The sequence below is a fragment of the Wolffia australiana genome, chromosome 1 (assembly GCF_029677425.1).
Source record: "Wolffia australiana isolate 7733 chromosome 1, ASM2967742v1".
In the NCBI taxonomy this organism is placed as follows: Eukaryota; Viridiplantae; Streptophyta; class Magnoliopsida; order Alismatales; family Araceae; genus Wolffia; species Wolffia australiana.
In genome coordinates this window covers 12,264,077-12,334,965 of record NC_135835.1, presented here as the reverse complement: position 1 = coordinate 12,334,965, position 70,889 = coordinate 12,264,077, and the positions used below count along the sequence as shown (strand labels likewise).

Genomic DNA, 70,889 nt, shown 5'->3' with positions numbered 1-70,889 from the left:
AGAGAGAGAGAGAGAGAGCGAAAGCGAGGGGGAGAGAGATGGCGTTATTGGAATACTTGGTGAAATAAGATCATTGCAAGGATATTTTGGGAGGATCGCAGCGGACTTCTATCCGAGTATAACGAGTTTACATCTTTGGATTCGTGAGGAACCGGAGTTCGCCCTGTTGCACTCTAGAAGAGGAAGATATACCGCAGAGACGCCATAAAGATTCGAAACCGAAGAAGCCTAAACGGGAGGAGATTGATAGATAGATAGAATGATAGATAGATAGATAGAGAGAGAGAGAGAGAGAGAGAGAGAGAGAGAGAGAAAGGGAGAGGGAGGAAGAGCAGTTAAGAAGGCCTGCATTTACTCGAATTTACTGGGCCCTCCAGGGTCAGTGGTTAGTAGAAAGATTCAGGATTGTTCGGGGGAGGGGAGAAGGGGAACTACGGTGGCTGAAATCTCTCCGCGGGTGGTACTCCGCCGACACGTCTGATTATTCAGAATGACAGATTGTCACGGGACCACGCCGGCTCGCTCGCCCTAAGAAAAATAACCAGTGGCTGCTTCGAGAGCGCAATCTGAATATCTAGAAAAAAACAACGACATACAACGATTTCGAGCTATTTGAGCCTTCCAACGGTGCAAAGCTGCCTGCTCTCTCTCACACTACAGTCTATCTATCTGACCCTCTCTCTCCCTCTCTCTCTCTTAGACAAATATAATTTTTATGTCAGTGTCTCCCTCTCTCACTAACTCATTCACTCTCCCTCTCTCTCTCGCTCACTTTGGCTCTCTCTCTCTCTCTCTCACTTCAGCTCTCTCTCTCTCTCTCTCTTTCACGCTCACTTTAGCTCTATCTCTCTCTCACTCAATTTGGCTCTCTTTCTCTCTCACTCACTTTGGCTCTCTCTCAGTCACTTTGGCACTCTCTCTGTCTTTCACACTCACTTTGGCTCTCTCTCTCACTCACTTTGGGTCTTTCTCTCTTTCTCTCTCACTCATTTTGGCTCTCTGTCTCTCTTACACTCACTTTGGCTCTCTCTCTCTCTCTCAATCACTTTGGCTCTCTCTCTCTCAATCACTTTGGCTCTATCTCTCTCTCAATCACTTTGGCTCTCTCTCTCTCTCAATCACTTTGGCTCTCTCTCTCTCTCTCTCTCTCTCTCTCTCTCTCTCTCTCTCTTTCTTTCACACTCATTTTGGCTCTCTCTTTCTCTCACACTCGCCTTGGCTCTCTCTCACTCACTCATTTTGGCTCTCTATCTCTCAGTCACTTTGGTTCTCTCTCTCACTCTTTTGGCTCTCTCTCTCTGTCTCTTACTCACTTCGGTTCTCTATCTCTCTCACTCACTTCGGTTCTCTATCTCTCTCACTCACTTCGGTTCTCTATCTCTCTCACTCGCTTCGGCTCTCTATCTCTCTCACTCAGTTCGGCTCTCTATCTCTCTCACTCACTTCGGTTCTCTATCTCTCTCACTCACTTCGGCTCTCTATCTCTCTCACTCACTTCGGTTCTCTATCTCTCTCACTCACTTCGGTTCTCTATCTCTCTCACTCACTTCGGCTCTCTATCTCTCTCACTCGCTTCGGCTCTCTATCTCTCCCGCTTACTACGGTTCTCTACCTCTCTCACTCACTCTGGCTCTATCTCTCTCTCTCTCATTTTGGCTCTCTCTCACTCTCTCACTTTCTCACTTTGACTCTCTCTCTCTCTCTCACGCAGCTGTCTGGCTGTCTTTACGTCTCTCTCTCTCTCACGCAGTCCAGGTCTGTCTGTATGTTTGTCTCTATAGCTCTCTTATACACAAAAACACTGTCCATCTCTCTCTCTATGACTAACTCTCTCTCTCTCACTCTATCATTCACTCCCTCACTCACTTTGCCTCTCTCTCTAGTGCTCTCATTTTCTCTCGACCGCCGGTCCTCTAGAGTCCAAGAGCCAGACAAACTGAGTTCCAAAAACATCTCTGCTTCCTAGATCAATCTAGGATCTAATACCCGCGGAAGATAGAACAAGTGCTATTCGAGAGACAACAACTCTCAAACGGTCTCTCTTCTTCATCTTCAATCATTTGCATAAAATAACCAAAGCTAAGCTAAAAATCACAAGGAGAGATACAGTAAGAAAGAAAGAAAGCTAAATACACGGAACGAATTGAAGAATGAAAGTGTGTAAGAAATCAAGCAAGAAAGAACAGAAGAAAGAAAGAATGAATGAATAGAAGGGAAAGAGATCTACCTGGAAAAACGAAGAGTTGTAATAGGTGAGCAAGGGCACGATGGAGAAGATGGGCACATGAAGAACTATCTATGGCCGGGTAAGATAGAAATGCACGTGCCCTGCTTCTCCATCTCGCCCAACTCACCTTCTCCTTCTCGCCTTCTTCTCTTCCATCTCCCATCCCCTCCCATCTTATATAAACCCATCTCTCTCTCTTCTATCTCTCTTTTATCTCTCTCTCTAGCCACTACAACTCTCGGGCTTTATAAAGTATCGGCAAATTTAGCCCCGATCCGGCCCAAAAGTACCGTTAAGTCCATTAAATGATTACTTTTGTGGGCCCATTGGGCCCACTTCTGACCCGGTGCGCTCGGCCCAACCCTCTCGGACCGTTCCGCCAATCATAGTTGGCCACGTACCCCGTGTTGAGCGTCGGACCGGTCTATAGTGGTCCTGGAGTATTTATTTTAATGACTGTTTTTAGTTTCTAATTAGGGGTTAATCATTGTGGTTAAATACGATCGAGGGCCCTTGAAGTCGGCATGATTCGCGGGGGACCGTCTGGAGATCATGGCGATTTCACGGAATTCCGGGCGGTCGGTCGGTCGGTGATCTCATTCATGTGTAACTTGGCTTTGATTTTTCTTGTGTTCTTTCTTCTCGGAGTTCAATTTCTGCTTGTTTGGGATAGTTTGATAATGGATAAGGATGTGCTGTTCCTGGAACGGGAGAACTTATGTTATTTCTAGTTTTCTTGCCATAGTTCTACAGGGGATACGGTTATGAAGTACATTTCGTTGTGTTGATGCCCAAAGGGCTTCCTTTTATGCCTTTTTTAATCTTCATGTTTAATTTTGTTAAGTTAGATAATGGTCCTTACAGGTTTTTAGGGTATAATTCATCTTCTGTCGTTGAACCTTCTATTTCTTTGACAAATTCTGCGTTATTTCTCTACAATGTTACCATTTTTTTTTCCTGGGAGATGATGTGCAGGCCTTCTGATTATATATCGACACCCTAGCCTAAGGTGTCTATGCTATATCTCCCTCACAGGTTGGTATAATTCTTTAGAGAATTCGATTTCTAATAACACAGAGATAACACTGGGGGTAGTTGCTGTTACACCTAACATTTCACTTGGAGTATTGTTTTAAGATCAATAAAGGAAAGCATAATCATTGCGCTTTGCAAAGTTTCTTCCTTTAGACATTTCGGGCCATGGATTTCTCATCTCATTGAAAGCATAATCCTTACTCCTTCCCACTTTTGTACTCTTCATCTGTCAGGTGTAACGTTCACCCACACTAAGTGCTGGGATGCCCTCGCTGGAGTCTTTACAATAGGGAGCCATCAAAGAAACATGTTATAACTTAGAGGGAGGAGATGTGGTGGGCCGAAATGATCTGTCTCTGAGTGGAGTGTGGACCGCATTTCATGATGGACACTCTTTATAACTGTCAGTTACTGGACCTGTGCGCCAGAGTGTAAATTCCTGCATGACCACCAGACAATGAGGCATGTACTGCTTCACCCCTGCTCAAAGTTCTGGTTTGAGAGATGTCATGATTTTTTTCTGATATAGGACTGAAGCCTGTTAGGTGCTCAAAGTCTGAAACAAGGTCCTCTATAGATCCACCTTGAATAATTCTTGATTAGCATCATCTTTTTTTGGTCATCAAATTATTAGATATATTTACATTGAAAGTTCTGACAATCTATGAAACCCAAATGACTTTGATAATAACTAACCCAGGAAAACGCTCATTTCATGATGTACATCATAACTGCCTGAAGGTTCTCTTCATCATATATCAGGAAAGGCAAAACAATTTATACACACTCTTGTCGGTCTTCTTGGTTCTCGGGGGTGAAGAATGAATGTCCCCTTTGAACAGTCATGATGGTCTTTAATTCAGTTCTTGACTTCATCCAAGTCCTCAATGGAGGTTTGACTTCATCCTCCTTTATCCTTTTCAGGCCCTGGGGAAGTGCTTTTCAGTTTCCAGGACACTGCCCAGAGAGTTTCAAAACAGCCCTTCTCCATCCTGCCTTGGTGAGGCCCATAAGCTCTACTGGGTCTGCATGGTTGTAGCCCCAAAGTGGACATATTTTGGTAGAACTCCAATAATGCTATTCAAGGAAACCTGGATAAATCAAGGGCATAGGAATTCCATCACGTGTGAAGAAGATTGAGGGGTCGATTAATAGAGTGCAGGGTAAGGGAAAAGGAAGAAGAAGTGGAAGAAATGTCCATGTCTCCACAAATGACATTACCTCCAAGGAGCCTTAACTGGAATTTTCCATGCCGTGGCACATTTTCCAGCAAATTAATCCCAATATCCCACAAAACCTAATTCGGACCTCCAATAGTACCCATAGTTCCCGCATGAGTTATCAGAACTCTCATGCTTCTTCCTTTTTTGTCATGTGAGGTAGGAAGCCCTGCGACATCACTTCCTTCTTTTCAGCCAGCTTGTACTTTAGAGGAAATTTAGGAAAATCTTAGGTGATGGTTGATCCTAGTTCCCAAGAGTTGTCTAGGTTTTTGAGTAGATGCCACTTGATCAGGACCTCCAGATCCACACACATTGTCCCCACATCCTTGGCATCTTCTAGGTAGAGTTTACTCTCCAGATTCTCAGTGATTTATGCTGGAAGGTGTCAAATACAATCTGCTTCAATGTCTTCTTCTATCTCCTTTGGATGCTCCTCTCTCTGATGGCAGCAGACAAGCTTCTGGCGGTTAGGGTTAGAATAAGCAAATCTCATGTTTACAATTCCATCTCGCAAGCTTAAAATGCCAACCAATAAGACAGTTATGTGGGCTTGATGGAAACAAATCATGCGCTCATTTTTGCGCATGAGTCGAAAATAAAAAATATCAATTTCCTCACTCACTCAAATGTGTATACAATTGTGATGATGAGTAAAGGTTGAATCCATGAAGAACACAGGTTGACTTCTTTTTAAATGTTTGATCAATCAAACTAGGTCAAATTAGATGAAGAGAGGTAAGAATTATATTTAACACATCATATTTCAGATGTAGTCTAATCCAAATAGGTCGAAAACAGATCAAAATATCATTAAAAATCAGTGATCAAGTCAACTCATTAGTTTTAAAGTATATTTTTATTTTTGTATTTTCATAAAGAGGATAACCCAAGAAATATTAGAATATTTTTTATATAATTTTTATAAATTCAATATAAGAAGAAATCAATGGACAATTTGGACCGTTGACTTTGCAAACTCATCGACTTTCAGTGAATTGAGGTTCAAAATGGTAATATAATTTTATGAAAATTATATTTTCAGAAAGTAGTGAGATGAAGGATGATTATCATATAAATTTGGGAATCTTTTCAAGACAGTATAAATTTGAAATCAAAATTTCAAAATTACGCTTTTAAAAATGAGCTGATTAATGACATTTGAACAAAGTGAAGAATTTGACCAAGCAATTGATAACTAAATTGGATGAATAAATTATGCAAATATGATGAATATAAAACAATTGATAAGTTAGGAGTCTACATATATAAAAATAATCCAACTTCAAGATTCGACTACTAAGGTATGGATCTCGCAACTCAACACCCAAAAATTGCGACTTGCATGAGCATGTTCTGGTCAAACAATGAATTGGGGGTCAAATGTCAAAAGAATTTATATTATTATACATCAATGGACAGAGGACTCAAAGACAAATCTAGTGCCACCAAAATTACGTGTTCAAAGTTACAGCAAAAAAATTGTGGGGAACTTGAGCAAAAATGGTCAAGATTCAATCAAAACCTCCATTTTTCTAAGACATTGCACTTTGAGCTCGTAATAAATGAAAACAACAAATAGTACATCTTTCTTACCCAAAGCCACCATAATACAGGCCTTAAATCAAGTTCAAAGCTCATTAATCATCTCATTTTTTACTTTTGAAGTACTGTGGCATGTTGGAGATGGTTCTCCCTCTTCTTTTGATGGATTGACTAGATTTTTTACCAAGACGAGCGTCACCAATGCAACATGGATGCTTGAGATGATACCACATGGCCTCGTGGGAGAGGCCACAGCCTTCACGTCATGGGTTCTACTCTAGGGTCCTAGTCTTGATCATTGCATCATCATCAAATGACTCACATGCTTCCATGTGTACAAGTATCACTAATCTAACTTTAAAAGTAAAATTATCACAACTCTGATGCTTCTAATATTTGCTTTCGTCTCGTTCTTCCTTGTTCATCCACTTAAACCAGAAAGAACTAAACTCAATAAAATGTGATTTCTTTCAAATTGTTTGACCTTGATAAAGGTCAAATATGAATAAACATATATAATTAACCTACATTTAACATAAAATTAGAACCGAGAGGAATGGGATGGTAAGTGTGAAAATGTCATAAAATAATGATAATGTGCATCATAATCATTAGAAGTAGGCATTAAATATGGTGAAAGATGATATAAATGAATCCACAAGATGTATGTTGTCCTACTCCCCAACTTGAAAATTTTCTAGTCCCTTAGAAATAAAAATTCATAAAAATTTATAATAGGATCATCAAGTGGCTATGAAAATCCATGGGCTGAGAATTGATAGAATTAAAATAAAATTTCTACCTCAAGTAGTGTTACAGAGGAAGTAGTGTATTTGAAATTTTTGTGTTGAGGCATTACTCTGGAGAGCACCTTAGTCCACCACAAAGACCATGAGTCCCTCTTACTCTACATATAGTAAGTGTGTTTAAGGTAATTAAGAAAATAATTTACCATATCCAAATCAAGTGTTGATTTCCCACTTGCACTATGGGATAATGGATGAAAAGATCACAAGAATTAGAAAATAACTATCATTCTGTCTATACATGATGGATATAATTACAATTGGCTAAAACACAAGGGAGGTAGTTTTCCATATTAATTCTGTTATTTTTTATCTTTTTTTTACTTTTCTTTCTTTTTTCAAATACTTTCAAAAAAATTCAAGTTGCTATTTGCCTTATGAGAAGACAAGGATTACAAGATTTATATTTACATAATTCAGGGGTTCTTTGAATTTTATAAACACACAAATTGACATACTTAGTAAAATGGAGCCGATCCTACCCATGTGTCACCCTTAGTAGATAGGCAGTTTATTCACCCAAAGAGGTTTTGTATCCCTCTATGGCTCAAGGGGCTTTACTCTATCCATAAATATTAAGTGCCCAAAATGATGATAGAAGCTACAACTTGTTATGGAAGAAAAAGGACTTTCATGCAAGGAGTGATCAACCCATATTCAAAATAAGTGAAGATTGAAAACGATACAACATGAGGTTAAGGAAACTCCTAGTTGGACTCTATGGTTCCCCAAAGGAATGAAGATTATTAGGGCCCCGCATTTATTGTGACTTATTCCTGGAATAAGACATGTGATCCACTTATAACTATGGCCCACATACACTTTATAAAAGAAATAAAAGCAATATGGGTTGTGGAGCCCTTGATCTGGACGAACATAAGGATTCCATGTAGCGAAAGATTTATAACAAAATCCTAATGTCATTGAAACTATAAAACAAATCACATGCGCACAAATCACATTCGTGATTTCATGGATCCTAGAGTGAGACAAGTCGAGCTACTCATGTGTGCAGCCTTTGGTTGAAATCCACACAATCCATGGCATCTTATATCCTCCTTCGCCTTGACGAGCTTCCTTCACCCTCCATCGTTGTCCTTATGCTGTTTTGATCTCATCAGGAGTGGAGTCGAGGTGTGGGGAGAAGGGAGAAGAAGTGGAAGGCCCCTGAACAATTATGGACCTTGTGAATTTCATTCAGGGCCTTCCCCTACTTATACAAAGTAAGTAATTTTCATAAAACCCCCAAAAATTTAGTATATCTTTTGACATACAAAAGACCATTTGTGTGTGACCCTCTAGGCCCATGTATCAATCTATTTAAAAACTCTAGTGGCCCAATAACCTTTATTGGAGATCCAAATTAAGTACCTATATCATCATATAGATAAATTAATGTTGGATCTATTTAACCCAATTGATATATAGAGTTTCCGACCCGTGGGCTGCCAAGATACATCTTGTGCTCTAGAAGATACAAAGGAGTATGTATCGACTCAACCATGGAGCCTATTTTTTATTGCTTATCATGTGCATATAGTCCCTCATACACTGGATGCTCCTAGGATGACTTAGGGTATGGTCAACTATCAAATCCTAATCGGTCATCCGAGTTAGTATTAATGTATTAGGAAATCATTAGAGAGCTTTTCTCCGATATACTACTGCCTTGGTCAAGGACTTTATCACTTCGTCTTCCTTGAGCTATCTTCTCATCTACTGAGGATGGACAATCCCATCTTAACCACTCAATCTTCTTCGTGAACTTCTTGATGTACCCAAACTAAGACTATTTAGAAACCCATTATTAGAGACTCGTTGGTCATAGTCAAAGTACAATTGTATGTCCACAAGATGTCTTTGGTGTCTCATGTCTAAGTACCACTTACACAACTTTGATGTGAATCAACCTGATTAACAGTTCAGTATAATACCATTCAGGGATTCATATGGATCAATTCAGTGAACTCTTTCCACTAAAGAGCACCCACTATCTATCCTTAGTGCCTCCACACTAATGGCTACGGTACCGGCCATGCTCATAATATGGATGAGGCTAGATAGTGTTATTCTATCTGGATACTTTGATGTCCTTCTCGCTTATCCTTCGAGTAGGAATGTTTAGAACATACGATTAAAGACTAGTGATCTCTGTATTATGATATCATCATAATTCACTAAGATCGATCATGTATTCATGGACTTTATTAAAAGCATCACACATGCACTATAATGAATATGTTCTATTAATGAACATGGAACGAGATGTGGAATGTGATGTAACATGACGGACTCCGGGATTGAACGGCTCGTGTTACACCATAGGGAGGGCGATGACAATCATGTCATGTAGGAAAGCTGACTAATGTGGACGTCATGCAAGCCATGATGCAACGATAAAATCACTGAGAAGTATAAATTCAGGGTCGACGTACACCAACAACCATTCAGCTATGGTAAACATGACGTGGAGATGCCACTAGGCTCCCGATGATCCGGACGTTGGGTTGAAGGCCGACGATGCGAGCTCGGCTACTGCCACTTTTGCCCACACCCTCGACGGTCTCAACTAAGGATGTACCGATTGAAATCCTAATCCTCAAAACGTGAATCCTATCTATTAATAATCTAACCCTTACGGTGGAGAAAATGTTCGAAGGCACTGAAAGAAATAATATAATGCCAAGAGGGAATTGATTAGTGTACCAGGAGTGGTAGGCCCGGGTGGTGCCTGATTCAGCAGTAGTGTAGGGAGAGCAACACAGAGGCATGATGACGACGCAGGTAGGTGCGACGACGCAAGTAGGCGTGGTGACTCAAGTAGGTGCGGCAGCTATGCACGGATAAGGGCGTGACGACAAGGAGTACAAGGCATTGGCTGCAGCTAGTGTAGATCCAGATGGCCAAGCAATCTACGGCCCAGTTGTTGGCCAGCGACTACAACGGGCTACTACAGCGGTCGCTAGGGTTTGTGTGGCCGTGGTGGGCTGTGACGACTGCTAGGACTACTGCGAGACCAAGCAATATGTGGGGCCGCTAGGATTACAGCGACTGAAGGCTGTTGTAGCGGTCATGGCTGTGATGGCTTTGGCGGCTCCAACGGTGGCGAGCTGTTGCGGTGGTCGTGGGCGGATGTGGCAGTCACTTGTTGCTTCAGCGGCTGCGGACGGCTTTGTCTGCCATGACTACTGCGGCAGCCGCGGGTAGCTACTACGGTCATAGGTTGTTGCAGTGGATGCGGCGGCCGCTAGTTGTCATGGCAGCCACAGGCTGTTGGGGTGGCCACGGGCGTCAGTTTGCGGCCACGGGTTGTCGCTTGCAGCCGTAGGCGGCGGCTTGTGGCCACGGGTTGCGGCTTGCAGCCGCTGGCGGCAGCTATAGCCGTGGCTAGTGCCTGAAAGGCCACGACGGCAGTGCGATTGAACGCGAAGATGGCTGTCGCACGCACGAAGAATATCAACAGCGACCACAAAGCTCCGGCGAAGGCAACACTAGTTTTCAACAAACTTTAGGGTTTTTCTCTCTCTCTCTATTTTTGTAGTGGCATTTTCCTAAATGTGATGAGAACTAAAAAAAACTAAAAAATCAGGAAAAATCAGTAAAAAATCACATTTTCTTCTCTTTTCTTATCTTCCTATGGGTGGGCCCCACCATTTATAGGTGCAAAAATGGGCATCCCCCTTAAAAATAAAGGAGAGAAGTCCCAATTAAGAATAATTGTGGCCCCCTAATAAGAGAGAGAAAACTACTAACACACCCACACATTGGCTCACACACATGCAAACGTGTAGGTCCATAGAGTGGTCCAAACACATGGGAACAAACAGAAAATAGACAGATACGTGGCCGACATACAAGGCCTACTAAACAAAGAAAATACAAGGAAAGATAATGTCAAACCTTTGTGGCCCATTGACGAGGCCGGCTACTCCGAAGGTTGGGTCTCGCGCATGAGCCCTCGCTCGAAAAACTGGTTCAATGGGGTCTTCGAAGCTAGATGGTCCCCCATCTGAATGTGTGATTGGCTTGCTGGCCAAATATATTTCCATCACATAGATCATCTAGAGTTCTTACGTATCATCTCACTTCTCCCAATAGTTCATATCCATTGATGATGTGATCAAGATGGCGCAACAGCGACGATGGAGTGTGAAAGAGACTCATCAAGGTGAAGGAGGTTATTTGATGCACCGGGGATCATGTGGATATGTCTAGAGGCAACACACCTGAGCAGCTAAACACGTTTCACTTGGGGATCTAAGAAAACACAGATCTTATATGTGCCAAGGTGATTTGATCCAACATTTTGTAGATTTCATTTTGATTCTGTTCCAAGTCAACTACTGCAAGAATACACTTTGTTTCATCCAGATCAAGGACCTAAAACCCAACAAAACGAAGTACATATATATGGCATGTGCATCGATTATTCAAGAACCTATAATACACTTGAGGGAATTCTCCATATTCTGAGTCACACAAAATGAATTTATTACCAACGAGAGTTCTTTTTGGAAGAGCTCTAGAAGAAATCTTAAATACTTCAGATATTTCTTTCATTATATTAAACTCAATGATAACCCAGAACCTAGCGGTTTTCTTTGATCACCACAATCATACAAGTTAGGACCTTGAGCCTCTCTTTTATGTAAGTAATATTTGAAGTCCCTAAAAATTCTATAATGTTACCATTATCTAAGTAACATTGTTGATCGCATGTAAAGATGTTACATGTAAAAAATAATTTTTTATGATAATGCTAATTTTGATTAAGTGCTTGAGGGCCTATTTGGGAATGTACTGAGTGGGTCTACAGTTTCTGGCGAGGAGTCTTCTATACTATAAAATAACTATGAAAGTATATCCATCACATATTAATTTTTATATGTTAGTCAATAAATATCCTAAGTTGAACGAGTTTCTTAAAAAAAATTTGCTTCCACCCTAACATCTTGGTACACATCCAGATCCATATCTTCCATTCGAGTTAACTCTACAAGGCTTAAGATTTTATCAATTGCCATTCTAAAGTTCACTACAAAGGTTTTTTTTCATATTTATTTTGCTCAAGGAACTAACTAATTGAGATGAACTCATTACAGGTGAAATATTTAACTAATTGAGATAATCATCTTTTAATGATGGGTTTCTATTTCGACACTTATTAATGAATGATTAAATCCTAGCCAATGGAATTCATAGTAGCATTAAAATATTTATATTTTAAAATTTAAGGGGCTTTCCACATGGATAAACTATTATCTTGATCAATATGACTTGCCAGACAAACCATCTATCTTGGTTATTTAATTGATCAACTCTAGACATAATGCCTAATGCAACTGGTACTAAGTTTCGTGGATCACCGCAGTTGGGTACAAATTTTTCAATTGCCCTGAGACGAGCCCAAAAGGCATTCACCCTGCCCACTGTAGTGCTTGGGTTGGAGTGGGTAGGCAGTTCTTTTAAGTGTAATTTATGGTCAGGCATTCTCCTCCAAAGTACAAACTCGTAACTTAGAAATTTCTTCTCTGATCATCTGCAAAATTTCTTCTCCATAGCTTGCGTGAGTAGTTTCATGTACTTTTATTCATTTTTTCACTTCATTTTTTTTCAAGATTAAAGGTCATTCATTTTGCATGTCTTTCTTTTTCCGCAATACATTTACTTAAAAAATGATGGTGAATTATTTTACTTTCCTCTTTTGGAGAAATTTTTGCTTTAAATTTTTGGTGGGATGGCTTTATTTTCCTCATTATAACTGTTTTTTTCCTTTAATGTAAAAGAAGTGATGAATCATTTTTTCATGAATTTGTAAATTTTTTTATTAGATTTAACGATTTTGTTTTGATGGTTTTTATTTCTTTTTTAGTGCACTTCATTTGACGGAGGGTTATTTTTCTGGGATGTTTATTTCTAATCATTCAATTTAAGATTTCAACGTTGAGTTTTTTAATCTCCTCTTCTAATGAAATTCTTACTATGCCTTTTACTGAAATAAATAAATATTTCACATTATGTCATTTTGCACAAAGCTTTGGAGCACTTTGCAAACTCTAAAAGATTGATGGTGGGAAGTTTCGATGTCTTTATTTCACAATGTTTTCCTACATTTTTAGTGAATTAAAAAAAATAAATGGTGAGTTGTTTTACTTCAGTTTTTACTGAAATATTTGCAGTATTTCATTTTTTAAAATCATTGTTGAATTGCTCAGATGTCTTCATATTTCTCCTTTTACCGTGCTTCATTGAATTGAAAAATTAACAGAGAGTAATTTCTATGTCCCTTTTATTGTGATTTTTACTGAATTTTGTTTGATTGAATATTAGTTAATTCCTTCTGTCTAGAAATAGAACTCTCTAATCCCCCATGATGGGGATTTAGGGGGGTCATATCTACCATACGTTATAGTTATAAAGTGCAGGTTGGTTGCTTTAATTGGGAAATGAAGCCAGTTAATCTCATCAAGGCTTTGTGACAAAAAGTAGTTTTTCCCTTCTCGGAAGGAAAGAGAATACATAAAAAATTTCTCTCATAACATTGACTCCTCAAAATACGAGATCTAATATACCTAAAGAGCAACTTTCTGATATGAATCCTACTCCAACTTTTCTAAAGAAGGGAGGAATTTACCAAACATACAAGTTTAAAAGGCTGACTCCTCAAAATATGAGATCTAATGTACTCAAAGAACAACTTTCTGATATGACTTCTGCTCCAACTTTTCTAAGGAATGGATGAATTTACCAAATATACAAGTTTCAAAGGACTCTACAGCTGATTAATTTGAAGAATCCTGAGCTCCCACATTTTTCGAGAGACATGAAAGTACAAACTTATGGGCTCGTTTCTGCAATGGGTAGCCAGCACCAAAAACTGCCTTCACATCAGTTGGTTTGGTGTTTTGATTATCCATACCCTATTGATTGAAACTTAATGATTTATTGTCACCTTCATTTCTCCTCCACCAGTAGATATTGATGGTATTTTAAACATGTTCGGGATCTTTAATTTTGCAGAAAAAAATATTTCTGGTGCTATTATTGAATGTCGAGCTGCTTTACGACCTTTTATAACTGAAATACTACACTTCATTTGATTTCAATTTTATTTGGGTGAGTTATTTATGTCATTTTTACTTCAGTTTTTACTATGATTTGAAACACTTGCTTGAATTTAAAAAAATTGATCTAGAGTTTCATGTCTTTTACTGAAAGTCTTCTTGTGATTTTTACTGATATTCATTTAATTTAAAAATTTGAGGGTGAGTTATTTTACTGCCATTTTTATAGATTTTTTTACTAACTTTCAATTAATAAAAAAACAATGCAGAGTCATTTCCATGCCTTTTTACTGCAATTTGTGATTCATTTCATCCAATATAAGATTTCATTGATGAATTTTTTTACTGACCTTTGTTTCTTCAATTATTACTTCCACTTTTACTAACTTCATATTATTCTTACTACACTTTTACTGCAATGATACCAGCCAGGAGGATGTCGATGATGAGGGCAGGCTGCTGATTGATGAACTTTTATTTAAGCATCTTTTAAAAAATATACTACTTGCATTGTCCACTCATCATCGATATGATTTGAAAATGAGTGTTTTTGTAATTTAATATGTCACTGCTATGAGATAAATTCGGCTGAGAAGAGCAGCATTGTTTCTCCGTTCTGTTTCTATAATTTTTCATCTCTTTTAGACTGAATTCTTCTCAAAATATATAATAGAGGTATTTGCTTCTTTTTTCTCTAGTTGGGGCTTTAACTTAGCTGATATGAGTGAGAGAAGTATGTTTTTAGCAGCATCTCTGTGAAATAAAAGCATTTTTGACATCCTTAAATCTTCAATGTTTATAGTGGAGTTAAAATGTAAAAAAAGAGCAATAATGAAAAATCAAGGGAACAAAAAAGGGAAATACATTTTTCCTCATTGATGAACTTGAATTCAAATGATGTTACCGAATAATAAGTCTTTTATTTCTCTAAGGAAAGAAGAGAAGACAATTTTCCCCTACAATGACTTGGCTGGATGTTTTAAGAGTAAATATAGGGGTTTTATTTCAAATGGGAGGATAAATTATGGTTTTCTCTGAAGCAAAAAAGCATGTTTAACAAAATGGGCGATTCCATTTTCCTCCCATGGGTTTGGGCCGGTCAGAAATTCACTCACTTGGTGCAAATTTCCGGCTCAAAGCCGCCCCATGTCAAATCAACTCTTTGGATCCCACCAAATCTAAATCTTGCCCATCCTCTGTTTTGATCCCCTATCTGGGTCTCAAGTGCCCCCAGGGTAGCACCCTTGAGAGCTAGAGTTACCACTGTTCTTCCAATAAGTACAAATTCTCCATAAATAGCAGAATTTTCTTCCAAAACAGAGGTCAGTTATCAGTCTTGAATAACATAATTCAATTACTGCTACTATTCCATGACTTCTTTCTGGGTGTTCAATATTTTGGAAATATTGGATTATATTCCAAAACAGGAGGATTGAAAATTAATTATGTAACTCCTAACATGGCGTCATTACCAAAACACAAAACGGCTGTCCCCAATCCCTATGGGCGGCAAGATGAAGAGACGTGTCCATCCACGTGGCGAGAGACTATTGGCTGAAGAAGAATCATGCGAATATACAAGACCAGTTGTTCTCTCAGCTTCCTGTTGGAGACCATCAAGTCTTGTAGAAATCAACGCCCACTCCACGCTGCCTGTTGAAGACCAGTCTTGCAGAAATCAAGCGCGTCTCCAGAAGCCCTCCAGCAGCATTCAAAAACCCAACGTAGTTTTTGTCCGCTTTCAGCTTCCTTTGAGAGGAATTCAGGGAGACCAGAGAAATTGGGTTTTGCAGTCCAAAGTTGGGTAATTTGAAGGAATTTTTACTTACTTGTTTCGGGATCGGCAGGTTTTTAGATCTGTTGTTCTGGGCTCTTTGCGGGAATTTCTGGGTATGGCTCTGGCCCTGTTGGGTTTTTTTTTGTAGTTGGATTAGGTTTTTGATGATGATGGGGACGAGGATTGTTTTTTTCTTTGATCGTTTCATTGTTTTTAATTGAGTGCTCATATTTCTGATCGTCTCATATTTCTTTTCACCTTCCGCTTTTTTATCTTACTTGGAAATTTCGTTGGGCTGATTTCCTGTTCATCTAAATCTCATTGAAACACCCAAATATCCTCCTAGTTTCGTTGATCCAACAGTACAACTCCTCGAAATTTCTCCGTCGATCTCCGTTTTCTTCTGCCAGCATGATGTCAAGTCGTCCGGCGAATAAGATTTAAAGTGTACCGGTGCGATTTCATTTTCCTTGCGCAAGTTCCTCTTCCGTGCCTCTTTCTTTCTTTTTTTGCATTTCTGGAGATGAATTTTCATTCGATTAAACCGAATTGGTGTTATCATGTATCTCCGAAATATCTTCAAATTACTCATAATTCTTGATGCTTTTTGACAGCACGTTGGAAGTCGGCAGTCAAGCTGAACTTTCCTTAGAACAAAGAATGGGTGACCATCGTGGAATTGATTGATAGAAGATTATCGATTGGGAAGACCAGCAAACTGCGCCAGAATCATCAGGATAACCTTTGGGTTGGTCCATTATTTTGCAAAATCACATACCAGAGAAAAATAACGCAGAAAGATGGCCCCTGATGGTGGACCCAAGTCAAAGAACGAAATCAAAGAAGAAGAACGATCGGCGGCCAGTTGCTCCGAAAAAGATCAAATCCCTCTCTACGTCAACTCCTCTCAAAAGACTCTGCCCAATGAGAAGGTTCACTGGAACAGTTTACTGGGCAGCTTCAAAGGATTCCACGTAGGAAATCCCGGACTCGCCAAGCTCGGCTCCATGGCCAGATTATCCTCTCCTTCAGCCAAATTTCGACATCTTGCAGAAGAAAAAGAGGAGATATCGAGGTCGGTGGCCTCCCCCACCATCTCGCGCTCTCCTCTACAGAATTTAACTTCTCCAGAGCGCAAAGTCAAGTGGAGCTCCTTGAAGAAGCTCTGTAAAAACTGGATAAGAGACCCCATGAACATAGCTCTGTTGGCTTGGATCATCTGTGTGGCAGTCTCCGGCGCCATCCTCTTCATGGTCATGACAGGGATGCTAAACGCGGCCCTGCCCAAAAAATCACAGCGTGACATATGGTTCGAGGTTAACAACCAGATCCTCAATGCCCTGTTCACGCTCATGTGCCTCTACCAGCACCCCCGCCGTTTCCACCACCTTGCTCTCCTCGTCCGGTTCAGCCCCGCTGACGTTGTCACCCTCAGAAAGCTCTACTGCAAGAATGGTACCTACAAGCCCAATGAGTGGGGCCACATGATGGTGGTCGTGGGCCTGCTTCACCTCAATTGTCTGGCCCAGTACGCCCTCTGTGGCCTCAACCTCGGCTACCCTCGTGCCAGACGGCCTGCCATCGGTGTCGGCCTGACCATCTCTGTGGCCATTGCCGCCCCGGTCCTGGCCACCATCTACAACATGCTCAGCCCTCTCGGCAAGGATTACGACACCGGCCCAGAAGAAGCCCGGCAGGGACGGCCTTCCCTCCTCGAGAAGAAGTACTCCTTCCTGTCCACAAAAGAAGAGCAACAAAGGACCCCCCCCGAGAGCAACCCAAAGTGGAAAGGCGGAATCTTTGACCTCTGGGATGACATCTCTGTCGCCTATCTCTCCATCTTCTGCAGTTTCTGCGTCTTTGGGTGGAACATGGACAGGCTCGGCTTTGGTAACATGTATGTGCATATCGCCACGTTCCTGCTTCTGTGCGTGGCGCCATTCTTGATCTTCAACTTGGCAGCCATCAACATCGACAATGAGGTGATCAGAGAGTCGCTGGGGTTGACCGGGATCTTCCTCTGTGTACTGGGCCTCTTCTATGGTGGCTTCTGGAGAATAAGGATGAGGAAGAGGTTTAATCTACCAGGGAATGGCTTCTGCTGTGGCAACGCCTCGGCAACAGACTGCTTCCAGTGGCTGTGCTGTTGCTTTTGCTCTTTGGCTCAGGAAGTGAGGACTGCAGACTTCTATGAGGTGGTGGAGGACAGGCTCTGCCTTAGAGAGGAAGGTGAAGAGGGGTCTGTATCTGGTTTGTCTCCTCTGCACAGGGAGGAGGGGGTGAGGCTGTTCAGGTCTGCTCCTAGCTCACCATACAGAGGCGATGTCAGCCCCTTGTCAGTGTTCAGTATGATTACGTCTTCCAGTCCAAGCAGAGTTACAGACTACCAGGCAAATGGTCGGCCGAGAACTTCCACTCCGGTGGAGAGCAGATCTCCCTGGCATCCGGCGGTGCCGCCCGTATCTCAGGACATGAGGAGGGGCGCAGGAGAGGAGTGCTGAAGATTGTTGCTATTATCTTGGTATCATTTGAAGGTGTATATTCTTGCGCAAAGTTTCGCCTTTCTTTTATAGAAGAGAGAGTAGCTCTGCTATTCTATTGGTTTTTACTCTTGTTAGAATCATGTAGTGAATTCAATTATCAGAAAAGGCAACGTAAGAATGAAATCAAAATACTTTCCCTCCCTGTGATGAGTAAGAAAGATCAGGACAATCTTCACAAATAATATCTCCCATTAACATAGATATCTCAATTATCTGCTATTGTACATCCATTTTAAACTTCCAAACAGTGTTTTTCATCATCTTTTCAGCAACATTTTGCATAGATAGATATTTCTAAAGCACGGCAACTTATAAACGCACATGGATCCCCAAATCCTTCACTGATCCTATCAAATACAAAGCTTCATTGTCAACTTTTGCCTATATCTGTTATCAAATACAAAGCTTCACTCCAAGTACACTTATTATCTGTTCTCATAAATTTTTCCCCTATATCTTGTATTATATTGTTATACGCTTGTGAATATGTTGTATTATATTGTTATACGCTTGTTATTTAGAAACTTGCCCTTGTAAAATAAGGGTTTTGCTTAACCACGAGTAAACGAGGTGTTCTCAATCGGCGAAGCCTCTAATGCATGAGGTGATCTCAATCGGCAATTCCTCTAGGTGTTCTCAATCAGTGAAGCCTCTAAGGTGTTCTCAATCGGCGAAGCCTCCATAGCCTTTTGCCTGAGGTGTTCTCAATCAGCGAAGCCTCCAAGTACTGAGCTTAGGATTTCTCAATTGGCGAAGCCTCACAGCCAATCCTTGCTCTCTCATTTATAATTTAATCTTTTCTAATATAATATATTTAAACTTATTACCTGTAACTCTAACTCCTATACTCCATTTTAGAATAAAATGGCTAAATTCTTCGTAAAATGGCTGATTTTAGAGAGTCGTTATCACTGTCTAAAATCCTGGTTCTATGGGCTGTTTTGTTCTTGCATAACTGTTCTTACCATCCTATGACATGAGGGGGTATGTGGTCTGATAACACACTTATTGTTTGTTCTCATAAATTTTTCCCTATATTTGACTTCTAATAAGTGTCAATAACTAAAGGGGCATCCTCAAAGGATTGGATCATATAGATATCCCTTCAACACAACATAGGTCATCAAAAAGATCTCGAACGACTCACCAAAGCACGAAAGCCAGAATCTGTCAGAAAATGGATTCCTATTTGAAGAGTGCATAACCGCATGGATAAGCTTACACCAACCCGTTCATTTTTTTGGATCCAATTTGGGATTTTCCTTGGAAGGTATCGGTAAAGAATTAGAATGTAATAATATTGATTCATACAGAACAGAAGAAAAGGTTCTCTATTGATTCAAACGCTGTACCTATGGGATAGGGATAGAGGAAGAGGAAAAAAAACCCGAAGATTTCACATATTACTTTTGATCGAAAAATAAATCTTATTTATTTCGTACCCTTCGCTTGATGAGAAAATGGGTCAGATTCTACAGGATCAAAACTATGGGACTTAATGAATGATGGAAGGGAATAAAAAAAAGAGAGGGAAAGACAAAAAATAAAATGAAATAAAGAATAAAACAAACAAAATAAAACAAAATTTAAATCAATAAGTAAATAATTAAGTACAATAAATACAATAAGTAAATAAATACGTATAAGTAGAAGAACCCAGATTCCGAATGAACAAATTGAAACTCGAAACGGATCTTTCTTATTCTCGAAAACTGAGGTGAGGGACAAAGGGATTGATCGAGAAAGATCTCTTGTTCTTATTATAATATCGTGATTTGATCCGCATATCTTTGGTAAATAATCTTCTCTTTCGATCATAATAAAAAATGGAAAGTGTTCAATTGGAACATGAAAACGTGACTGAATTGGTGTTAGTATATATTCTGTTTAGATCATGATAGTGATGCAGTCTATTGAAATATTGAGTTTCATCTCAGAAGACCTCATGAAATGAAAAACATATGACCAATCTTGGATCACCATGAAATAACAATCAACATATACGTATGCTTAGAATGAATGTTATTTGAAATATGTATACCAGCACAAGTATAATGTATTAAATATATTTCTTGTCTTTTGTGATAGAGCTCAAATAAGTGGGCACTCAAAAATATGTGTAAAAGCTGTGCTCATCGCTTAGGCATTTTCACGCCTAACTAGCAATCTTACCAAGTCAACTCCTCTAACACATCCAAAATACATCTCTATTTTGATATCGATGGATATCAGTGCTACTGATTCACCTTAATACATTTTCCTTGAGCTTCCATATCATTAACGAGTGAACACACCAGCACAAAGCATCAATCTTATGAGAGAACTGTCCTCAATTTTTTTCATATAAACACGTTAATCATAATAAGACCACTCGTTTAGATCCTCAAAAGTATTTTCACATAAATTAGATATTTCACTAATCTCATGAATGTTGAGTTCCATGTACCCTTTTGCAGAATATCAGATTTCCATTTTTAGTATTTTGGACATCACAAAAAATCAGTTTTATGTCAGTGCCATGGAGTTAACTTGTGCAAACTAAGTTGTAACGAAGTCTCTCATCTCATAAAGCATCATTTAGCAACATGTGTCCTATCCTATGCTAAGAATTATTCCACCTTTCTCATCCCCAAATTTTAATTTCAGCGATTAAATCCTCTAAAATTACCAGCCAATTTAGATTTGTGTTAATATGACTTATCTATGAGTAATTCTTACATCCTTAATTTTTTATCTTAGATTTTTTTTCAAACCCAATATTCTCTACTGATACTACCTTGTTGTTTTCCCCTTTCGAAATATGGATTCTAATTGTAGACCATTCGGCATGAGTTATTCTACCATTAACTCCAACATTTACTTTAGTAATAACTGATAATAATATGAGGTCAATTTCTCCTCTAGCATGGCATTTTTTCTGTCTATTGTTATCATTGAATATAAGTAATGATAAATGTTAATTTATACTTTATGATTTGATTTAGTACTTTCATTATTTATTATTTATAAATAATAAATATAATGTCTAATATCATCATGACTATAATTTAAATCAATTTCATAATTATAATTTGATTCAATTGAGGTTGAATATTTCATTAGACAAATTCTGCATATTATTCTTCATACGTATTTGGGTCATCATAAATTCTTCTTTAATCTTTATGGTAATGATTGATGTCTTATCTAAACTCTTTTTTTAGTCTCCCCCATTTTCTTCAGATCTGGTTATCCTAATATGGTGTGCTATTTCCTCACGTAGTGATAACATTTCTTCATATTTCCCACTGTTGGTCTCATAGTTCTGTGCTCCATAATTGAGATGGTCTATTTCTGATAAGCACTATCTGCTGCTCTCCTATATCAGAGAATCAACTAGTCTTTCGGGATGTATTTCCATTTAGTTTTTTATATTTCTAGGTTTAGTTTGATATCTTTATTTGAGCTCTCATATTGTATCCTTGTATTTAAATTTCCATAGAAGATTCCACTAACTTGAAAGCATGTATCTGATCCATAGATGATTTGGTCATCATCATTATTGTTTTAATTTTTGTCATAAAGAGATCGTTTTATTCCAATTTAAAAATCAGTGATATGGCTTAATTATATTTTGTATTTTTAAGAGCTTATCAATAATGTGTCATCAACAGTTATAAAAATGGATCAACTGTATAATTTTACCTCAGAGATTCCTTCATTAGCACATAACTTGCCGTACATGTTATTAAGATTTTAAAATATTCTTTCTGAGTGATAGGAGCCTCGAATCTTTATTTTTCATTGTAATTAGTATTTTTTTAGTATATTTTATATTTTTCCCCTCACATATTACAATATTATCTTCCATAGGGAAATACACATTTCCATGTGGAACATAATTACATTGAAACAGGGGCCTCAAATTATTATCTCTTGCAATAGGATGTCTCCTAGACACTAGACATGTATCGATATCTGGTTATACTCTGATAGCACATATTTTTTCATCTACCAAACTCTGTTATAAATTTAGAAGTATATATCCATTAAACTTGTAGTGATCTCTTGCATGTTTAGTCTTATTCTTTCTTTTGGCTTCATTTGAGTGGATCTTCATATGAAATATGACGTACTGATAGCACACATTTTTAGTAGGTTAATATGAACATATTTACATGTTTATTGGCATTAACTTGAATGTATGGGTGCTCTCAAGTCTAAAATGATTAAATTTATTTTTAGAATAATATTTATTAATTTAAGTGTTTTTAATATCTTTTATGAATTTATATTCTGAACTATCATAATTTTTTGAGTTGGAATATGATTTTCCTGACTTTTTTGGCATAATATTTGGAGAAATATCATTTTTAAAATTTAAGAAATATATTTATAACACTTTTATGAATTAATATTTTTTGTTGGAATTATTCGATGGATCTTTGACTTTTTTCTGATGTTCCAAAATCAGACAAGAGGGAAAATTGGAGGGCTGAGAATGATCCAAATTCAAATCATGATATCTGACAACCTAAAAAGAGTTACAGGCTAAACTTTTTAGCGTAAAATTTTGTTCATGCCTCTTTGGATCCATACAGTTGGATCTGTCAATAGAGCCTTGGATATTTGTATCTACCTCATTTCCTCCTTCAGAGTCAGAATAAAAGAAAATGAATTTTTGAAGGTCCATCAACAGTTTTCTTAGTGTCTTGAGTGCTTGGAGAAGGTCAATAGAGAAGTGAGGAAACTGATATGCATCAGGAAAATGTCTTGATCTAAGGTTAGTCTATTGCCTTTCATTGGTTTCTTTCCTTCACATCCCCTTAGTTATATCTACATCCTTATTTTCATCATCTCACCCTACCACAGCCATCTCCAATATAAATCTCAATAACATCACCTTCATTTCATATAAAAACCCTAAGTCATTCAGCCCATCATCCTCTTCTCCACCTTAAAACCTCCTCTCCGTTCTTTCATCGGATCCATTAGCTAGATCATTATCATTTATTCTTTTTTGCATTATATTTCACCATCATTCATTCACATTCACTCACATCTATTCGCCCATTCACCATCATATAGTCTTATTCATCTTTTACATGTATCGTCACTTCACATCTTCATCTATCCCACTCTATCATTTCCATTTGATCGATCCACGTCCTCATATCTATTCCTCATATTATTATTCATGTAATTCTTATTAAATAATTATTATCACCCTCTCACCACCTCATCTTCATTCCATTGCAATCTCCTATGTTATATGTGTCTCTTCACATCTCTCTTGAATCATAATTTAAAGAGTATTTAAATCATACTATCTGTTCCTTATGGAAACGACCCGTGCTCATCACTAACTAGTCAAATTATTTTATGAGTAGAGATTTATAAATTATTATTGATTAACTCAAATATCAATTTCAAATTAACACCCAAAATTTGAGTTTATCATGCACCAAGATAGGTATGTTTGATATATTTGTTGAGACGGGGGAACCCTCTACATCTATGGCTATCCCCACAATTTGCAAAACATTAGATAATTGTGACATGTAGTTGGTCTCTCTCATACAATAAGGACAAATACCTCTCTCTTTTCTTATTGAATCAGATTATTGTGTTTTTCTGCAAGATGATTTCAGTCTTTACCCCACAAGTGAATAAATGAAAAATAATTAATATCAAGACACGTATGAAATTTCTAGGACCTAAAATTTGAACATATCACTTTCAAATCCTATAAATTTGAGTAAATAAGAGATAATTTTATCCTCAATTAAAGAAATCAAAATTCCCAAAAAGTCTGGAATAAACTAGACATGATGTTCTTCATGTGAAAAGTGCAAAAAAGTGTTAAAATATTCTCTCCTTTGGAACACTGCTAAAATAACTGTGAATCCTAACAAAAACATACTTATAGTGTTTACCTTATCATTTGACTAACCAAATGGGTACTAATTTAGCCAACATTTTAACCATAGATAAAAATATATTTATATCTAACTATATTCAAAATTTATATTCTAAACTTATTCAATTTTTTTTCAATTTTATTCAATTTTATGTAGTAACTCAATCAAAATTTATTCAATTTTTTTTTCATCTATTGACTTCCTAAGATAGTTTAAGCATGATCCATGATTTTACATGAGTTAACAAAAGTCAACCTTTATGGCTTTTGAATCAAATGTATTTATTTCCAATCCTATCCGTCAACAATTTTGATGCCATGCTTTGTAAATAACAACTTTATAATTTGTGAAGGAATGTTTCTCTAGGCCATCAAAAAATCTATTCTAGTGTCCTTTATGCTTCAAAATATGGGCTCCTCCTTCCTTTTTACACATTATAAAAGAACTCAAGCATTTTGAAAATTCAAACTACTCTTAGAATGGGTTATGTCCCTTGTATATTATCTAAAACTAAATAAAACTGAAATGGCATTATAAAATATAGATAAACTCAGTTAATTCCATTAAAAAGATAAACCATGAAATTAATAGTTTCATTATTTAGAGTTGACAGGATGATATACTAACTTGTTTTATTGCCAATATAATGGTCCAATTTAAAAAGTAAAGTCTTGTTTTAAAAAAATTAATAAAACTTTAATTTTTGGATAATGTGCAGATAAAGATTTTGGTACTTAGTGAAATAGTTCAAATAATAGTGTTTCATGACTTTTAAAACATGCTATAGCATGCTATCTCAATTTAATCATCACTACTTTTCTCTAAGATTATCTCAAATGGCATCTACAAATTTTGGAAGGAGAAAATATATATGTTTGCAGGTATATTGGCGTGAACAGAACAGATCAATGTTTTAGGAATCTGAAAAAAAAGGCCAGAATTCAAAGAGCAACCGGAATTCATTCCGTTAAAGATCAACAACGTTGGTTGATTGTAACTGTGCAGTCGATAATTGATTCCAACCCATAGATGGACCATTATCTATTCCATTGAGGGTCAATTTTATTAAATACTAATCTACCCATTTAGTCTTATAATCATATCATCTTCAAACAGTGGTGCAACTCAAATGCTCTAACAACCTAAGTTGCTCAATCCTATTGGCCGAAGTACCAACCTACACTGCAGAAACGTTTATGCTCCCCATGTGGGACTAAATCTTCCACAAGTTCTCTCCAGGTAGGAAGAACACCACAAGTACCTTCCATGCAACCAAAACTCTTATACACAGCACAAACTTTCCAGAAACAATTATCCAATCCTCTTTCCAAAATAAAGAAAAACACAACCTTCCAATCAAACAGTCTGTCGTTCAAAGGATCCGAGTCAGATCCAGGAAGGACGACAGATGGTGACATTTTCCAGAGACACCGGGAGGGATGAATAAAGCTCAAAACGTTAAAAAACCAGTTTTTTTTTAAATAATATCACTCCATTCAATATGCGGACCCATACGAGTAAGTTTGCACTCCTAACAAGACGGATAGGATATAGTTAGAAGGTGAATGACGTTACCTTAGCCTTCTTCTTCTTCTTCACTCAACTCTCTGTATTGTGAACCAGACTTAGCCGCGTCAGCTCGCAACAGGCTGTGGTCTATATAAAGAGCTGCGCCTGCTGGAGCCTTCACAAGCCGTGGGTGTAGTCTGAAGGGAGAAGCAGGCCGGACCGGAGCTGGCGAACTCGGCGGACCCTGGCTCGGTGGTCCGAGCCCTGTACGATGCGATAAACGCGCGGGACGTGGACGCGGTGCACCGGCTGGTCGAACCGGACATCGAGTGGTGGTTCCACGGGCCGGCCTGGTGCCAGCATTTGAAGGGCCTGCTGACCGGGGCGGCTCAGGACGAGAGCTTCTTCTTCGAGCCGGTGTCGGTCGCGGGGTTCGGGGGGATTGTGCTGGTAGAGGGCCGGGGCTGGGCCAGGGGTGGGGCCGGCCCGGTCAACTGGGTCCACGCGTGGACCGTGGTCCGTGGGATGGTCACCGAGGTGAGGGAGTACTTCAACATCTCGCTGACGGTGACCCGCCTCTGCGACCAGGGCTCGGCGCTATGGCAGAGCCGCCTCTGCGGTGGGGCCCAGACCAAGTCCGTCCCCGGGCTCGTCCTCGCCATCTAGCCCAGCCATGGCCCCATCCCTTCTCTGTCCCTCTTTCCCCTTCAATAAAGATGCCCCCTTTTCCTCTTCTTGACATTATATCCTGCAAAGAAGTTATATCATGTTAAGATTCAAGCGAGGGTATTTGATCTCTGATGCTTACTTCTTACGCCTCTTCTGACGCCACAAATGAGAGGTGCCGCATATTGGGTCTTGCCGGGAATGTGACGGAGGACGTGACGGTGATGGAAGTTAGGGGGAGTGACGGTGATGGTGACACGTGATGAGTCTTACAGATGACAGCCATTTAACGCTCAGATTCCAGAGGGAATAATGAATCATTGAGTTGAGCAGCAAGAGGTAAAAGAATTGGAAAACTAACATTAGATTCGCACAAATGGAGGCAAGGATCGGGGGAAAAAGATATCGCTCAATTTGGAATCACCGCAGTGGCGAATGGCGATTAAAACAGCCCAAATGAAGCGGAAAGTTAGATCTTCAGCAGCGCGACAGAGACAGAACGCCGATAAGAGGGAAAGGAAGCCCGAACGAGAAGGAAAGGAAAAGGAACAACCGAACAAGGAAGGCCAGCCATGGGGCTTCTAACGCGAGCCCTCGCTGAGCGTAGAAGTTAGAAACTTAGAATTTCGTAACTATTTCCGTCACCAGTGATGGTGATGCCATCAGGGTGACGGTGATGTGACAAGACGACGATGGAAGGACATGTGACGAGACTGTGACATGATGAACTGTTTGTCACGTCACTGTTCGTCCCATCACGCTCCGGGCGTCATGTCCCGGACGCGCACATCGTCTGCTCATAGGATGAATTAAAACCCAAGAAAAACCGGCAAGCTTGACGCCTTACCACCGAGAATTCAGAAATGCCACCCTCTAGAACGCCAGTATTTCTGGGAATTAAGCAAAGCGCGGGCCTTTTTAACTTTCAAGAGTAGCCTGTAAGCCGTCTCCACCTTGTCCATCTCCAGCAGTCTGTTGTTAAGCTTACTATAGACGATCCTCCCAACACAGCAGCCGTTCTTGATAGATTCCTCCACCACAAGAACAGCGGTGTCCAGCTGTCCGTTGTTGCAGAGCCCCTCGACGATGAACTCGTAAACCTCGGCATCAGATGAATACCCGCTCTCTTGCATTTCATTCCAAACCTGCAAGATCATCCCGCACTTGCCAAATCTAGAGAGCCTCATCAGCAAGAACTTGTAAGCCTTCAAAGATACGACACACCCTTCTTTCTTGCTCTTCTTGTAGATCAACATGGCCGCATGGGGAGGCCCAAATCTGCACAGAGGATGAACAAACGAGGTGATCATACCTGTTGTAGGGCAGATCCCTCGACCCATCATTTCATCAAACATTTCTAGAGCATCTGCCACTCTCCGGGCTCGAATGAATGCGCTGATCAGGATCTGATACGTGTATGAGTTTGGAGACTTGTTCTTGGCGATCATTTCTCGGTAGAAGAAGCTGCCTCGATCTAGTTTTCCAGCAGAAGTGAAATTAAAGATGATGGAATTATAGGTTGCGGTGTCTGGGGAGCAGCCTTTCTCTTCCATCTGGTTGAAGACGCGGACTGCTCGCTTGATCATACGAGCCCTTCCCAAACCTTCAATTAGATGACTATATGTAGTACTATCTGGGCTAATCCCGCTTTCGATCATCTCTTTCCAGGTAGTCTTCATGTTCTTCACTCTTCCGAGCTTGGCCCAGCCGGCGAGGATCTCGTCGAACGCCGTCTTAATCGGAGGAAGATTCCCTTTGTTTCTGCGGAGAAAGGATTCTGCAACTCTTACATGGGATCGTCGGCAGAGAGATCGGATGACAGCGGTGAAGGAATCACCGTTCTTCTCGCCGCCCAGATCGCTCAATCGATCGAAGAATTTGACTGCCTTGGAGACATGGCGTGCCCTAGCGTAGCAATCAGTGATCACGGATACAGTTTTTGAATCGGGATGCACTCCTTTCTCCGTCATTCGACGCAGGATTTCCTCCATGTGGACGAAGAACTTTCTCCTGCCCAGGGCCTTCAGAACAATGTGATAGGTATCAAGATTATCAGGTATTTGCGGGTCTTTGATCGCCCAATCGAAGAAGGAAACCATAGCCGCGCCTCCTAAATTACCGTTATCGAGAACACCGGCGATGATCTCAGCCGTCAGGCTGACGCCAGCCGACGATAGGGCAGCTTCGACCGCCGCTTTACCGACGAGTTTTTGAATGAATACTCCACGCAATCGTTCTTCGGGAGAGAGAAGGCCGTCGAGAACGCAAGATCGGGAGGGTTTTTCCTCCGAAGCGACAACATTCAACGTTTTCTGCGAAGATTCGATCGAGTTTGCGCCAAGATCGACGGAGAGGAGATCGGAGATCTGTTCAAGGATGAATCTTTCGGACGCGGCGTTCGTTCGCGGCGGTAGATCTGCAGAAGAACTCGTTCCGATGCTCCGCAAGCGAACGACGATGGAAGCGTAGATACCCTTGTTGATGGCGGCTAGCCGAGCCGCCATAGCCGAAGCTCGGCTTCTTCAAGGATGACGAATAGCCATTCTTTTGAATTTCGCCAATTTATACTAAAGGTCGGGGACGGACGACGGATGACGCTTTAAGTCCACGTACCATTTTTTGTAATAAAATATTAGTTTACTGGAAATAAATGGGTTCAAGTATAAAGTCAGGAGATGGGTTCTGAGAAAGCTTAAATCTCTGTTCAACGTTGCGATCGGTTTGTAAAGCGAGCGGCCGCCATGCTCTCCGGGGACATCCCCCCGAACAAGACCATCTACATCAAGAATCTCAATGAGAAGATCAAGAAAGAAGGTGAATTTGCGCTTCGACTAGCTCTTTTGATTATTGTTTTTGTTTGGTTGTTCCCTTCCGGGATTAGGGTTTTAGGAGTGTAGTTTTTTTTCTCCGTTCTTTGGGCGTTTTTTCGACTATTGCGGTAGATGTGTGGACTAAAGGAGCTGGTTTGTGTTGCGGGACGAATCTCCCGAAGGCGCAGTTTGTTTTTTTTTTTTTGCTTGTCGCCTGGCATCCTCAGGAAACAAGTGCGAGCTAGCAACCTCCGATACTTAATTATGGGAAAAAACTTCTGGGACAATTGAATGTTGACAAGGAATCTGGAAAAAAAATTTGGCGAAAAACTTGCGGTTACAGTTTTTAATGAATGTACCAAAAAAAAATAAAGGGTGTACTTTGATCTTGTTGGAGTGTGTTAGTTTCATGCGTGCTCGTTGGCATTCTTCCTTCAATTTGTCCATTTCTCTCATATTTTGACAGAATTGAAGAGATCCCTTTACGCGCTCTTCTCTCAATATGGAAGAATTCTAGACCTTGTCGCCCTGAAAACTGAAAAACTGCGGGGTCAAGCATGGGTTGTATTCAGTGAAGTCCCCGCTGCAAGTGCTGCAGTACGCCAGATGCAGAATTTTCCGTTTTACGACAAACCAATGGTGCGTACGAGGTTACTTTTGTGCGAATGTCTCTTGAAATTTCATCATCTTGTCTGTCATTGAATAGATCTTTTTGTAGTTTCACTCTGTTCAGGTCTTGGTTAACGTAACCTCTTCACCCAATATTACTGTGCACTGTGTGCGATATGCCTGTTAATTTTAGTACCTGTATTTATTGATTCTACAGTGATTTTTTTATTTTTCTATTTTGAATTTCCTGTTATCCCATACACCCTTTCTATGTTTTTTTTGTTGAAAAAATAAGGAGTAATTTTTTCGCTTGATTCACCATTTCATTTATGCTCTTTATGAATGTCCACTGATTTTGTATCTTTCCCTGCACAGAGAATACAATATGCCAAGACAAAGTCTGATTGTATTGCCAGGGAAGAAGGCACAGATAATCCAAAAGAGAAAAGGAAGAAACAAGAAAAAGGTTAGTTATTAAACTCTGAGGCTCAAGGCCCTTTATTCAGCTCCTCTAGACTTGATTTTGTTATATCGCATCATGCAATGGATGATTTCCAGTGGCCATGCGCTTCTCGTTGCGTTTCCTCCTTTTCAATTTCCATTTTAATATTCTTTGTCTGATTGAGCAAGCAACGATCAGTATCATTTATTGCCATTACCAATAAAAGGATTTGAACTTTAAGGCTGAATCGTGAAGGTTTTGTGGGCATGTCTACATTTGTGGATCACAATAAAAAAAGCAACGGATTTGTCAATCGTCATCAACCTTCGTTTGGCGTCAGCGATGAAGATAATGAGTGGGCAATGATGTTTCATCATCGTCACCATCAACAGATTTCCAAGATTTCGCATCATCTTCCAACCCATGGATGATGATTTAGTCGTTGTCATAATTGACGTTTGTCTAAGTCACACATGGATGATGATGATGATTTCATTCAAAAAAAAATGATGACGATGAATTGTCATTATCAGCCGACTTCATTAATGCTATGTAATGGGAGCAGAATAAACTTTACCCCGACATAGGAATTTTCAAGGGAACCTTGTCTCGTTCTGTTTGGTATCATTAAATTTGAAGTATGTGATCATGAAATTTGCAATCAGTATCTTAATCTTTTTTTAATTTTTGCTTTTTCCCTTCGTCCTGCTTTGTAGGCATTTAAGTTGAATTTTTGTTATCCGCAAAAAAACTCACGACCATTATTCTCTATCAATCGCTGTTGCAGCCGAGACGAAACGAAAAGCCGAAGAGGCACAGAAAACTGGAGCGGCCACTGGTGGCCCGCGCGAGGAAGTCAACGGGGTCAGCTCTTTGTTTCTGATCAAACATTCAATTGTTTTAGACTCGACTTACAATAAGACATCAGAGTGTCAGATGAAAAAAAAACGCTGAATTATTTCCAACCATAGGCTATTACTTATCATTTCAATTTGATTTGAGTGATGCGCGGGCGTAATTGTTTTTCAATTTACAGGCTTCTCAGGCAGGAGCAGGAAAGCCAAGCGCTAAAGACATGGCTGCGGCGCCAAATAATATCCTGTTCGTGCAGAATCTACCACATGAGACGACAAGCATGATGCTGCAGATTCTTTTCCAGCAGTACCCGGGTTTCAGGGAGGTGAGGATGGTTGAGGCCAAGCCTGGCATCGCCTTCGTCGAGTTCGATGACGACATGCAGTCCTCCATCGCTATGCAGGCTCTCCAGAGCTTTAAAATTACCCCCCAGAACCCCATGGCCATCTCCTACGCCAAGAAATGATCTTTCCCTTTCTCTGTTTAAACAGGTGAGACTTTTATGTCTTTTTTAAAGGATTCAAGAAAGAATTTTGTCAATATGTTTCGTTTTCATGGGAATGAATTTGTACTCTTTTTCCCAAGAACTGAACTTCAATCAATTTTGCATTCAAAACAAATGTACTATTGATCAGACTCTGATATCTCCTTTCTGGATGTGCAAGAATTCTGATAGGCATTAAGTCATCAAGAATACGATGACGTCTCCCGTTTTCAAATAAATCTAGATGGGAATAAATTTCAAAAATCTCTCCTCAAAGGAAAACCTATGTTCATTATTAAATTTTTGTATGATTTAAAGGTAAGTTATTATGATTCAGTCAATAATACATCAAAATATGAAATCGCAAGAATCTTCTGTCCAGTTTTCATTTTTGTTATTGGATGCATCTCAGTGAGCATTCTAAACTTGATTTCAGCGTTCTCTGTTGGATTCCAAAAAGAAGTCACCCTCTGCACCTTACATATATTGCTTCTTAAACATTTTAAACTATACAAAAATGCATCATCTTCAGTGTAATTTTGATGATGAAAGAGGGTTCCTGAGATGAAGAAGAGAACGGAGGGGTTATGGATAGACTGACAATGAGCTGCCTAAAGATGCGGTGAAGAAGAGACGATTAGGAGAAGAGACGGGGTTCGGACATAGAGGGGAGAAGGGGTGAGCACTTCCAATAACAAAACCCTTTCTTGGCTGCCATCCTAAGGGAAGCCCCTCATTTAAAGGGAACATGCAAAAGTGAAAAGACATGACTGCCCTTAAAAGGGGTTAAGGAACAAGTCAGTCTCCCATTTTTTTCTGCTTTTAAATCAATGCTCCGTATAATGAAAGTACTATTTTTTTGTTTAAGTGGACATGAAAACTGATGTGTTTGAAAGTCAAAGTCAAAATATTCTTTTGAAGCAAATAGCAAATTGAAAGTATTTGTTACTGAAGTTGAGTTTTATGAAGTGGACAAGAGATAACAATTCATTCCTTCAGAGAATTCAAGTGTAGAATAAGAGCGTTGGAGAACCTAGAAACTCTTGGGGGGTATAATTGAAGACAAAAAAGATACACAGTTCAGTGATTCATTCATACATGAAGAGAGAGAGACAGAGAGCGAGAAATAATATTGCCAACTAAAAGCATTTGGAAGCGGGAGAAACTATGAAAAGTTATTGTATTGTTAATAAATTCACAAATAATCTTGCATATAGAATATACCGTGTACTAATAGCTGAAGAAGAGAATAGTGTTTAGAAAAGAAAGAAATATGTGAAATTGTATCATCCAAATCAAGTTTCATATTTAAGGTGAATGACTATGAAATGATTTTGATACAATGCTCGTCTTATCTAGGGGTAGTATCATCATGCTAGCCCACAACGGGCATATTATTCATTTGACGCTTGTATTTCCTTTAAATAGGGCAGTCCCCCTTAGGATGGGGCCAAGAAGAATGAAGTAAGGCCACTCGTCTCTCCTTTCAATGTCTAATTCCTCTCTCTCCCTCAACAATCTCCATCCCTCATGATCGTCTATACCTCAATGTGTCCTTAGATGACCTGTCCACACTTGATCCCTGCCTCCTCTGATCGACCTCTTCTCAGATCATTCACGTTCAACTCTCCAACCGGGGAACATCCACGCTTCTCGTCTAGCCCCCTTCCCCAATATGACCCTACATCAAGGATCATGTCAGATTCCTATCCAGGAACATTTAAATTGTTAAAAAATCATGAATTCTCTTGTGTTTTGAAAAGAATGTTATGTTGTTAAACATTTAATGTTGTTTCAGAATGAAACAATAGACTGAAATTTTTATGTGAGAGTTTTTATTGGGCAATCAGAAAGCAATCAAACCTTTTGGACAATAAAAATTTCCAGATGAAAGAAGATGAAGAATGTTAGGTGTAATATTTAAAAATCCAAAAAGCTGTGCTAACCAAAATACTATTGGTTTGTGAACATTACTGTTTTTTAATCAAACAAAGTGACTTAAAATTTTGTTTCTAAAACTAACTTTTCATTGTATGGGTAAAATAACAGATACTCATTCACGAGGAGCATCAAGTGACAAAAAGATGCAATTTGTTACCAAATAAAAAATGGATGGTGAAATATCTTTTGGAGTCAAAGCATGACATTTTGTGTGAATGTTGAATCTTATAAAAGGAATAAGAATATGAGAAATATCAACAAACTCTTGCACGGTGAAAAAAGACCATGAAAATTCAAGCATTTCTTAAGAATATGTCGTTGGCCTAACAATAATACTCGATATCTTAATAAACAAAAGGCTTGGATTTTAATAGACACCTTAGTTAAAATCCAATTTCACAGATGTTTTCTTTGTGAGGATAACACATAAGCATCTGTTTTTACCCAAATATTTTCATATATTTTATTATTTGATGCTCCATATAAATGAACTGCTACTCGTTTATCCAGGAAAGCCACCACAGTAATAAAATTAATATACAGTTTAATTGATTTACAAAGAAATATATTACGATTTATATAATAACACCTTATTTTTCAAGCACACAAGCGTTTACAAGGCTTTTTTAACTGTGTAATGATTTGATAATATCACATTTTCATCTTCTTCTCTCCTCAATAAAGAAATCTTAATTTCCCTTGAACTAGATAATATTGATGATAATCATGACAGCAGATAATACTTCATAATGGTATCAGTAACAAGATGTTGAAATCAATAGTAATCCAGTAGACGTAATTGTTTTGGCCAAGTTATGAAAGAGGAATCCAATGACCATTGTGGATGACGAATGTACCTGAGATGGAGATAATCTCTTAGAAAGAAAGGATTTGAGAGGAACAAGAAAATATAGATGGAGAGAGGGAGCAGAGAGAAAGATAAATATATAGAGAGAAAATAAGATAATAGGTCTAGAGAGAGAGAAGAGGAAGAGATATTGGCTATATATAGGCTTTGACATTTTGGACCGGGGACCGGTAGGACCGCACTGAACCGGGACCGAACAAGACCGGACCAGAACTGGACCAAACTTCAGGTAAGGTTTTGGTCCATGCCAAAAAACCGGACCGGACCCTGTCCCACGCACAACCCATCCCCCTCCCCATCGCCCCTTCCCATTACCCGCCCCAAGCGCTTATCGCCGCTGCTCCACGCGTACAATGCCTCTGTTACCCCTGTGCTCCTCCGCCACCCCCCCTACCGGACTGAACCGGGACCGAACAAGACCGGACCAGAACCGGACCGAACTTCAGGTAAGGTTTAGGTCCATGCCAGAAAACCGGACCGGACCGGGACCGTCAAACCCTAGTTATATATGTAGAGAGAGAGGAGAGAGAAAATGAGGACGAGAGATAATAGGGATAGAGAGGGATAAGACAGAGAGAGAGAGATAATGGGAAAAGGAAGAACGGGTGTACAGAGAGAGAATAGAGGAAATGGGTGTCCTAGGACGAAAAAATTATCCCGTCCGCGAGGTTGAACGAAAATGATACAATCCCGATTCGGGACCGGATGTTGTATGGATGCAACGACTCTAAATTTGTATACTCAATAGAACTCAAGTCTCAATTTGGTGAAACAGATCAGTGTCTGAGAGGAGAGGAGAGGAAGAGATGTTCCGGCGGAAGAAGAAAAGAATGGGAATGGTGAGGGAATGGCGAAGGTTCGCCAGAGGGAGGAGGGCATCCTCGTTAGGGCTAGCGATGTCCACCTGCGAGAATGAGGAGGATGGAGGTCACAACCAGAGAGAGAGAGAGAGAGAGAGAGAGAGAGAGAGAGAGAGAGAGAGAGAGAGAGAGAGAGAGAGAGAGAGAGAGAGAGAGAGAGAGAGAGAGAGAGAGACTCACAGCAATATCTTTTTTTTCCTGGCCTCTACTCTCAAGAGTGAGGCTTAAATTGGAGAGTCCATGGGCTGGGCCGATGTTGTGGCTTCCTCTGAATATATACACAGTGGTGGATCATATCAGAAAACAGGGACGGAAATTCGCCAGAGACGAACAGACAGGACGGTTTTCGTCCACATGGACAAAAAAAACATCCCGTCCGCGTCCCTGGACTGATTCCAGACGTCGGACAGGATGATCTTCGTCTTGTCTCGTCAATCGTCCACGTCCCAAATGATATGGAACTATACTAGTGCAGGGATTCGGACGGGACAGTTTTTTCGTCCCGTCCACGAGGTTGGACGAAAACCGGGACAGAAATTCATCCCGAGCCAAACGGACGGGACGGTTTTCGTCCACCTGGACGAAAAAATAGTCCCGTTCAGAGGTCTCAGACAAAAAAACTCTCCAGTTCGCGTCCCTGGACTGATTCTGTGGTCGGATGGGACGATCTTCGTCCCATCTTCCACCGTCCCGGACGATCTGGAACTATAAGTACAAAGAGTGGGCGAGCGAACAATGAGAAAAGAGGAGAGGAGGGGGAGAATAGGGATAGAGAGAGAAAATGAGCGAACAGAGATAGAAGATGAGAGGGAGGGAGAATAGGGATAGAGAGAAGATGAGCGAACAGAGAGAGAAGATGCGAGGAGAGATAGAAGATGAGCGAACAGAGAGAGAAGATGAGAGGAGAGAGAGAATAGGGATAGCGAGAAGATGAGCGAACAGAGATAGAAGATGAGAGGAGAGAGAGAATAGGGATAGAGAGAGAAGATGAGAGAAGAGAGAGAAAAGAGAGCAGAGAGAAAATGCGGATAGAGGGTTCGCGGAGAGAGAGAGAGAGAGAGAGAGAGAGAGAGGAGCAAGATAATGGGATAGATAGCGGAGAGGATGGAGAGCAGCGAGAGAGGAGAGACTTAAAAGAGAAGAGCGAGTCAGCGAGGGGAGAGAGGAGAGAGAGGAAAGAGAAGAGCGAGAGAGGGAGGAGAGAGAGAGAGGAAAGAGAAGAGCGAGCGGAAGAGGAAGAAGATGATAGAGGAGAGAGAGAGAGAGATATAAAATAGAAGAGAGCGAGGGGAGAGAGGAGAGAGAGATAAAATAGAAGAGAGCGAGGGGAGAGAGGAGAGAGAGATAAAATAGAAGAGAGATGAGAGAGAGAGGATGTATCACAGATCCGATCGTCTCATCGAAAGCGGACGAAACTTGTGATCCGCCCAAAAAGGGGAAAGCAAGCCTACCGTCGTCCTTATTCGCTGACAAGATGGGCCGCTCACTTCACCACCCGGGCCCATTAACTTCAATGCTTGTCAAGTCACCACGCCAGGCCCACCGCCTCGGCCCCTCACAGCCGTCCGATCAGTGATTCCCCCATCGCCGATTCAACATCTCCAAATCCTCGTCACACCCTAATGACAGCAGATTAAGTGTAATTCCGCCATTAACGACTGTTCAAAGCTCAAACACTCGCTAAACGGTAGATCCTTCCGTCTCCCTCAGTCACAATTCTCAACTCTTTCTCTCTCTAGCGCTGGAGTCGTCGTCGTCCTCCCCGGAGACTCTGCGAGGCGTTCGATGTGGGAAATGTAAGACGAGGGAAATTTGGGATTTTGCTGCATTCGGGTGAGAGATGCCGATCGTGAGGTACCAGATTAGGAATGAGTACGGGCTGGCGGATCCTGGGTTGTATGGAGCGGCGGACAAGGGAGATCCGGAGGCCTTGCTCGAGGGGGTGGCCATGGCTGGTTTGGTGGGCATCCTCCGGCAGCTGGGTGACCTGGCTGAGTAAGATTCGACTAGCTTCCGGGGTTCTTTGATCTGGGTGTTTGGAATTTCGTGTTTTGGGCTTGATTTGGGGATGCGGGGTGGAGAATTCTGCTGGCTAGTTTGAGAATGAGTTTGCGGATTGTTCTCCCTTTGGCGTGTTTGTCATGTTCTTCGGATTTGTCGCTTTTAGTCCTTCGTGGTAACTATGCTAGAAACGGGCTTATGCGGGAATCTGTCACTTCCAGTTGTATTTTTTTTGCATTTTTATGATTGTCTGGGTATGTGCCGTGTTCTATTACGGTGAGTCTACGGCCACTGTATCTCCTTTTGTTGAAGCTACCCATTGATATGCTCGAGCTTGAAATCTAAAATTTTGGTATTTCTTTTTTCTTGAGAAAGATGGTATTTGGTTCTTAAGTGGCCGTTAAGGTGTTGGCGCATTAACGGCGATTTATCCTTGGAATCTGACGACGTTTTGGTTTTCAGAACGATGAATTCCTGCAAAGATTATTGTTCCTGTTTATAACCTAATTCTTCGTTCTTCTTTGACTCTTCTTAATCATGACCTGTTGATAATCCAAGTAAGTGCAATATCTTCCATGAAACAGATCTCAAGGAAAAATAAGTCTAAAAGAGGGGTTACTGGCCTTAAGTTTATTACATGCAGTATTACCCTATTCAATTCATCTTCTTCAGTTTGGCTTTCTGCCATATGCTGTGACACAAAATATTGTATTTTTTTTGCTCTTTGGATTAGTTTTCCTGGCTCAACTGTATAACAGATCGCCTGATATTCAGGTGCTTGCTATACAGATCATCATTATCCTAATGGGATTTCTTTTCTTATAATATCAATTTTTTATTCATCAGGTTTGCCGCTGAGATATTTCATGATTTGCATGAGGAAGTGATGGCAACTTCTTCCCGGGGGCATGGGCTTTTGCTTCGCGTTCAGCAGTTGGAGGCAGAGTTCCCAGCAGTCGAGAAGGGATTTTTTAATTTGAAAGAGAAAGCTCAACTCAATAGCAATTCTGGTTAGAGCTCCACTTTCTTCTTTTATCATTTTTTAGTAAATTTTTATCAGGCACAGGTAATTAAATTTCTGTTCTCCCTCATAATTTTTCTGAACGTTTACTATTGTTCCGAAGACTAGTATTTTGCTGCTTAAATTTATGTGAACATTGATCAGGCTAGAAGAAGATAAATTCTCCTGGAATAGAGAATTTATGTCCTTTAATGCCCAAAGCTTGTCATTTGACCCCCAGAATTGATTTTTATGGCACCTTATTTGGGTAGTGTGCTGTTTGTTGTGGCTCATGCCCATCTCTTTCATGTACAGGAGTTGATTGGCACCCTAACCTTCACATTGATCAGAATTTGGTTACAAGAGAAGACATGCCGCGATTCATTTTAGATTGTTATGAAGAAAGCAGGGGTCCTCCACGGCTATTCATGCTTGACAAGTCTGTCTTCTTCGCTGGTTGGGCCGGCTTTTTAAATTGCACTCACATTTATGCTTCTATTATTTTCTTGTCAGGTTTGACAGTGCTGAAGATGGTGCGTGCTTGAAAAGGTATTCTGATCCATCGTTCTTTAAGATGAACTTTGTCTCTGGGGGAAACGTGGAAGCTGATTATCACCCAGAAAGGGGTTATCACAAAAATAAGGTGCAGTTTTTTTTGGTTGTCTTATCCCATAGCTCCATTGTTGATACATCATGTTACTCGTATATATTCCACAAGCAAACGAAAACCGATACGAGAAATAAGGACATTAATTATGCTGCAGTTTTTGGTGATATTTTTATTCATTTGTCTCTGTGATATGACCCGGGAACCTCTCTCCTATCCTCGACCCCCTATTCTGTTATCGACACTTGAAATGCGGTTATCTCATTGAATGTTGGTTTACATTTGACTATTGACACATCCCCAATACGGGAACGTATCACTCTGTTTATTTACTTTTTGTTAAATCCACCGCTAAGTTTGCTCATATTTGATTATATAAAACAATTGGTGCTGAAGTTTGTCGGTTGTCTGAAATTGCTTTTTTTGGATGCTGCTGCGATATAGTTCTTTGCGTTTCCTTAAGATTCCCAGAACTGTTGGTAGAAACTTGAACCACTTTGTTTTTAGGTGTAGGCTAAACACTTTTTTTCTTTTTTATGGTTCGATAATTTTTAATAATTTTTTTACTGATCTTCTTTACATCTCGGGCAAAGACAAGGTACCTAGCTTCTTTACATTCGGGCAATAATTCCTTTTTTAAAATTTGACCACCTTGTTAAGAGCTGTTGGTAAAGCAAAAGCGTATTAAACAGGTGATAAATTATCGTGCAAACATATTGTGATTATTTCTTTACATTCTGTAGTCTACTTGTTGCTATTTCTACTAACCTGCCCATGATGTCTCGTCATTCTCCCATATTTTTATAGGTAATTGACTTCTTCATCTTGACTCAAACCTTAGTCTTCCAAAAGAATCGATCATATTTGGTCCTGTTGAATTTTTTAAGGCAGGGCATAAGTGATCTTTCTTAATGCGGCTCCCTCTTCTGTCTTAAACTTTTCGGTTTTTGTGGTGAATTCCGTAACGAATGATATGAGTATTTTTTGAAAACCAGAAAAGGATGCCTCGTGGGAAGAATGGTGTAACTTCAGATTTTCATTTACCACTTCCAGCGGACGACAAGTAAGAACACCGTCTTGGTTAATGTTTTATGAGTAGTTTACTGCGGCACAACTTTTTATTGATGCCTTTTTGGTTCTTACTATTTTTATTCCCAGATCAGAACTTCTGCCCGTGGATCAAACGCCTGATAATCAATATGAACAAGTGAAGCACGTTAGGCTGAAGAAAAGGCAGTTGAATCTCAAGATAGACATCGAGAAAAAATATCTGGAGAGCATTCTCGATTCACAATCAGCTGAAGTCCTTGCTTTACCAGAGACTTCCGTCAATGATTCCCAAAAAGAGATTCATGCAATCATGCCGGTTGAATCATTGCCTCAAGAACGTGATTCTAGTGCTGATGTTCCAAATTGGGTGCTAGGTTTCAAAGAGAAAACCTTGCGTAATTCCCTTAATGCAAGTCAAAAAATGGACGTCCAGAATTCAATTAACACCGAAGAGATGTTGGAGAAGAAACGTTGTGAACCAGATAATAAAAAGCCATTACTTCTTGCTGACCGTTATCAAATGGATGTTAGTCACTCCTCTGATAGCAAGTTGAGTAGCAGTCTTAATGACTACAGAACTGATGATGTTGCAAGTGAACTGGAAAATTACTTGGATGCCCTTGCGACAATGGAATCAGAGATCGAAACGGATGGTGAGGCAAAGAGTAAGCAGGATCGTATCACTTTTATCAAGGAATATCCGAATTTGGGTTCTAATGATGAGCATGATCATCTACCTGAGCCAATATTTTACTCTGGCGATGATAGTTTCCCTAACAAAGAAGTTTCCAATGGTGCTTGCGAAAAATCGCTCAACTTCCACGAATTATTACCTTCTCAATGTTCTTCAGAGGAGCCTCCATGCATCATCAAGGATCGAGAAGGAGCATGCGCACCAGATTATCAAGGAAGAGGTGATATTTCTGGCGATGAATGTTCTGGAGACTTTGTCGTGAATGATATGAAAAGTTCAACCAGTGTCATCCATACTGTTGATTCGGTTGTTGAGAACAATAAATCTGCTGTTGTAGATCAGGCATCTGCTGCGGGCGAAATTGGTGAAACTTCTGACGTGTGCGATTGTCGTGAAAATATGCCCGTAGATGGTTCGGCAATTCAGGAATTCGAGATGAACTCGATACCATCTGATCTGGTTGAAGATCAGAAACAAAATGACGAGCTAGGGGATGCTAATCCTCTTCTAAGATTGGGGAATTCAATTGTTTTTTCAGGTTCTCCTGCTGATCAAGCTGATTTGAATCTCAAGGTTGCAGACAATGAAAATTCAAGAATCGAGTCATCAAATTCTGATTCTGCTAGGGCTAGTTTGTTAAGCGATGCTGAAAGTACTTCCTCACATGCTGCAGATAAAGATTCACAACTGGCCTTCCCTAAAGTGGAAAATCATGAGTTGGAAGATTCGTCATTTTGTGAACCTAGAGCAGATCATGTAGAAAGCGCACCATCACCTTGGAAATCTGAGCCAATCGTTTCTGTAGATGATAAATCAAGCACTCCTTCTGCAGTAGGCCTATTGGAGACAAGAGATTTGTTAGACCATGTCTTGTCTTCGGATGACGATGATACGTGTGTTGCATATTCTGGAAAATTAACTCAAACTCAGACAATTACTGCTGGAAAATCGTGTGAAGAATATTTCATTGCCGAAAATGAGAAAGCGATGGTAAATGGTGAGTTACCTCGTGCCCCTCATCAGGTCATGATAATCCTGTTTGTGGTCAAGTCGTAGATGTCCTTTCCTCAATTGCATATCATGTAATCACGTTTAAAATAATTGAGACTTATTTTGAAATCGATTCGTCCTTATCTTATTCCAGCAATTTGCCACTTATCTGTGGATTTTCCTTCGTTTTTCTTTCATCAGATTCGCATTTGGAGTCTGATGAGCCAACCATTCCCGATGCTGATGCCTCTTCAGAAAAACATTCGTTTGGGGTTTCTGATTCAAACTCGGGAGAGCCAGTTGAACTCTCAGAGAAGAACGTGTGCCCAAGCGAAGAAGGAAAAACTGACGTATCTTCAATTGACTGCCAAAAATCTTTGAATCCTTTCCTACAGAATGAATCTGAGTCGGAAATCTCTGTGGTGGGATTATTGGAGACCTTAAAATTAGAGTCTACTTCAGATCATAAAGATAATGCATGCCATTTGAAGGAGAATGAAGCTGACGAAGGTGCATCATCAAATGAATCTCCATCGGCTTCCTCTGAATCTCTTCCGTTGGAAAAATCATCTCCCAAGAAAGACGTCTCTGCATGCCACTCATTAAAAGGGTCATCTGAAGCTGCAGAAAAAAGTACAAATGAAGTTGAGTTATCTCATGAACTGAGTTTATCCGAAATTCCTGATTCTCTTCTCAAATCAGAAACTAAGTTGGTTCAGATGGAGCCATCTGAATTGCTGCCTCTAGATGAAGATCCGCCTCCTCCGCCATTACCCCCTATTCAATGGAGGATGGGAAAGCTCCGCCCGAGCCTTTTCCCTTCAATGGAAGGAATGAAGTCAACGTCATCACCTTCTTCGGATCAATCATGTGGTTCACCTTTGATGGCCTCATCCCTTGAACTGCAGAGGATTGAGATACGCCAAGAATTCTTGGGCACGGATGTCAATGAATCCAGTCCAATTCTCCAGCCGCCTTCAATTCATCCGATTTATATTTATCCAGAGCCTTCCAATCCATTCCTGTCGCCAAAATCCACAGAAACTGAGAGAAGGGTGAAGGAGATGATTATAGAGGGTTATTTTTCGGACACCAGCTTATCAAGAGAAGCAGCCTCACGCAGTCTTCTGGGCTATCAAGGGTACCACATGTACGCCTCTGAAGATGAACGTTTCTCAAGAGAAGAGTATCAGAGGCCTACGAGAAGACCCAGTTCCCTACTTAACCGGCCCAGAGACCCTCTCATTGAAGCCGTTGCAGCCCATGATAAAAGCACGGTATTAAGCCTTGTAACTTTAGAATGATAAAAAAACAAAGTATTTAGTTGTTTTTTATGGTGGTTTTGCAGCTGAGGAGAGTTTCTGAGATGGCTCAGACTTCGGCAAAGTCTAACGATGAGACAAACGATGCACTGTTGGAACAGATAAGAAAAAAGGTCAGCAGCTGCTGCCATTTATTTCTTCGGAATACAAGGAAAAAAATTCTGATTGTAACTCTGAAATTTTGTTTAATGGGTTTGTTGCCAGTCCTTCAATCTGAAGCCGGCGCCCGCAGCAAAGCCAATCATGAAGGCGCCTCCAACAAATTTGAAAGTTGCTGCCATTTTGGAGAAGGCAAATGCCATCCGCCAGGTATTTGATACAATCCATCTGGGTTTATTTCATTCACTCCCTTCATTGCTTTCCTTTTAAATAGAGGTAGCCCTCCTTTTAAAAGAGCAACCAGGGAAGAAGTATCAAGCAGTTGCTGTTACAGTCACTGATCTCTCTGTCTTCCGTCTTGATCCCTTTAGTCTTGCGCAATCTCCTCCCCTCGTGATCTTATCTAGTTCACTGAATCTTAAGCTAGCTTTTCTGTGACCAATCCTAGGTTTCCTATCATGGCACACATGTGATCTTTTATTTCTCCTTAAAAGGGTTTGATTGGCTTGTTTCCCTCACTAACTGGCCGGATACCTCTGGATCAGGCGGTTGCTGGAAGTGACGAGGACGACGATGGCGACAGCTGGAGCGATTCCTAGTATCTTTTTGTCTACTCTCCCATTACCTGCACAGCGGCACTGGTTGGGAAGACATGAACACATCATCAGATCGGCCAAATGAATTTTATGAGAGCTTTCGGAAAGCTTTTTCTGGCACTTCTTCCGATGAATCAAGCTCCTATGTTGCAGAATTGGAGGCACTGTGGGCTCATTCAAATGAATCATGGTCCTGGGTCCTGTGGCAGGTAATGTTGTATTCTTGTATAGTGCTCTCTTATTGTTGACCTTTATCTGCGCTTGTCTATATCGGCTCCAAATTTTACTGTTTAAGCCATCAACGCTATAAACTTATTTTGCTGACTTAATTTTGAAGGAAACACCAGCTGTAGTATTTCAACCTTTATACACAGAGAGGGAAGTAGCTAGAAGGGATTCACTTTATGACCTGAAATATTGGGCATTTCCTGTTTATCTAATTAAGCATTTAATGCATGTCTATTCATGAACATATAAATCCTGATTAGTAAGAAAAACAAATGTTTCCTTCAACCTATCGTATGTACGACATATTTCAAGAGGAGTTCTCATTGGATTTCTCCGCCGACCCTTTTCGATGGATTGCAATGTCTTTGCATGTAATTCGGGCACGAGAATCTAAACGTAATCGGACGCAAAATTATGTGAATCTTCGTTTGTAATCGATGAAGAAATATAATATGGGTTTCATCAGTTATAAATTAAAATGTATATATGGATTAAGTGGTATTTTACATAATAAACAAATAGTATATTTCCTACTTTTTTAAGAATTAAATTACAAGATCTGATCATGTTTGTTGGGCTGCCAAAGAGTGACAGTGAAATAGAACTTTTCTTAGTAGCCTTTCTCTTTCAGGCATGGATGCAGTTCTATCCAAATTCAAAAAATAAATCATGCAGCAATTCGAAATGTTGGTAGATCTATTTTCACATTAATTTATATTAAATGTGCGTTCGACATCAGGTTCTAGATCTTCGAAATTCATTAAATCCCCTCGGTTATACAAGTCCCATAAATCTCACTGACTACAAATCAATGTAGTTCCATGAACCTCACTTACTTCAAGGGTCTTGAATCCTTAATGTGTTCAATATTATCCCGCATTGGAGAGAATTCTCCAGACTTAGTAGTCCATAAAATTCTGTACTTTCACAAGGCCAGTTCAACCCTACAGGGGCAGTGAAATATAAAATGTCCTTTAAATATTATTTCATTTGCTTTGGATTAACCATAAAGTCTTTTGGATACAGATTCATTCTTCTACATTGGAGAGAATTCTCCAGACTTTGTATCCCACAAAAGTTTTCTGCTTTCATAAGGCCTGTTTTAACCGTGAATGTATACTGCTATTTCATTCACACTGGATTAACAAAAAAACCTTTTTGGGCACATACTCATTCTTCCACAGTGGAGTCATATATGCAAACAATTATTTGAAGTAAATGGGCCCTAATTATCATTAAAGGATCAATTCTGTAAGCGATGGTGCTCTGGTAAGAATGGCCATAAAATTACATGGGAGGTCCACCAAGTTCTCAATCTTCCATGTCACTTTGATACCTAAATGTTTTGCAAAGCAGAGTTCCACAAAAAATTCATGGTCCCAAGAATATATCCCAGGATTTCTTTAACCAAATCTGGGTTAGGAGACGCATGTCTACTTAAGTGAGTCAATTTCTGAGAACCCATTAGTAGTTTAAAAAATGACTCATGAGGATTTCTCAAACCTTAAATGTCAGATTATGGCTGTAAGTTGGTCATCCAAAATTTAAGAGAAGCCAAAAATTTTCAGATCATACCTAAGTCACTCAAAATTTTTCGTCAAGAAGATAATTAAGAAAAATAAAGAGATTAGTCGAGGGTATGATTCAAACAGAGATAAATAATAAATGATGTTTACTTGGGTAAGAGATAGAGAGATATATTGAAGGGCAATTCAATGAATTTATTATTATGGGATAAAAAACATAAAATTAGGGGTTTTAGATAGAAAAGTTGTTTTTTAAAAGTATTATGATGGAGATTAGTGCATTTGAAAGTTTACAAAATCAAAAAATATCTGAAGAATTTGGTATTTATAGATTATTAAATATTAAAATAATAAAAATATATTGAAAATATTAAGAGTTTAAATAATTTAGATTTAGTTGGTTTCTGGTTATAGCAAGAAATGTAGATAAATATAAATAGAATAATAAGATAAACTATTTAGATGACTCTTCAAGAAATCCTCAATTCTTAATTATTTTGTTATTATATTTTTCAGAATTATATATTTCTTTGTGATGTCTCGGTAATATGTTATATAATTATCATGGGAGCAACATATTTAATAAAATATTTGTTGGCTAAAGGAGGAGGATATGAATTCAACCTTAGTTGCGTAATATTGGTGGATGGATCTTGAACAAGAGGTGAATTTCCCAGGGGTTAATAATTTGGTTTTATTTTTTTGTTTTCTTTTCTATAAACCTTAGTTTCAAGGATACAGCCTTTTGAAGTTGAATATTTCTTGGAGATAAATTCACAGTGAGCCTCTAGGGAAATAGAGTATCTGGAAAGATGAGAAGTTATCCCAAAATGGTGTATATTCTTATATTAGTTGATTGAAATGTAAGAAAATGATGAGTAATGGCGGTAATTATTTACATACGCCAATTCTATGGACCTCATTATTATCATCTACTATTTAGGCTATTAATATGTAATTTAGTCATAGTGAATTATAGAGTAATTTTTAGGATATAAATCTCACCAACATGTTTCATCATTAGTTTTAATACCAATCAACCCCTCACCATTAAATCAAAGGAAAATATAAACCATCCAGTATACAAAACCTTATATCAAACACCAGCATGAAGTATTTATTTATGTTTACATCATGATCCTGCATATACACAAAAGTTTGAAACAAAAAATCACGAAGTATGAGTGCATATATTATTTTAATTGAACTATTATTTTTCATTTGTTCATAATTAATATAACAAAATTAAATGAAAAATGGAAGTTGAACTCATTCTACATTTATAATTTTAAATATATAGTAAATTCCTTAAAATATTTAAATAAACATTTTTTGAATTTTCAATTTATTTTATTAATGTTAGAAAGTTATGTTAAAATACCATAACATCAAAGAAAAATTGGAAATTCATTCTAGAAGTGAAATAAATGATTATAACAATTAAGAACATGGATTTATGATCATTTTAATGAATATAAGTAGCATGTGATTTATGATTATCAAGTATCGACCATTATTCATTACCATCCACCATCATCTGCCATCGTTGGCATGTGTCACCTACCACCTGTGTCATTTATCATCTATGTTGTCATGATCTCGTCTCGTGTCTCCCTCTCTATTTCCCACAATACACTCCATCTCATCCCTCATTTATTCCCTGCTTCCACCACCTTCATTACGACATCTCATCCCATCATCTCCATCACGCCTCATCGTCAAACCCTCATTTAACTCATAAACCTTAATTTAAATATTTCTTCTTATCATTCCTTAGTCATTATCTTTTCTTATCATCGCCTCTTCATGTCTTCCTCGATCCCACTCTCTCATTTTCACTTGCTTTATTCACATTCCATTATCTATCACTCTTGGTAATATTGATCTTGTTATTATTCAGTAGGTATTATCCCTATCTCATATCACCATCTTCCTCTTATCACTTCCTCTTACCCTATACATATCCCTTCTCGTTCTCTTAAAATTATCACATCAAGAGAGTTATTTCCATAAGATTCACTCCCCGTGTACACGACCCATACTCATCCACTATCCAGTACATTTACATGAGAATTGGTTAATAGTTATATTGATTAAATCAAATACAAAAATTACATAATTTTGAGTTTATCAACGGTGCTGGAAGTTTCTCATCCACATAATTATCAGTTACATTGAATTTTATTATCTCTTCATTATCTTTGAATCTGAAAGAAACACAAGTCCACTAAATTAAAAGTTAACGTGGTAAAAATATTATATCCTGTAATATCAGGTTAAATTGATGTAATTCTGAGTATACGTTATAAAACCAAAAAAATCAAAAATAAAAAACCATCAATTAAATCTATGTATAATTGATCAAACTTATTTTATGTAACTTGAATATCAGTTACTTCTTAAGAACACACTTTTCTAAACTTATAATTCTATTTAATTGTTTATTCATAATATTATGTTCAAAATTAAAAATATCACAATTAAAAATTAAAAATATTCATAATAAAATTATGTTTATCAATAAAATGAAAAACTACTTTTATCATACTTTCTTTTTATTAAAAATATTTGTATCATATTTATGTATGTTTCTTCAAAATTAGAATATTTTTAATTTAAGTAAGATTATCCAAAATTTATTAGTGTTGAATGATTAATGATATCTTTGAACCATGGTGGATACATGTATACTGTAGTTTTTAGGTCGTGCTTTCGTGCCTCATCAACTACGGGGCATAAATTGATGGGTCTTGGCTGATTGATTTGAAATTGGGTGGATTCCCAAACTCTGATTCAGTGTTTGTGTTTCAATCATGATCAAATCTGTATCTCAAAATGAAATAACACATTTGAACTTGGTAATTAATGATATCATAATCAAACCAAAATTGATTTGATTATTTTCAATATCTATAGTAATTAAAATATAATTTGTATAGTCTATTTGATTGATATATATTGATATGATTTATGGTTTGTGAACATGATAGTGTGAAATAAATATTTTATCTGACATAATATTTCATATTATTTCGTCTTCATTAGTATAGAGAAATTAATCTGATTTGAGACTGATTGTTTGTGAGTCATTGACCATATGATATTGACTATTGAATATATCTATTTTTGAAGATAGACATTCAATTGGATCATGTTGAAAGAGGTTGATTTTAATAAAAAAATACTTGGCGGATTGATTTAAGAGATATAACTATATGATAAAATTGGTACTTGGTCATATCGAAAGTTGAAATCATATCGAGAAAAGTGGAGATTAATTTCCTTTAATATTGGCAGATTAAACTTTGTGAACTCATTTTGATTAAATTTTGAGAGAGGTCATTGATTTATATTTCTGAAAAAGTACTCATTTCTTGATTTTGATATTTGATATATGATCCCTAAGGTTTTAAAATATTTGATTGAACTCAAAAGACCGAATCATTTGATTTGTTATAGCATATTTATTGAAATTAGTGAAATAGTGAAAACAAGTAAAATAACTATATTTTTGTTGACTAAAAAATTCAAGAGGTTGATCTAAAGAGGAGTGTTATGCCTTGGTCCTTGCATCTAAAGATGGCTCCTGCATATTTGGATGTGGATTTCAAAATAATGAAGGTGTTAACTTGGATAAAATCATCTGTATTGGATTTTCTTTCCTTTTTAAATCAAGGAGTTACATCAAGATCAAGAACACAGAGTAGAGGACGTATGGTAGTATTGATGGTAGAAAGACAAGGCTGCATAAAAGTAAGAAGAGGAAAGTGAATCTTATGAACTCATCCAGAGAAAAACTGGGTGGATGTCTCACTCAAAGGAGACGTCAAAGAGTGACAGTAAGAAGAGTGTGTCTATGTTATTTACAAACTGGTATGTAAATGGCATAATCAGGTAGCATTTTTCAAAAATATTTAACAGATTCAATTAGACTTTTAAGAGTCTATATGTATCAGACATAAGGCAATTTAAACCAGGATACAAAATCTGGCCCAAAGACAGATTTAGGATGAATTTTATTCAACCTATAGAAAATAGAATATATAAAATATGAATAAATGGTAAATTTCACTTTAGTTTTTATCATCTTAGTTAAATAGTTTCAAATCGAAATTGATCATTAATAATTGCATATTTGATAAGCTTGAAATGTACGTGTTTGTATGTCGTTATTAGGGGTTTTCAAACTTAAGCAATAATATTTATTTTATCCCTTAGTGTTTAAGTAAGGGGTCAAACCCTAGGGAGGCGGTGGTGGTATTCAGTTTTTCTCAGATCAGGGATAGTGTTTAAGTAATAGGTTTTAACAGCTATGATTTTTTTTTTTAGATTTTAACAGATTTTATGATTAGTTAGCAATTCTTGATAAGAATTACTAACTAATCCCCTACTAGGTTGTTTAAGTATCCAATGGATCTTAGATGTTTAGGATGTGAGTGTGACAAAAATCTAGATCAGAAGTTGCCCATTATTCATGCTTCACTTATTTAACCCAAAGACTTAAGTCAGCTTGATTTGTAATTTTGGGTTATTTAGTGAATTAGAGATGATTTGGAACAGATGGTCAATGCTCGTTGGTTTAGCACCAACCCTTTTTGCAAAGTCTATTCAAATTCCTCGCGGATTTAAAATCGGAGGGTATAGCTTAATTGCAATCTATTTAAATTTTCCCTCAGTTAATTTGAATTTGCAAACATGCCTTACTCGCAAATCGTGGTTACGACTTGCTGATCTGAGGTGATCTACGCCAACACCGTGGTGGAATTTAGCTTAACTATACTTTAGAACGCCACACGGATCAAGTCTGAAGAAGGTAAGTCCCTCTTTAACGGATTAAATACAAGAGTTTTCTCCTTTTTTTTGAAATTTTAAGCTACCGTAGATTGGCGAATCGTGAACACGATTTGCCTATTAAGGTAATGTAACTTAATGATCAGTTTTGATTTGAAACTATTTAACTAAGACGACAAAAGCTAAAAAAATTTGAAAATAATAGAAATTCGAGAATGAACAGAAACAAAATCAGAATTTATAAAAAAAACGACGAACATAAATGAACTATAAATTTGGGAAAATCGAACACGAAAGTAATTGCAGAATGAATTCAAATTAGACCGAGAAGTGCCAGGAATGATTTCCAGTCGATTGGGATGAATTTCGCGCAACGAACTATCCGATATCCACCAATTAGAAGCTTGATTTTGCGGGAGAATGCGGCGCCAGATAGACGAAATTCTTGGCCCAATTTAGCTCTAAAAGCACTCCAGGCTGCTCTTGAGTCAGAGAGGGGGCTCGGGACTTCTCCTCTCCCTTTTTCCAGATAAAGAACGCCTTTCAATTATTCGTTTCTCCCCTTTTATTGCCGCGGAATCGGAAAAACATGTTCTTCCAATTCCGTTATTGTTTTAATATTTTTTGCTTTGCACGCAAACTGCACGGCACACGCCGGTTGGTCCACGTCGTGCGGTAGGCGTCGTGTGCACGGAGGTGCGTGCATATGAAACGCACGGAGGAGACTTCGCCAACTCATTTTTTATCTGTATTTTTATTGGTCCATGACGCGCCGCACCGGTACGAGTAAAATCGGACCTGATTCGTCCACGTCGCGGTGCGTGTTTGACGCTTTGTGCTACACTTGAAGTGTGATACGCACACACGTGCGTCATGCGTGTCACATACCAAGGGCTGAGCACAGCTTCTGATTGGTCCACGCTCTCCTTGGTGTGTTTCCCTGCGCGCTACACGCACGATTAGCGATTAAACTGGCCCAATAAGGGAAAAAAAAAGTTTTTAACCTAAAAACACTTATAATAAATTCTAAAAAAAATGTTTATTTGCGCCAAAAATGATTTTATTAGTTTCTAAAATTCGTTTTATTTGTTTCTTTCCTTTTTTTTATATAGAAATAGGTCAATTGAACATTTAATTTCCTTTTAAAATTCATTTTAAAAAATGTTTAAAATGTATATATCGACCTAATTATTTATCAAATGTATTATTTAACTTGAAATTTAAGGAAATTCTTCTTTTAAACTAAAATCATGATAACATGCATTAAAATTTAATGTTTTTAAGCATCAAAAGTCCAAAAAATATGATGAAATTAACAGTTTATCAGCTCTTATTTGCATGTCATCAAACTCATACAGAGAAAAACTGGGTGGATGTCTCACTCAAAGGAGACGTCAAAGAGTGACTGTAAGAAGAGTGTGTCTATGTTTTTTACAAACTGGTATGTAAATGGTATAATCAGGTAGCATTTTTCAAAAATACTAAACAGATTCAATTAGACTTTTAAGAGTCTATATGTATCAGACATAAGGCACTCTAAACCAGGATACAAAATCTGGGCCAAAGACAGATTTAAGATGAATATTATTCAACATATATAAAATAGAATATATAAAATATGAATAAATGGTAAATTTCACTAATTCACCGAATTGAAAATCAGCACCACATCAGTTAACAGTGGTATCAAATCAGGACACCTGATTTATGTAAATACTCCAAAAATTAACCATCATGGATGAGGGTGATTTTTATACTTTTTATTCATACATCTGAAATAACAAACTATGCCATCGGGAACATTAGGATGGAAGCCTATTCCATGGTCAAAAAGTGTGCATCATGGAATCTGATGGTCAATGGTCTTAATTAGGGCCCACTAGACATTATATGGAGAGTGGCTGGGGATTTTTTTAAAAATAAATGAGAACTTATATGTGTTGATCGACTTTAATAATTTAAGCTTCTGAAATTCTTATCTAGCTTCTCTAGGTTCTCCAAGTCATGAGGGGGTGAAAAAGGGCATTACTATATAAACGTTTTGGATGGTTTTTATACAAAATTATGATAATCCTACTTATGGTTTCTATTTTCCCTTCATGTATTCTGTTCACCTGATTCGTTAACAAATGGGAAGATATCAAGAAGAAATTTGAAAATATTTATTAGGGACTATAATTAAAGTAAGTTGAGGTAGTAAATAATATACTTCCATTTATTTTCAGATCTTCAAATTAAGAATATATCATAATATTAACAATTCATTATGAGTATTTATCTAATCCCTTTAATTATTAGCTTCTAATCAATATTGGTGTTTTCAAAAGTACCTTATTGACTTCATATATATTCAAGATGATTTGTTAATAAGGACTGCGCATATTATGCACTTCAATCTTAACATGTTACTAGAGTCAGATTCAGGATTATCCTAGGCACAACACACAGCTTGAGCACCAGGTGCTGAGGGGGAATGTTGAAGTCAACACCCTGCACATAAAAAATAATAGGAAAATCACTATCTTTTCCATTAACGGCAGCTTTTAGCACATATATATATATATGCATTTGAATCTTGATGTAAAATATTGTGATGGTAAATAAATTCAATTTTTCATGGACAAAGTGAAATATTAAAATAATAGAGGAAATTTTAACTTAAATTTGTAGGAATACTCATTCAGTCCCTCTTAGTTTTAATAAATTGCATGACTAATCTCAATAGCGAGATGAAAACTTCTCCTGGAAGAGAACTTGAAATTAATGAATCTCTTTCATTTTACATGGAATGTAATAGCTAGTTTTTCATTGACCTAAAATATATGAATATTAGATTGATTCATATTTGAGGTCGGAGAGATTTTAAGGGGTTTTGTGATCTATAATGTGTTAGGGGCACCATTGGGGATACCTTCATAACCAAAATCATATAGTTTCAAAGGGTTTTGAGATATCTGGAACTTAAAGGCCAACCAAACCATTATTATTAAACATTATATATTTGTAAAACCAGGTCATAAGTTAATGTTTTTCTTTTACGATGTGTTTACAATTGAATGCTATGATATTTGTTCATAAGATGCCTAACTTAATGTTTTGATGCATATTCAAATGCTGAAATAGTGAAATGGACTGCTAAATAATTTTTAACTCAGTAATAAAATTAAAAACTAATATTAAAAATCTGAATATGTCTATAATATGCCATGAATTCTATCAAAGAAGGAATAAATTAATTTGAATAACATTAGACGAAGTTAGTACTTACCACTTAGGTTTTATAACCAGTCAAGTGGGAAGGACAAGGGTCGTATGGATGACTTAAAACACATTGAGAATTATTTCAATTTTGATAGTTAACCAAATAAAAAATTGTATCCAGGTATTTTCATAAAGGGACACAAATATTATTTGAAATTTTTGTATCCAAATTTGATGATAAAGTAATATTATTACCAAAATTTTTAAGGTCTAACAAACAGAAAGTATTCAGATGCATTTGGTTTGGGTCTTTTTAAGCATAATCACTTGTGAAAAAAAAGAGTGAAATTCCCAGGGTGCGTTGATCTGTCTGTTAGATGTGGAAGGGAAAGACTAGTTATTTTATTTAAACCTAAAAATAAAAGACATAGGTCAAAAAAAGAATAGACAACCCTCCCATTATCCAACTAGAAGCCCAAAGATGGTATACCATTGGCTGTTAAATGATGTATTGATCTCAGATTTCTCAAAACATGTTATTCATAAGAATATCTATAAAGCCTATTATCTCTCTCCTTGATGATATATCATTAAACATTCTCTCTTTTAAAAAATAATGGTCGCATAAAGCTTCTTCTTCACATTCAATAATATGGGAAACTAGAAATCCAGTCAATGAGTCCATGATTCTGTATATATTTATGTGTGTTTGGGTGTAGGAACATAAGAAAACAGGAAGCAAGTGGAAGATTAAATGATGTGGTTAGTCTAATTCATTTTTATGTGTATATTTATATGTTATCATCACTTAAGGAAATCTTACCTTGGGAATATCTCATTAAAATATTATTTTATTCTAATTTGGTACCATAATTCTAAATAAATCAATGTCAAGAAATTAAATTAAGGAAACAACAAGAAGAGATAAATCATAAACTCATTTTTTGATAAAATATGTTTGACATTAAAAGGTAGTTATTTTAAGCATAACCTTTTCCATGTTAAGTTATTTTGGAAGCCCAGAAACCTGATAAATATAAAATAGAAATCAGAAACACTTGCAATAAAATGATTAAGAAGAAGACTCAAGAAGAGCCAAAATATAAAGAAGGTATAGCAGATTTATTTTTCCTCACTTTGATATTTATCATACCCTGAAAATCATTAGAAATTGCACAAACATAATTTTTTCTTCGTAAAATGCTACTCAGTATTGGGTAGATATAAAATGTTTGGGAAGTTGAAATTGATGGAGCGCGCCCGCTTACCCTATCGGAGACGTCATCGGAGCTGTCATCATCACCGTTGATGACCCGCCAGCTCACGCCCTGCAAGATCGGCACGCCAAGGCGATGGTGAAGACATCCAGGTTTAAAACCCTGGGTGAAAAGCATGACGACGTCATCGATCGTCTGAATTTCTCACTGGTTTGTGTTCATCTTATTTAACATTTTACCGTGCTTGTGTTTTCATTTTCATCATGTCAGTTCATCGTGTCGTGTTGTGTTCGTCATGGCACATCCGTATTGTCCGTATCGTCACGTCCTTTAATTTCCATAGTTTATTTTATTTGTGTGGTAAAAAGGGTCCCCTTGTTGGCCCCCTTGTTGGACTCTTTGTAAAGGGGCCTATCATGGCCCTATCTAAGGCCATGATGGGCACCGGGTTTTTGTTGAATGCCAAGCCGTCGTTTGCCATTGGACAACCGTACGAGATTCCTCCGCACCATCCGGGTGATTCTTGTCGCGGACGTCCTCAGGTGACATAGTACTGCAAGACTGTTTCCGCAGACATCTCTCTGGGGCATACGTTTGTGTGGTCAATGCTAGTACGTGCTAGCGGATCTGCGTATCACCCACGCGACGAACTTCAACGAGGGCACCACCTGACACCCAAAGGATCTCCGACGCATCGGCCATCCAACTGGCAGTTTGATTGTGGAAGCCAAGCTCCCACCATGATGGTTCAAGATTTTATTTGACATGCAATCAATTCACTTGAACAGTCGATCTGCGAAGTGGCCTTCTGATCATATCGAGGTCGCCTTGGTCCATGGTGGCCGGGCATTGCAACCCACTGATTCAATGTATCGAACCGACATTCGCAAGCCTGGTGTGTCATTCTGCTACTGTGTGATTGTGCTACCCCTGGAGGACTGTCCCAAGTGAACAGGACTCCTGCCCACTCATAACTGCCGTGTGCACGGATGCATCGTACCCTTACCTAGCTGATCGTCCGACATTCTCCTACCCCGCCCTAGGGTTGCCATTCCATCACACAGCCCCATGGATGATTACGCCATTCTAGCAATCGTCTGGGACTACCTTGATCGTTGTGCCACCTGCAGCTGCACTGGTTGCGTCAACCGAAATGTGGTGAGATGCCCGATCCCCTAGCACTGTCGCCTGCTCTTCCAACATCCTCTCAACCTCTGCTCTCCAACCATCGCTCCAGCGTCACACTTACGTCGCATGTCGAGTTAGCCATGCTCATCAACGACACGTCCCGCCTGCTTGCCTGCACCGGCCCGTGCATCAACGAAAATATTGACGACGAGGATCACCACCACGAGGTGCGTCGTTCCCCTTTCAGTTATATTACTTTCTATAGTATATCTTTTGACTGCACTCCACCGCGCTCGGGTTAGTTTAGGTGAGAGAATTATCAAGAAAATTACGAGTTGAGTGATTCCCTAGGTATAGGCCCAGCCCATTCGTTACATGCAAGTGCCAACGGAATTATTCCGTCCAACGCAGTAGTCGTCATCGTCGCTCCGATGAGGGTCAGAAGGTCACCATCATCGTCACCGGTTGCCCACCCGGAGCTCGAGGCTCGGCAAATCCCCATGACTCAGGGCCTACACGTAAACTCCCGCCTAGGGTTCATCGCTCCATGTAATTACATTCTGTTAGGGAATTATCTGTCGTACGACATCACTAACGACGTCTGACATCATCATCTAGGTATTCAAGCATTGCCTTGATACCCGACCAGACAACAACATGGGTGCCGTCTGGCATCAGAAATATCCTAAATTTGAAGAACCATCGGCTGTCTTAGCTTTCTATTCCATGTAACACGAAGAAGTGGATCGTAATTCAGTATCAGATTTTGCTTAGAACTACATCGTTGTGAAAATATAAATATTATATTTCATTAAAATTGAACAATAATTAATCGAAATGAATTGAAAAGATGGAGGATTAACATGATAGCTTTGAGATTTGATTAAACTATAAATTTCCTCAAGTTAAGACATTCCAAATTAGTATTTTAACTTGTAATATTTGGTTTATAATTTGGGATAGGATAGAAATAGACATTGAGAAAGTATTTGAGTGAGTTATTACTTGAATTAAACCGCAGACATCTCATGTGTATTTTACATACAACCTTTTAATAGAATATGATATCCAATGAAGGAGCGTATTCTGTAAGACATTAAAATATGGATTGTTTCTCTGGTAACCTTTATTGGTTTCATTTGTTGTGGTGCATTTTCTATAATTTTTTGGGTTAATTTGTGGTCCCATAGAAAGTTGGTAGGATGAAAGAGTGGGTTTTTGAGCTCTGGGATTACAAAATTCACAATAAACGATTAGGGAATTATTATAGAACATATAAAAATTATGTTATTACATATGCTATCCTTGTTTATTTGGAGAATTATAGATTTATACACAGACATATACGAAGGATTTTTTGTGAAACATTTAAAATAGAGTATCCACCCCACTCAAAGACTTAAAGTCAAGGAATTTTATTGAAAACACAAATTTAGTGTTTTGATGAATATTAAAAAAGCAAACAGTCATAAATAGCCAGATAATTTTTTGGTAAAATTTTTGACTTAATTTAAATTCTTGTAAAATCTAAGGACTACTTTCATAATATCTTTGTAAGTTAGTAGATGATATAGACCAATTTGATTCATATTTGACTGATTTAACACTTAGTATCACTATTGCATGAAAACATTATCCTTTTACTATAAGTTCCATGGGTAAATCTTGCGTGATCTAATGTCTTCCAATTGCACAGGAGAAGAGGAAAGAAAAAAAAGATGGATAGGATGAAATCTAGATTGATCTATCTACTAATACCCTGTTTAATTGTATAGATGATAAATGATTCTGAAATATATGGTGATAATCACAAAATATGCTAATTTTCATAGTAATTTCATGCACTTTATGTGTTTTTTCCTTGAAATTATCCTAAATCCATGTTATTAGAGTTTAAAATGATTTATCACACTTTTATAATGACATCAATTTCATGAATAAAATACTTTCACAAGTCATAATATATATAGATGTATTTATATATATTTATTGTATTTTTTGGATTTTCTAATATTTTTATGGAATTTTCTGAAGCTGAATCTGTAAAAACTAATTTTATAATTCCCAAAACATAATTTATTTAAAAATTTCTAATGAATTAATTGATTTTTTCCAATCCTAGAATTTTGTGCCAGGCTGTCAATCCATCACACGATTCGGAGGAGAGAGAAAATTTGATGGTTCAGATTGCTCCAAGTTGAAACGTTGATATCTATTGATCCAGAAGGAGTTTTGGGAAGAAATTTTGCGGGTAGTTCCACATTTCCCTCCTATATTCATCCACCATCTTGGATCAATAAACAGAACCCCCCATCATTGTAAAAAAGATACCCTTGGATTTTGTTCCTAATTACAATTAGCGGAGTGATTTGCTCATTCAAAATCTTGTTTGGGTCCACTCTTGTACTCCAAGAGTGAAGTATTGAAGCCAACATTCATATCAAGACACGCTAAGAAAAATCATCACTCATCCTGTTGGGCACGTGAGGACAAGGTTAATGTGATCTTCGTCTTTTCTGACTTATGTCTTCGTCCTTTTTCCTAGGGTATCTGCGGGATAGCCTATGTTCCCACTCTCATGCACACCACCTTCAACAATGCCACTCATCAGTGCGTATCTGCTTCCATCTCCGTTGTACTAGCGATGGTAAAATCTTCATGACTTGCCCCCCCCCTCTGCCGCTCGTTGGCGCATATCTGCTATCATCTCCATTGTTATTCTCACAATATCGCTTTCATCCGCCCCACTCCACTCACACCATCTTCATCTCTCATCACCCAGAGCTTCCAAAGTGTCAGCTAAGGTTAGCAAATTGATATTTTCTACTACAAATTATTATTAAAATTCTCAGAATTATTCTATAAAATCTGAATAAATTAGGTTAAATTGGATTAATATTTTCTGAAATTTCTATAATTATTTGAAATCATATTTCCCTAGTTTTCTTTTGTTAAATTAGATTTGTCTCAGAACATAAATTGAAATATCCCAATAAAATAGAAATCAAAGATAAAATCCACTTATTCAATACTTGCTCTCTATGGGTTCGACTCTTTTGCTCTATGCTCATAAGGAACATATAAATATTTTTGTATAAATCAGAAACCTTAAGCAACATATTTAACCCTAATTTCTGGTTCATCAACTAGTGACATTGTTGGGGAGAAAGTTTCACTGAGTTATTGAATTTTTTTATAATTATTATCCCTTCTAATATATTTTTGGGTTTCAGAGAAGCTTCAAAGGAAGGTTTCAGAGGCACCTCAACTCACTTTATCCTTTGATCAATTTCTCACAATGCAATGAGTTCATATTTTTGTGGAAGAAGTAATACTTATGATGATCGTGATCCTTATCATCCACATGTCATACGGGCAAAATCATTTTAATTCTTCTGCTTCTATTAGAAATTGTATTTTTACCTCCAGAATTTTTTATGAAAATCATTATGATAGTAATTATCATAAATATTCATTGAAATATGATTCATTTCAAATTAGAGTTCCTCGGCTTGATGATTCTCCTAAAAATGCCCAATTCTTAAGAAATTATTTTTAGAGGCATCAGTATAACATTAAGTATGAATGTTTTTTGCTAAAGCAGTCACTTCAATTTTTTGTTAGCAATGTATATGCTGAATATAAGGATTTATATACATGAGGTGCAAGCTTTTAAAAATTATCAGATGATATGAGAAGCATAAGTTCTTTATTACCAATATGTTTTGATGAATGCAGCCACTCAGAGAAATTCTATTTTGAATGAAAATTGGGGATAATAAGAAATAAAATTCCAGAAATTATCGATGGTTATAATGCTGAAATGGAATGACACGAAAACAAAATAAATTATATTATAACTCCATGCATGCAAACTGATTTTTGTTTCAGTGACAATCATGAAGATGGTAAATGTTGGAAAATGGAGGACAATTACATGCACTTTGACCATGGTCTAAATGAATGGAACATGCCAGCGCATCAAGCAAACATTGATTTCAGTAATGTTCCAAGACCTTCATTTCAGCACAGAGTTGAACATACCCACAATCAATCATACCAAGCTTCATCTTATTGTCATTTCCAACAAGAACAAGCTACTGATTCAGATAATTTGATTTTGTGGATGATTCAGGAGTAGCGGAAGATGATGGAGGAGGTGATGAAGGGACGATAGATTGGAAAATGATAGCATGAAATCTTTAGAATACCATGACCAATGGAATTGAAAGGGAAGTCATAAACATTCTAGTATTTCTGATACATATTTTTCTATGTGTTGTACTTATGATCATGCATGCAAACTTCAAAGAAAAAATTATGGAGATCTTGAAACTGCTTGTCAACAGAACCTATGCCATCAACATTCTACGCAAGCGCTAGAAGACATCCAATATGAAGAAGATAAGACAAACTACACTACTGGTCAATCCTGTGACCCCCCTTTCATTTAATCCTGAATCTTTACCTGATATGAAGTCAGATGAATCATTTTCCATAATTTCAATTGCAGAGATTATATATGATATTCATATGCTGCTTATGGACAATGAAAATGAGATTTTGATAGATAATCATTAAGAATTACATAAGCATATGAGTAATTTTAAAGAAGATGAAATTGTTGTGATATTCATTTACTGATTTTAGATCATATTCAAGTACATATACACGATGATCTTCATAGGCACATAAATAACAGTGAGGGGATTAATTTCTTTGAGAAAATGAATGATCACAAACTTGAAATAGGGATACCGTTGGTTATCAGAAGAGGATTCATTGCACCATATTTTGTTAAATTATTTTAAAAAAAAACTCATTTCACTGATTGTCATGATCATTTATTTGGTAAACATGATTAGTTTATTTTTTGTGGACCTATTGAATATCCCAAGCCTAATGTGAATATTAGAAAGCTTATATTTACTCATTGGCCCAATCATTTGATGAAATCACATGTATGGTTTGGGATGAATATAAATGCCATGCTTAAAGAGAGACAAAAGATGAATATCATCTCATGGCATCTCTTCACTATTAAAAACTTATCCTCAAAATTGGAGTGTGTAAAAGTAACATTATTTCATTCTATGACTCTTCATCCAAGTCTGAATTTCAGAATTTCAAAATCTTGGAGCAGGGTAGTCTTTGTACCAACTTTGAAATATATTTTTTTTCACGTCTATTAATCATCTCTTGCATATGTGTTTTTATTTTCAGGATAAATTTGATATCTTCTAAATTTTCATTCTTTTTGTTTTGTATTTTCTGTTGCTTCACTTGGTGTTATTATTTTATTTGCAGGATTTTTTAAAAAAATCATATCACGTAACCAAGAGGCTAAGGAACAATCAAAACAAGGGCATGATGCATGGAAAATAAGAAGTACCCATTCGGTTTGGAATTATTTTATTTCTCTAATTTATTCATTTCTTATGCATTGAGGTCCACGAAATAGGAGGGAGTTGGTCTATAAACTTCCACATCTTTTTTTTCCAAATTTCATGTATCAATCTTAGTTGGGGGGTAAATTGTTTCATGAACTTGTATAACATTATAACCGCAGCTTAGGAAGTCCATTTAGCTTTGAACATTGGAGTATGAGTGGGGAAGTTAGGCTTGAAATATTGAACTGAGTAGTAGAATGTGTGGTTGGCTTGTCTGTCATATTTTTCAACATGGTCAACTTCTCATTCTTCCATGGTCAGTCCAATGTGCAGATGCACTATAGTCATGTCTACCCATGGTCCACCTATAGTCCAATGGCTCACACGCAGTCCACCTACTGTCCATCTGCAGTCAAGCCATGGTTAATCTAGTAATCTCTAGAACTGAAATGCAACTGTGATCACCTCATCAAGACAAATATTTGGCCATTTCCTAGAGAACCCACCTGTCACCGCTTCAAGCTCTTTACTGTGGTTGCCATGTTACAGGTGTTGGCCAAAGCTATTTACAAGGCTGTCTTGGAATGGACTGCACATTGATTGTATAATGTGGACCATATGGAATGGGAGTCACACCCCATGAGAAGACCCTCCCCCACCGACGTAGAACACAAGTTTTGGGCTCTAAATCACTTCCTCCTCCGCTGTTTGTGAATTTCTTACTTCTTCGATTGAGAAAACAACACAATGCGCATTAGATTCGCGATACTTGGCGACAATGAATGTTTTATACGATCGAAAGACATAATCTTTAAGCTAGATAGAGATAAAATTATCCGCCCAATTTTCGTTCTAGCTTGTCAAACGCGGTCAAACGCGGTCAAACGCGGTCAAACGCGGTCAAACGCGGTCAAACGCGGAACCTGGTCAAACGCGGAACCTGGTCAAACGCGGAAATCGGAACCTGGTCAAACGCGGGCGGCGACGGGAGCGGCGGAGGAGGCGGCGGCGCCGCCGAGGAAGGAGAGGAAAGCGGAGCCGGGGCCGGCGGAGGAGTCTCGATCGTCGTCGAGGAAGAGGTCGTCCGGCACGCGGAAGGCGGCGTGCAGGCAGACGACGGCCGCCCCGGCGAGGAGCGCGGAGAGGATGACGGAACCGACGGACGTGAGGAAGACGACGACGCCGGAGAGGACGACGAGCCCGGCGACGGTCTCCCGGTCGGAGAAGCGGCGGCCGAGGACGACGAGGGGCGCGTCGGCGGGGCGGAAGAGGAAGAGGAAGCACCAGCCGGCGACCAGGCCGAGGAGGACGACGAGGGAGACGGGGTTGGAGAGCAGGGACGCCGCGATGACGGCCGCGATGACGGCCGCGTAGTTGACGCGGAAGTAGGAGAGGTTCTTCCGCGCGCGCGCGACGGCCTCCGCCGTCGATTCCGGCCGCGCGAAGGCGGAGCGGTCGGCCAGCTCCGACCAGGGCCGCCGATCGGCCAGCGCGCGCCGCGCGGAGTCGACCAGGCGCGCGATGAAGACCCCCGCTGCTCCTCCTCCCCCCAGCGCCGGAGCGCCGGCGATCGGAGCCGATCCGACGGCCGCCGCTGGCGGATCGACGGAGATGGGAAGAACGGGCGGCGACGACGCCATGGAAGACGAGGAAGACGACCACCACCACCGACCTTTGCAAAGACGAGGAAGAGACTCGCGCGGCTTTTTCGATTTTTCGGTTTTCGGCTTTTCTCCTCTTATATATAAACTCCCCCGTTTAAGAAGCTGAGACGCGCTTACTCACCGTCGCGGCCGGTGAAATCCCCAAAAAGCCCCTCTTTGAATAGAATTAATTAATTAATTAATTAACGCGCGAAAACCTCTCCACGCGCTATTCCCAGTTTTATTTTGCAATGAAAATGCAAAATCGAAGTCCCTTGTGTTCCAGTTTCTTCGTCTATAAGTATATGTTAGGCCCCTATCTAGGCGGCTTTCCCTGCCCAAAAGCCTGGTGCTTATTGGGAGGGCGTGTTCGCGTTGGACTCATGATATGTAATGATTGAGTTCTATTTAGTGCGCCAACGCACTAAGGGTCGTGACGCCTAACCTGATCTTTTAGCCCATCGCCCCTGCAGTTGTGATACGCTTCAGGCGGGACGGATCAGGCGAAGTCCGCACACAAGTACGCGCGCGGGCGCTAAGCACCATGCGCCAGCGCCAAGCGCCAGATGCGGGCACCAACCGCAGCGCAGGTGCAGGACGCACAGGCCGGGCGGTAGTGCCGCAGGGCAACGCACGGAGTTGTTCGGGAAGCCGTGCAGCGGGCTGCGCAGGCACAGACAGGAGACATCTCGCCAAGAGACTAAGGCTATTGGCACACAGTTAATGCCGAGACGGTTTGGGGCGCGTGGCGCCCCACAGGTAACACTGGGCATGTGGCGCCCAGCTTGGGGAGCCAAACACAACGACGTCTAAGCGAACCGAGCAAAAGGTGTCAGCGTAGGTGATGTGGCGTGTGTGATCCCCTACAGGCTAGGGTTGCGTGAGTGATCGCCATGTCCACGAGCGTGCGGCACCCAGCCCAAGGGCATGCATATAGCAGCGGTGCCAAAAGGCACACGCGTGAAACTGTAGGCCTCAAGGCGCAGTGGTGGCCCTACCAAGACCCGCAACACCTCATCTCGTTACTTTGGTATCAACCCTCGTCTTCCCCCATGTAATGTTCATAAGCATCTTATGATATCAATGCAACGACCATATTCCTCGACGTAGCTACATCCCCTCCCTTTCCTCTAATTCCTTCTATGCAATATTTAGTTATTGTAAGAGACTTCCACTACAAGAGATGAAGGCTGTTTATTATTCTGCTCCAAGCATTGAGGCCAGCACGCGCCAGATTCGAGTAATTGTCCTAGCTCAAGATTTGACCGCGTGACAGTAAACGAGACAAACGAATTTAATAAAACTAAACATTCTCATTGAATTCATGTATAAATGTAATAAGATAAGAAATATCATATTTCTTTTTTAGACTTTTTTACTTAAACTTAGCAAGTATTTTGATGGCACCAAAAACCTTGTGCACAAATTTGCACAAACAATTGAGAGAGAGAGGGAGGGCGGGAGAGAGAAAATCCATGGTGTAAGAGAGGCAGAGGGGGGATCCAGCTACACATTCAAGTGAGTGGAAGAGCGGGATAGATTAGGAGTGATAGAGAGAGGGAGCGAGAGAGAAGAGTGATAGAGAGAGAGAGAGAAGAGTGACAAAGAGAGAGAAGAGTGATAGAGAGAGAGAAGGGAGAAAAAGGGGAAGAGAAGAGCACGAGAGGGAGAGAGAGGAGTGATAGAGAGAGAGAGGAGAGAAAAAGGGGGAGAGAAGAGAGCAAGAGGGAGAGAGAAAAGAGTGATATAGAGAGAGAGAGAGGAGAGAGAGGGTGAGAGAAAAGAGAAAGAGGGAGAGAGACGAGTGATAGAGAGAGAGACTAGTGATAGAGAGAGAGGAGAGCGAGAGGGAGAGAGAGAAGAGTGATAAGGAGAGAGAGAGTGAGAGAAGAGCGATAGAGAGAGGCAGAAGAAAGAAGAGCAAGAGAGAGAGAGAGGGTGGGAATAGGGTTCGGCAAGTGTCATCCGTCACGTCACACGTCACTGTGACAGAAGAGTGACGGATGACGTGATGGTGACGGAGATGATGACAGTTTTATGAGTCCATAACGGTGATGGTGATGGATGACAGAGTGAGAGTGACAGGGACATGGCGGAGACGAGGGGCCCAGGACGCGTGACATGACGAAACAGCCATCAAGGATGACGGACGACCACAGAAAGAAAAAAAACGCACGACTTACGAGTTTGGGGTGATTAAGAGAGGCGGCAAGAAGGGTGGATCATCGGGGAGAGGAAGATAATCTCTCTTCTGCTTAGTGTTGCAGGATGGCTGCTGCTTTTGCTTGTGGATTTCTTCCTGTGGAAGATGGCTTGGTCGACTTGGTGGACGCCGAGAAGATTAGAGAAGTCACTGGTGTAACTTCAACAGAGAAGATTGGAGAGGATTGGAGTCGGTACCCGTTGACCAGTGTAAGATTAGAGAATGAAACTCGCTACTAAGGGTTTCATTCACGTCATCAATGACGGTGATGCCGTCACGGTGATGTTGATGACGGGACAACATATGGAGGGACGGTGACAGGAACGTGACAGTTTTTTTGGCATATGCTGGAACGCGTGACGTGACAGTGAAGTGACAAAAGTTCCACCACGTCACCGTTCGTCACGTTCCGTCGTCCGTTCCGTCACTTCCTGGACATGCCATTGTCTAGGTGGGAGAGAGAAGATGAGCGAGAGGGAGAGAGGAACGAGAGAGAAGCTCGATAGAGAGAGGAGTGAGGGAAGATTCTTGTCTTATAAAAATATTATAAAAGAATTTCACACACAACTGCACATTTGTACTGCACAGGACTCTGTGATGTCAGTTGAAGTTATTCTGGCAGCAGTGCAATGTGTGGTTAGAATTTTAGAACCCCACCACACATCACACCAAAATTGCACCGGTCGCACGAAAGGACCTTCCGTAAGGGAAAAAGAGCGAGCAAGATGGAGAGTGAGGCAGAGAAGAGCTAGAGTTAGAGATAAGATCAATTGAGAGAGAGAGAGAGAGTGAGGAAGAGAAAATTGAGTGAGAGAGAGAGAGAAAAGTCGGGAGCGAATAACTTTAAAAAAAAATTATTTAAATTCGGACAAAACTGCTCGTTTGCACTGCACAGGCCTCTGTGCGTTGTGCTGTGCAATTTTTCTCGCATGTGTGCAATGTGCGGTTCAAAATTTGAACCAGACCGCACATCGCACCAAAATCGGACGGTGGCACAAAGTACACTACCCTAATTTCCAGTGCAACCAACAATTTCATCATTTAAATTAAACAAACATTAAAAAAGTCATAGATATACTTACCGTCCAAGTTTGTTCATAGACATTAGAGGCAGTCTATAGCTGGGAGAGAAATAAAGATCTCACAAGTGCGAGAAGGGAAGCCAAACAAAGAACCCTAAAATGTTGACCCGTTCCATCCAAAGTTGGAACCCTGCAAAAAAACCTAGAATTTGAGCACCAATCGAACCATCCAGCATCGTCTAGAGGCAGAAATAGGTAGACTTTATAAATGGAATTAATTATACAGCGGAGCGGGAGAATATAACAAAAACATTTACATGTCTATTGCTGGTGTAAAGCGTGTAAACATTGAGCGTGTTCTTGGGTTGGGCAAGCCTAAGAAACATGGGAAAATTGGAATGAGAGCCAGCGAAAGGGAGAAGGAGGCCGGCTGAGGAAAGAATACAGAGTACACTGAAAAACGAGGGAGGAAGAAAGGGGAGGAGGCCAGCAAGAGAGAGAGAGAGAGAGAGAGAGAGAGAGAGAGTAAGAGTAGTTACCTTGGTATCGTAGAATTTGAGGAAGAAGCGCGATTTGGGAACGGAAAGCTTGGACTCGAGAATAGAAGCAATGGCGGCGCTCAGCTTCTTGTTAATGTCTGAATTGAGGCCGCCGATGGAAACCAGCTCGCCGTATGCTGCCGGCTGCTCAGTTCCCCCAAAAGACATGGGGACTGAACCCTTAAGCACAATCATCACATACTGTGGATGAAAACGAACAGAACATCACTTGTTTCACTTTCTTTCAAATGGGGGCATTAGATCTCTTTTCTTAAAAAATTCAGAAAAAGAGTTGATATTGAGTAATCTGAATTCTTGATGGAAAGAGTTTGCACTCGTCTTAAAAATTCTTGAAACGAGGTGCAACAATAGCAGGAGGATCAGCAAAATGTAAATGATTGGACACCTGAAGTTTCAATTCTGATCTCATCTCATAATTTATTAGTTGTAGAAGATTAACCTCATTAAGATCGAGCTAATAGACAATGTTTTAAAGTAACTTACGAAAACATGGAAAAGTTGATGTCACACGAAAGAGCAAAATGATAATTCTACATCAAATACAGAAGACCCTACCTCAAAAAACAACACTGTAGAATATAAGTAAACGTAATCGCTTGCACTGCATAACACGATTGGACAGTTGAGACTCAGTTTTTTTACGGCCGTAGGGTCCTTGGAATTATTGAAACATACTTGTTTCAGTCTTTTTTATGCCCACCTGCTACCTTCGAGAGATTTCAGAGAGAGAAAGCCAGAGACCGAGAGAAGGTTGGGCCTCGAGTGGAGACCTGATTTTGGGTTCTGAATCGCACCCTCTCGTTGAGTTCTATTTTCCTTCAATAGGCATGCATAGATGTGATGAAAAAATAATACAAACACCCCATAAATGTTGTTGGAAAATGCCGATGAGGGATAAAGACAGGGCGACAGATCGAGAATGTATTAAGCGGGCTCACTTTTTTTGGTCTCATCTACCCCTATGGAAGATGATAAGATTAGATCCAATACAGAAGCCTATTTGGCCCAAAACTCTTTACTCCCAACAATTGCAAACAAGGTATTCTTACCCTGCAGTATAACACACACACACCCTCTCAAGCTGGTAAATGAAGTACAACTTCATTGCCAGTCCGGAGATTGTATGCAGGGAAGATAAAATTGTAAGGGTTGTATGCCGCCAATGTAGCTGCAGTTTGTCCACGGTCCATCCGTGGTGCAGCTATGGTCAATATTCGGTGTACCCACTGTCCAGCCACAGTCCACCTAAAGTCCTCCCATAGTTCACCAGCAATCCACCTCTTGTCCTTCTGCAGTTTAGCCATGGTCAATGCAGTAACTTTAAGAACCAATGTACAGCTGTCACCAGTTTTTTTTTTGAAAGAAAGCTGTCACCAGTTTGTTGAGGACCAATATTAGCCACATGCTTGAGAACCCAATTGTCACCACTTAAAGGTATTGAATATGGCTGCCTTGTCACAGGTGATGTCGGCAGAATGGATGCCACCTAGGGCATATAATGTAACCGCCTCCACTGACCTAGAATACAATTTTTGGACTTCAACTCGCAAACTTGTTCTAACATTCTATCTGCCTATTTGAGGCAGATGGGTGATCACACAATGGCATAAACACCCCATTAAATACTAACATGGCATTCTAACCCTGCTATCTAGAGTTCAAGGACGGATGATGGATCATCACCTGTTCCGTGCAAAACCATCATCCAGTCCTGTCCAGCAGCTTGGATGGCAGAGGGTTAGAACTGGTTCAGGAATGGCACCTGTTCGGGGACAGAACTCGTTCAGATATAGAACTGGTTAGGGAAGAACTTCTGTCTGTTTCTCCAACCATCCCTCCATCCCGGGTCTGAGAGAGGGGGGTGAGGCGCCCAAATGCAGAAGCGGCAGGTGGGGGAGACAAGCTAGAAATTCTCTTGATCGATGGCGCCTTCCGAACAAGCCACCAGGGTTGCTCCAGAGATAGGATTGAGCTCCGCATCAAGCCCAGCGATGCCACCACCACAGACACCAACATGTACTCCTCCTTATCCCATCCTGTCCAATTTGTCAGCCCCTCAAGGAGGAAGACCCGGTTACTGCCAACATCAGACGTGGGTTGCCAGTAATGCAGGCTTTGTCTGCGGATCCATCAGAAGATCGAAGAACCCACAACTCATCATGGGTAACGAAGACGTCATTCCCAGGGAGTTCGAGCCAGGAAGATGATACACTCTTTATGGAATTGGTAAAAGAAATCTGTAAATTGTCTTACAGACAGCCCTCGCTTATGCTCCTCGCCTTGCAAGAACAACCGACGTCGTCTCCAAGCTTCTCTCCAGCCACGACCCTGGGCAGAAACCCTAGCCGAATGCAGCTCCCGGCTTCCCCCAGAATACACGCTCCAGAAAAAGCTCAAAACCTCCGTGTCTTTCCCCATCCTCTTCATCTTTATTTATAACCCCCTTTCCTTTATTCCTTTCTAAGCTAACTTTCAAGAAACAGTTAGTTAGTTGGCCAGCTCAGTGCCAGCAGGCCCACTAACTTTCTGCCCATTCCTCTTTTTCCTTTAATATGTTCTAATAGGGACCGTATCAGAAGACAAAAACAGCGGTTATCACATCCACCCAGATCCGATTTTACAGTGTAAAAGGGGACATCGGGTCGAGGGGGACAGCATCTATCTTGCTTCTGTTATTTGCTTGTTCCATTAACCTTTGATTATCAACGTCTTTTCCTTGAATTCTCTTTCCTTCTTTCCATTTCACATTCACAATACTCTCAAGGCATGACACAATGGACAGGATGGCAGACATTCCAAAACGGGATCAGCAGCCAGACTGGTAATGGTAACTGTTAGTGAGATAGTCAGCCTTATGGGCTAATGGGCCCTATTCTATAAGCCCATTAGCCCTCTTATCATTCTCTCTCTCCTAGGGTATATGTATACCCAGCCATGTACTCTATTGAGTTATGTCATTATCTTCTTCCTTCCTCTCTTAACAGTAACAGTTACAGTTTGGGACAGTTTCAGGAGGGAACCATTTCAGCTTGGGAACCGTTTGGTAAAAGACGGATACAGATTGTGACAGATAAAGCACCTGTGGATGGATGACAAACCAAAATGTCTTGTTCCCTTCATCCGTCCACGAATTCTACTGCTGTCTAATTCCACCAAAAAATGTTTTCCCAGGAGTTATAACACAGAGTACATGGGTTTGCTGGAGAAAAACGATCTGATGCCTTTATTTAAAAATAAATAAATAATAATGCCACTCGAACCCAAGATGCTTATGAACCGAAATAATTAGAGGAAAAGTTATCCAAAAAGATTTCACAGCATTATCATGTTTTTTGAGCCACACAGAACAAACAAAAAGCGTCTCTGAGTCATATGAATGTAGGAGTGAGCGAGAGAGAAAGAGAGAGCCACTTCCTATGCAGGCGTGTTTTATCAGTCGCTCAGTTTCCCTGGCCCAAACATCAAAATGACGGCCTCAAAAATTTTCAGCCAAACAAAGTTAAACTTAAATACGATAACAAAGCATCATTGACCTCCAGGAAAGCATTCGCCATTTCAAGGAAAAAGAAGAGGAGTTGACTTAATCTCAAAATATTTTCTTTCAAAAAACGCGAACGAAATGAAGGTAGAATAAGGGTCGGAAATCAGACATGCGATCGACACTGAAACGATCATTATCAGCGAACAAGAAAAGATGTTCTCCAATAGAAAAGAAGATACAAAATAAGGGTATGAACCAGCTATGCGCATAGATCATTGGAACGGGAAAATAAAAAGAAATTAAGATAAAAAGCACTACAGCTTCGGGCTTCCCGATGACTCTGGCCACAGTCTTGCTGGCCTCGGACAGAATGGGCGACGTGTCCACTCCATCCAAGCTCACGTTGGTCGACAGGTTGAGGCACGGCATCTCTCCGCTTCCCCTGCTTCCTCCTCTGCTGCTTAGGTTAAACCCCTGATCGCACTGCAAATCCACCACTTGAACAATTTCACAGGCAATTTCTACAAGCCACAAGAATGGAGGCGAATAAATGACTAAACTACCCCATCATATCCTTGGCCAATGGTTCGAATTGGATTATCTTTTGACAAAATAGAGTCCAGAGGAAATTATTTATGTCATATGGAAAATGTATAGTAATTTAAATGTTAAAATTTAGAGCACCAAGTGTTTCATTGAGATAGGTCTTGATGATCCAAATCATTAAGTTCATAACTAATAGTCGAAAGTTATGAAGTCAATAATTAAATGTCGTTTTAAAATAATACTTTGGTATGGAAATGACTAAACTATCCCTCATATTCTTGGTGAATGGTTCGAGTTTGCTCATCTTTGTGAGAAAATAGAGTCCAGAGGAATTTATTTATGTGATATGAAACTCCGAATTCTTCTGCCCCATATGTAAGAAATTACAAATTGTGAACTCTATTTATTGAACGAGTAAATTATATGTTAAATA

General features: G+C 39.3%; 6 protein-coding genes, 3 long non-coding RNA genes and 1 pseudogene across 12 annotated transcripts; 5 read left to right on the top strand and 5 right to left on the bottom strand.

Annotated features, from left to right (window-relative positions):
* Positions 1–1,891: 1,891 nt before the first annotated feature.
* On the bottom strand, positions 1,892–2,477 carry LOC144706988 (uncharacterized). Its single transcript, XR_013582364.1, has 2 exons — positions 2,228–2,477; positions 1,892–2,084 (listed from the first exon to the last, which is right to left on the bottom strand). It is a non-coding gene; the product is annotated as an uncharacterized LOC144706988 (long non-coding RNA).
* Positions 2,478–2,762: 285 nt separating this feature from the next.
* Positions 2,763–4,371, top strand: LOC144706981 (uncharacterized). 2 transcript variants are annotated; one of them, XR_013582362.1, is made up of 3 exons: positions 2,763–3,262; positions 3,496–3,724; positions 4,187–4,371. It is a non-coding gene; the product is annotated as an uncharacterized LOC144706981 (long non-coding RNA). The 2 variants fall into 2 exon arrangements; XR_013582363.1 differs by having other exon boundaries at positions 3,496–3,828.
* Positions 4,372–15,498: 11,127 nt separating this feature from the next.
* On the top strand, positions 15,499–18,280 carry LOC144706968 (uncharacterized). Of its 2 annotated transcripts, none has more exons than XM_078580081.1 (2): positions 15,499–15,701; positions 16,289–18,280. In XM_078580081.1, the coding sequence occupies exon 2, from the start codon at positions 16,475–16,477 to the stop codon at positions 18,173–18,175; it is 1,701 nt and encodes a 566-aa protein (XP_078436207.1). In that variant the 5' UTR covers positions 15,499–15,701; positions 16,289–16,474; the 3' UTR covers positions 18,176–18,280. The 2 variants fall into 2 exon arrangements, with proteins under 2 accessions (XP_078436207.1, XP_078436200.1); XM_078580074.1 differs by having other exon boundaries at positions 15,499–15,787.
* Positions 18,281–25,575: 7,295 nt separating this feature from the next.
* Positions 25,576–28,813, bottom strand: LOC144706943 (Pentatricopeptide repeat (PPR) superfamily protein). The gene is made up of 2 exons (XM_078580039.1): positions 27,140–28,813; positions 25,576–26,374 (listed from the first exon to the last, which is right to left on the bottom strand). The coding sequence occupies exon 1, from the start codon at positions 28,794–28,796 to the stop codon at positions 27,150–27,152; it is 1,647 nt and encodes a 548-aa protein (XP_078436165.1). The 5' UTR covers positions 28,797–28,813; the 3' UTR covers positions 25,576–26,374; positions 27,140–27,149.
* Positions 25,828–26,422, top strand: LOC144706960 (senescence associated gene 20-like; the record flags this gene model as incomplete). Its single annotated transcript, XM_078580062.1, has 1 exon — positions 25,828–26,422. A coding segment is annotated over one exon (465 nt), but the record flags the coding sequence as incomplete, so codon positions are not given.
* A 144-nt stretch (positions 28,814–28,957) lies between the features above and the next one.
* On the top strand, positions 28,958–31,548 carry U2B'' (U2 small nuclear ribonucleoprotein B). The gene is made up of 5 exons (XM_078580050.1): positions 28,958–29,106; positions 29,569–29,741; positions 30,087–30,177; positions 30,941–31,017; positions 31,190–31,548. Exons 1-5 carry the CDS (start codon positions 29,034–29,036, stop codon positions 31,472–31,474), a joined length of 699 nt encoding a protein of 232 aa, XP_078436176.1. The 5' UTR covers positions 28,958–29,033; the 3' UTR covers positions 31,475–31,548.
* Positions 31,549–35,009: 3,461 nt separating this feature from the next.
* On the bottom strand, positions 35,010–36,842 carry LOC144706939 (uncharacterized). Its single transcript, XR_013582349.1, has 2 exons — positions 35,342–36,842; positions 35,010–35,205 (listed from the first exon to the last, which is right to left on the bottom strand). It is a non-coding gene; the product is annotated as an uncharacterized LOC144706939 (long non-coding RNA).
* A 9-nt stretch (positions 36,843–36,851) lies between these two features.
* Positions 36,852–43,872, top strand: SCAR2 (SCAR homolog 2). Its single transcript, XM_078580021.1, has 10 exons — positions 36,852–37,156; positions 38,009–38,172; positions 38,478–38,601; positions 38,676–38,805; positions 39,765–39,832; positions 39,928–41,510; positions 41,705–42,780; positions 42,852–42,938; positions 43,030–43,134; positions 43,470–43,872. Exons 1-10 carry the CDS (start codon positions 37,002–37,004, stop codon positions 43,521–43,523), a joined length of 3,546 nt encoding a protein of 1,181 aa, XP_078436147.1. The 5' UTR covers positions 36,852–37,001; the 3' UTR covers positions 43,524–43,872.
* A 17,860-nt stretch (positions 43,873–61,732) lies between these two features.
* LOC144706919 (PRA1 family protein B1 pseudogene) lies at positions 61,733–62,731 on the bottom strand (annotated as a pseudogene).
* Positions 62,732–65,887: 3,156 nt separating this feature from the next.
* Positions 65,888–70,417, bottom strand: LOC144706904 (Tautomerase/MIF superfamily protein). Of its 2 annotated transcripts, none has more exons than XM_078579999.1 (3): positions 70,229–70,416; positions 66,409–66,609; positions 65,888–66,059 (listed from the first exon to the last, which is right to left on the bottom strand). In XM_078579999.1, the coding sequence occupies exons 1-3, from the start codon at positions 70,337–70,339 to the stop codon at positions 66,024–66,026; spliced, it is 348 nt and encodes a 115-aa protein (XP_078436125.1). In that variant the 5' UTR covers positions 70,340–70,416; the 3' UTR covers positions 65,888–66,023. The 2 variants fall into 2 exon arrangements, with proteins under 2 accessions (XP_078436125.1, XP_078436118.1); XM_078579992.1 differs by lacking the exon at positions 65,888–66,059 and adding an exon at positions 66,126–66,244 and having other exon boundaries at positions 70,229–70,417.
* Positions 70,418–70,889: the final 472 nt, after the last annotated feature.

Bases quoted from the DNA above. Each gene is read 5' to 3' on its own strand.
- LOC144706968 (XM_078580081.1), top strand. From the start codon at position 16,475: ATGGCCCCTGATGGTGGACCCAAGTCAAAGAACGAAATCAAAGAAGAA.
- LOC144706904 (XM_078579992.1), bottom strand. From the start codon at position 70,339: ATGCCGTGCCTCAACCTGTCGACCAACGTGAGCTTGGATGGAGTGGAC. The intron at 66,610-70,228 runs GTAGTGCTTTTT...TTTCATCCACAG, and splicing joins TCATCGGGAAGCCCGAAGCT to TATGTGATGATTGTGCTTAA. The intron at 66,245-66,408 runs GTAACTACTCTT...CATGTTTCTTAG, and splicing joins TCAAATTCTACGATACCAAG to GCTTGCCCAACCCAAGAACA.
- U2B'' (XM_078580050.1), top strand. From the start codon at position 29,034: ATGCTCTCCGGGGACATCCCCCCGAACAAGACCATCTACATCAAGAAT. The intron at 29,742-30,086 runs GTGCGTACGAGG...TTCCCTGCACAG, and splicing joins CGTTTTACGACAAACCAATG to AGAATACAATATGCCAAGAC. The intron at 30,178-30,940 runs GTTAGTTATTAA...TCGCTGTTGCAG, and splicing joins AAGGAAGAAACAAGAAAAAG to CCGAGACGAAACGAAAAGCC.
- LOC144706943 (XM_078580039.1), bottom strand. From the start codon at position 28,796: ATGGCGGCTCGGCTAGCCGCCATCAACAAGGGTATCTACGCTTCCATC.
- SCAR2 (XM_078580021.1), top strand. From the start codon at position 37,002: ATGCCGATCGTGAGGTACCAGATTAGGAATGAGTACGGGCTGGCGGAT. The intron at 37,157-38,008 runs GTAAGATTCGAC...TTTATTCATCAG, and splicing joins CAGCTGGGTGACCTGGCTGA to GTTTGCCGCTGAGATATTTC. The intron at 39,833-39,927 runs GTAAGAACACCG...TTTTATTCCCAG, and splicing joins CCACTTCCAGCGGACGACAA to ATCAGAACTTCTGCCCGTGG.